The sequence below is a fragment of the Rhipicephalus microplus genome, unplaced genomic scaffold, assembly GCF_043290135.1.
Source record: "Rhipicephalus microplus isolate Deutch F79 unplaced genomic scaffold, USDA_Rmic scaffold_20, whole genome shotgun sequence".
Classification (NCBI taxonomy): Eukaryota; Metazoa; Arthropoda; class Arachnida; order Ixodida; family Ixodidae; genus Rhipicephalus; species Rhipicephalus microplus.
Window position 1 is genome coordinate 5,101,859 of NW_027464593.1, and position 72,089 is coordinate 5,173,947.

At 45.6% G+C, this 72,089-nt stretch overlaps 1 protein-coding gene across 3 annotated transcripts; it reads left to right on the forward strand.

The window, feature by feature from the left end:
• The first annotated feature begins 1,266 nt into the window (after nt 1-1,266).
• Nucleotides 1,267-57,641, forward strand: LOC119181094 (uncharacterized). 3 transcript variants are annotated; one of them, XM_075883703.1, is made up of 9 exons: nt 1,267-1,792; nt 6,841-6,956; nt 12,906-12,958; nt 15,343-15,406; nt 16,255-16,391; nt 17,055-17,136; nt 17,937-18,125; nt 21,589-21,687; nt 37,299-43,051. In XM_075883703.1, exons 1-9 carry the CDS (start codon nt 1,764-1,766, stop codon nt 37,439-37,441), a joined length of 912 nt encoding a protein of 303 aa, XP_075739818.1. In that variant the 5' UTR covers nt 1,267-1,763; the 3' UTR covers nt 37,442-43,051. The 3 variants fall into 3 exon arrangements, with proteins under 3 accessions (XP_075739818.1, XP_075739816.1, XP_075739817.1); XM_075883701.1 differs by lacking the exon at nt 37,299-43,051 and adding an exon at nt 55,527-57,641 and having other exon boundaries at nt 1,269-1,792; XM_075883702.1 differs by lacking the exons at nt 1,267-1,792; nt 6,841-6,956; nt 37,299-43,051 and adding exons at nt 9,905-10,101; nt 55,527-57,641.
• The last annotated feature ends 14,448 nt before the right edge of the window (nt 57,642-72,089 follow it).

The following is a 72,089-nucleotide window of genomic DNA, read 5'->3' on the forward strand; positions in this document are numbered from 1 at the left end:
TGCCAACCCATGGACGTTCACATACCTGTAAACCTTAGAACGGGCACTGTTCTCATTGTCACTTTTTTTCTTCTCAAGTTTCGTTGCTGGGAACAACGGCTTGCATGCAGTGTTTGCTTCTAAATTATTACAAGTTTTGTTGCATGCAATGAATTAAGTAGAGGCCATGGAGGATGGAAAAATAAGTATAGGCCATGGAGGAAGGAAGTTTTTTCCCTTCCTCCGTGGTATAGGCCCATTATGCGCACCGTTATGGCAGCTAGATAGCACATAGCATTCTTCCTCCATGACATAGCATGGAGAAAGAAAAAAATTGTTGTAAAACTCGTTTTCTCCCATTTTGTTTCATTTATATATATTCACCATAGCAACTGAACCTAAACGTTTGCTTTTTATAAAAGTTTTGAACCTTCTCGGGACCACTTCAGGAACATAAGCGAGGAACTGGTAGTGTTCTGTGGGGAGGCCTCAAATAATTTTTTTTTGCCTGCTGGATGAGCCGAAATGCCCGTCGTCTATAGCGGCGCTATCTACGTAGGGTTAAGGGTTTTTGTACTTAGCCTTTGAGATTAGCAACTTTAGCAGTTTCAGAGGCTTTGTCTTGTATTGAAGGGGTAGCCTGTTGAATGAGCACAAAACGCCCGTCATTTATGGCGGCGTTACTTATGTCGGGTTAGTTATAGTTAAATATACCTACGTTTACGCTTTTTAAAAACTTTTTTACGTTATTTTTGTTGCATATAGGCTTCAAAAACGCAAAAAAAAAATTATTAAATGATAACCCTACTTAAGTTGCGTCACCACCGAAGTTCCGACGACGGCCGCTTCTCAAGTGACCGCTGATAATCTGACAGGCAAGGGAAATCAAGGAGCCTGTGACAGAGTTTACAGCTTTATAAAATAAGGCAGATTGGCGACTATGGCTTCTAGCCACCATATTGGCGACTTTCGCAAAACTCTGATGCTCGCAACCCATGTGCTGCAGCAAGTTACAACCCACACATGGGTGTCATTTGCAGTGATCCAGCGATAAAGTCCCTGAAAAAAATAGAGGCGTTATACAGCAACCATGGAGTATATTTAAGAAACTCTATGGCAGTGACAATAGGCGGCATTTTGATTTGAGGCAGACCGCAAAAAGAGTCAACTGTCGAATAGCGCACTAAAAATTTGGATAACTATATGATATATGTTGGATCGGCTTTGGCTTAAACTTCAGAAAAGAAAGGGCAGAAACATATGAGAGAAAGAAAGCCAAGGCAACGTTTGGAGGAGGCGTTGGCCAATGGAAGGGAAGAGCAACTGACGGAAACCAGCGATTTCTGCGAATCTGCGGTCCCGTTCGTTGTTGGCCGCCGTTGTCAGCTGCAGCGGGAAAGCCGTCAGCGCTTGCAGTTGGAATAAGTTGGCACGCAGCGTTTATTCAAGACACTCAGCGCCATCAATGGCACTGCGCGCAGTTCATTTTTCGCGCTGGACCGCAGCTTCGTCGACCGGTTCGCGCAGTAGCCCGCGTCGGCGTTATCGATGCTAAGCCTACTTAACCTACTGCAGCCGCTCTCAGCTGCTCGCACTACTGCCTGCCGGCGAGCCGGCGTACCAGCGTGACCAGCACCAGGGATTGCGCCAACTCTGGCTTCGACCTTGAAGTCTTTTTCTGTCGCACCTGCGCTGTCGCCAAGCGGGGAGATGCGGCTCGCTTGAGCACCTTTTGTTTGCAACCTGTGTGTTGTGTGCCCCGCTTAACCCCTGCCTGCCTTGCCATGGACCGAGCCAGCCGGGCCATTCGGCGGTAAGTGTGCCTCGCAAAACGTCTCGCACGCAGTAATCGCTGCTGCCGTACGTTCACGGAGCGTGAATGAGCGTTTTTGTTCGTTGCACTCTGGCATGCAGTGCAGTGTCAACTCGCACGAGTGACTGCCGTTCGGCGAACTAGTCTAGCCCACTCGGTCTTGCCGTGCTTGCTGGGAGGCACGTCGGGCGAAGGGAACAAACCGTTACACCGTCGCCGTGACCCGTAGACGCAGGGCCGTATTTTTGGGTCTCGTAGGTTGTTCGGGATGGTAATCTCAATGATGTGGAGTCGAAAGTTTGAGAAACACTGGACAGTGGCCTATGTTCATTGTTCCTGAGAGATCGTTACACTGATTTCTCGTTAAAGAACCCCAGGTGCTTGAAATTTCCGGAGCCCTCCACTACGGCGTCTCTCATAATCATATGGTGGTTTTGGGACGTTAAACCCCACAAATCAATCAATCACTAATTTCTCGTTACCACTGGTTGAAAGGCAGACACGTTTGGCGAAACGTAGTTATAACCGCACTTTGTTTATCCGAGTAGGTGTGCTTTCTAGTACTCTCCGGACGTTTTGCTGCGGAGTCCCAAGGGCAAAGCACTCTTCGTGTGTGTTTTGGCAAGCGACGCGTGGTTGAAATTCCCGTGGGGAGAGAAAATAAGGCGCGTCTAGAAGCACGTTTTGAACGTTTTGCGCATAATGATTTCAGTGTTGCTGGAGCTTGATATTGATTTCGTCTTTTGGTTGACTAGAACGTTCACTGCGGCGAGAACGTTCTTCGGGTGCATACATGGAAAAGGAACGCTCAACCAGTCAACAATGAAGCAGATACTGTAAAAGTAACATTAAAAAAGGACCGAGGTGAAATTCCAAGACTGCCAAAATACGCAGGTAGAAAAATCCTTCCAAGAGGAAAAAAATGAAAATCAAGAAATTCAGCATAATTTATGCATCAAAACTAGAAAAACTTTGTTTTGCACATTTCTAAATTTGACAGGGTCATGCCCAGTTACAGCAAGGTCTGGTAAACTATTCCATTCTTCTAAAGCTAATGGCAAGAAAGAGTCGAAGGTATTGGTAGAGCCGTGAATTCTTTGAAGGCTGGGTAAGCTTGACAGGTGGTGGAACGTTCGGTTTGGCAAACAAAAACTGGTAACATAAGTGTTCGAACTTATAGTGGAGTTTTTAAAAGAGGTGCGAGCCAGAGTTTGTCGAAGTGCTAATGTTTTAACGTCCAAAAATGATTGATGTTTTTGACACTCGGCCGATGGTCGTACTGAAATGTAATAAACCGGGCAGTTTCGGGTGACATTTAGTGGGTCAAGAAGGTGGATTCCATATTGCCGATGCAAATTACAATTTAAGGTGGATAAATGTGTCATATGCTAGGTTGCAGATCGCTAGTGGTGATGAGAGTGACTGTCTAATGAGCCTTGGTACTTGTTAGTGGCAGGTACCAAATTATGAATTAAGCTCAACATGAAGGGAATGCAAAGAATAAAATATGAGTGTTTTTCTGCAATATGTGCAGAGACATACATTTATTGCCGTTTGGTTGCACAAGCCACGGAGTGCACCATTTCTTACTGGTAGTGAAGTCACGCTGTAAAAGCATCTCAATGATATGCACAGTGGTACAGCATGCAATCATTGGCGAAGAGCCAGATGGATGAAAAAATATCAGCGGGCAGCTCATTTATGTAAATTGAAAATGGAGGAGGTCAGAGAATTGAACCTATAAATATTTCAGATAACACTTAATGACTGTAGATTGGCATTACCCAATCTATATTGATTGGACAATTAGGAAACAATGGATCAATGGCGAAATTAGTGAATGGATACATAAGCTATTTATTTTGATCATCAGCAGTTGATGAGATATGCTGCCAAATGCTTAAAAAAATTAGGTAAATTATGTTTGCCTGGAGGAGAGAATCAAGGTTTTAGGGGAGATGAGAGCAAGAAAAGTTCTTTTTTTTCTCAATATGACATATTTTTTCATTTTTATTTACTTTCACAAGTTTGTGAAAATGCCAGGGCTGCGCCTTACGCACAGCCCTGGCATTTTGTTCAAGTGGTTTCAAAGGCATTTTTTGTAAAGCACTTTTCGGCATTAAATGAATTCAGAGGAGCCGCACGTATTGAACAAGCAACATTATTTCTTGTCTATAAAGTAACCAGTTGCTTTCTACATTTTGCATGGAAGCAAATTGCACAGTCTTCTCATTCATTGCAGTAGAAAAATAAGTTAGCTCAATCAATAAGTTACCTCTAAATGCGCGGTCAGACACATCGCGGCCTGTTCATGCTATCAGCTGGCATATCAGCTTCTCTCTTCCGGTTGCTATATTTGCTCTTAACTGTTTGCCTGACAGTGCGTCCTCTGTCAGGCGATAGTTGTTTCTGCAAGGTGTTGTCTAATCTCCATGTCTTCACGTTTTGGCAATGCTCAAAGGAGGCGCTGCCATCTGTGCATCATGTATGATTACACGCATGCAACTTTCACGTTACCCTCTTGTTTAAAAATACCCTGTAACCAAAGGTGCATAGCCAACGACCCCCCTTCCCTCTTCACACCAGCAGGCCTGTGGTAAGCAAGGAACTTTTTCGGGGTTGGTGCCCACTTGCTAAAGGTCTTGAAAAATATCTTTTTTTTCATTAGTTTTGGTAAAACACTTCCCCTCAATGTCAGGGGAAAGCCTGGGCCTCTCCTCTGAGACCCCCCCCCTCCCACTCTCCACTTTTTTGGCTATGGGCTTGATCAACCCTTTACCCTTGAAGGGTAAATGGTTACATTCCTTTATCTTCTGCGAGGAATCCTGTTGCATACCGTTTGCTGGCCATTCTAAACCAGTTCCTTTTTTTCTAAGACCTTCTTTCACAAACATTCGGTTTTAGTGTTCAGATTACATCATTGAAACACTACCACGATTCATTAGGTTGCAGCCGTCTGTCATTCTGGCAAGCCTGCGCAAACTGGCCTTGAGGTTATCACAGTGGCTTGCAATGTGTGGCGCAAGACAGCATATGTATGCCTGCCAGTTCCCCTTATGTCGAAGGTGAAAGAATAAACTGGGCAGATATTAGGCATTCTTACTGCACTCGGCCTAGTTATATGGGTGGAAAGGCACTTTTTCTAAAGGTGGATTGTTTAAGGCCTCGTTAGGCCAGAATATGAACCACTCGAACATTTGACCAATTACACAATTAACGGGGAATTGTTGGGTTTATTGGTTGTGTCACATATTGTGGAATATGTGGTGTATGAGAGGGGTGTGTCAGCTATTTTGTTAAAAGGCCACTCAGCAGGCCCCATACCAAATTTTAGTTACAGTGGAAGTTGTTGGGTGTTCGATGAGGAACATTTTGCCACAAACATTTTTTGAATCGGTTTGTCACGAGCGGAGAAAACGGGTTTTTCGAAGCAGCGCGAAACGAGGATGAGAGGAGGCAAGCTCGAAACTCTTGCCGGTCCTCCGCGTAGCCTTCGCAAGCCAAATCTCTTCCCCACCCTCTCAGGCATCCGACCAAGAGGTTACGTGCGCATGACGTGCCCAAACAAGTCCAACCCCCGAAGCGGCGTTGCTTTGTTGACCAGCATTATTTTGTGGTCTACTGCCTGTTTCTGCCAGATGGTTGGGAAACGCTAGCTTAGACACGGTTGAATAGATGAGCACAAGCTGCGCGAACGCGTAGGAGCGTTCCACGGTGGTCATCTGCTCAATGCGCTGACAGTGGGGACACGAACGCATGCGAAATGCCGACACATTAGCCCCCCATCTCGTTGCAATTCACAGGAGAAAAATGGAAAAAAGACGCTCACATTCCCTTATTGTGTCTTATCATCTATTTTGAGCTTTATAAATCTCTTCAAGCAACAAATTACATAAACTATGCATGATGAGTTAAATAATTTTCGCCATGTCACGTGCCACTGTTTGCAACGTCAGAGCAGAGTCGTCTACATAGAAGACCAACGTCGCTGCATTTCCATGTACGTAGGGCCATTCATACGTGCACGTCATGCCCTCATTCTCTGGGCGTGCGCCTGCAGAAGGGAGGGGGGAGCAGCGTTAATCTTGAAATTTCACCCATCTCCACGGCGCGTAGCACTGCAAATTTTGGCAGATGGGATCATGAACGCCTCGGCTACGCATTGCGCTTGTCAGCTCAAAATCGTCAAACCAGGTGAGTGGCCCTTTAGTAGAGAAGTTGCAGGACATGTTTTGGGCCCAGTCCGAGCAACGGCGATCACAAAATGTGTGAGACCTGTGTTCCATGTGATGCAGTGCGTAGAGTGCACTATAGAGTTCTTTTAGTTCTATGATAATCAAAGGAAATCTGCAGTATAATTGTCAATGATGTGTTAGTCCTAGAACACTACATGCGGATGAGCCTTTGTCTTGTGGAACCTGCAACCTGCGTAACTGGTTTTCCATAACAGCGATACGTAGCAGTAACGTTTGGTGCAGGGAATTTTCCCTTTTTTGGGGAATTTTCGCCTGTCATTTTGAGCCAAATGGAAAAAAGAAATGTTTGAGCTATTGCAGGGAATTTTAGGAATGGTTAAATTCTATGATGACAGATACTTAGTGGTCACAGTGTGCCTTCATCTGCTGTAATCGGTTCTGGTGCATGCACCATGCAAGCATATCCCTTCGTATTTGCTTCTGATATTTACGTGAAGCGATTTATAGTTTACTATTGGTGTTTGACTTGAAGCCCACAATTTGCAGTGAACTAACAGTATATGAATTTTAAAAAAGATTTTAAGAGTCACCAGTACGTGAGACACGTGTAGTTATAGTATGTGTGTGCATGGATGGGGGCGGAAATTAGTACTGTTGGACAGGGAAATATGCTGGGAATTTCTTCAACGTTTGTAGGGAAAAAAAATTCCTGAAGTAGGGAATTTTTGTGTCTCTGTATGTGAATTCTTCGGCGTAGTACGGCACTAATACACAGACTACCTGTGGGCGACAGTTTGCACGTATGCATCATGCCTGGTTGAAGAATTGAGTTTGTTCTTGCTTACCTTGCAGGAGTGGTGCCCGGCTCAAGGCACTGAACGGGGGTCACGCTGACCTCAACCTGGTCATATCGGAGCTCCGGGACATACGGCTCGCCATGAAGTCTTTCCTTACGGCACAGAATGCTGGTGAGTCCACCGACAGCCTCACACGGTGCGACCACAAAAATGTGGAACGTTAAAACTTGGAAGTGCAAAATCGACCACGGCAAAAAGGAACGCAGATAGACAGGACAGGTCACAAACTTGCAACTAAGCTTTATTAAGAAGTGTTTCTAAATATTGAAAGATGCAGGAAGACTGCACCGGGCAGGGCCAGCAGAAGCGTTTATTCCGCTATATCTTCCTCTGCCCAGAACAGCAATGAACGAGCTCAATGGCGATGATGACGGTTATGTACAAGTGAGAATGATGAAGTATAATAAATGTGCTCGCAATATATACACAGCCGAGTGGTGCATGCAGGTGCATTGCACATCACATTCTATAATGCTTATCAGGATCGGCACAGCTGCGTATATTCATATCACAACTAAGTTTCTTAGAACAGTTTTTTCTTACTGTGCTGCACAGCAGATGTGTCACAATAATTGTTGATTGTTGTCTCATTGAATTTGTGCTTCCAAGTTTTAAGATTATGAACCAATCAGCCCAGCAACGCATTTTTTTAACCTCTAAAAAAATGGAATGTTGAAATAGTGCCCTTGGTTTCTTGATGGCACCACGCTGCTGACGAGTACCCGAATTCATGGAATTGTCCGCCTCAAGGGTACTGCAGTTACAGTGGTCCGCTGCCGTTTTGAAGGTTGCGGGTTCAATCTTCGCCGCAATGCGTGCGTTTGGATGCAAGTGAGATGCTAGAAGCACATGTAGTGGGCAATGCCAGGGCATGTTAAAGAACACCAGGTGGGCAACATTTGCTACTATGGCTTGTCTCATAATAATCGTATTGGGGTTTTTGCATGTCCAAGGGCACCGCTGCCTTAGGTTCCTGCACCCATGCTTGGGCGCACCTTTTGGATTTAAAAACAGCGCAAAAGTATAGACTGTAGAAGAGATGGCGATTTTTGTGCTGTTTTTACATCCCAAGCATGAGCTAGCCCAACTTTTGCCTCTAGTGTTGGGAGCACTTGCAAAAACATTGTTTCTTTCTTCATCAACTCAACATCACAAAACTAGTCTAAAAACAGAAATAACTTCTTGAAATGCAATCTTGAATTGTCCCACTTGTGCAGAATGACGCAACAGCAATAATTTATAAGTTGGAAAACTGCCTGCCAAAAAAAGGGGGGAAAACAGCTGTATTTAATCTGATGTCAATGACAGCATGTTTCTGAAAGGAGCAGTATTGGAGTGCTAACTAAAAAAAAAAAAAAAAACTTGTATATACTAGTTTAATCTGCCACCATAAATAACCATGTGTTAGTGTACCGCTATGCAGTTAGCACATGTTGGCTGTTGTCATCACTATGCATAGCATGTAAAATCTGAAGCTCGCAGCATGTACAAATGTGCAGTGTCGTTGCATTAATACGATCTAGAGGAGCTCACAGAGTACATCTTTGTGGATGTTTGCAGCATTATGTTGCATGTATATCTTTTTATCATAAATCTGTTAGAAAATATATCTCTCTGCAAAAGCAGTGGCACCTGTGATTGTCGTTAAGTTTAAAGAGTACATCAACATCTAATGGTCTTTTGAGACTGAAGATCAGTATGGATATTTATATATATATCGCCTTCAGGCACGCATTATGATGCAGTGTCGACAAATGTGTCACATTGGTATAACACAATTTTGTGGCACTCAATATTACATTTTAAGAAAGAAAAAGAAGTGATATGTGTGCAATCAGGTTTTCATTGTAATCATTTTGAGAAAAGAAAAGCAATTTTTTGAACGGCTCATTGAACATTGTAGTCCCTTCACCGAAGTGATACGATACGATCATACACAACGGACTGAGGTCAAGTTGAGCCGTATTATCTGCACAGAAGGTCCATCTCATGAACAATGTAGTATTTTGTTCTCTCTCGACCACAAGTTGACACATTTTGCAAAAATAAATTGTGCACGCAACTGCTTCTGAAGGGGATACCTTCAGGGGTTGCGTTTCTTTGAAACATGTCAGACTCTGGAATAAATCTTACACCTGTGATAAACTCCTGCACAGATTCCTGAAAACAACAGTGTAAAGAGATTTCAAGCAAAACTCTCTGTCAGTTAGTGTCTTCGCTTCTCTTTGCGCCATAGCATTTGAGCTTTAAGTAATGGGCTAGCTGGTTTAGCAGCAAGCCCTCTCATACTTTTATAGCATTTGGGTGGTTTATATGCCACTAAGTGAATGCTGAAACTTTAGCACAGATACATTAGCCTACTGTCTGGCTATCCTCTTGCATCACTTGGTGCCACGGGTCTGCAAACATAGGTGGAACTCACTCAGGCTCACTCAAGAAATATATCTAGCGCTTTAGACTTGTCCAGACTCGCTCTCTTGAAAACTTTCCTGAACCGGACTCGCCCGGACTCAAACTCTCCAAAATATTACTCACCCTGGCTCATTCAGACTCGTGATATGAGTCAGTGAGTTGATGTATGCACCAAGGAGAGGGGATGTAAACGGTTTTAGCTTTGTCATAATTTTTTGTAAGTAAAATTTACATGTCACATTCCAGTGGCATTGAATACTCTGAAAAGGGTAGAAGAGGTATGAAGGGCCTAGCTCTCGGCATTGTTATGTAGGCTGCAAAGTATATGCAGCAGTCCACTGTAAAAACACGTTAAGAATTTTTATATTATGTAGCAAATTGACCTTGAATGTCTTACAGCCACTATTCTCTGCTGCTACAAATTGACAGCATCTGTGGTTGGTACAGATGCTTGGGAACAAACATACCCTGCATATGGGGTGAGAGCTGGTTAGAAAATCTTTTACAATCAAATGTGTGAATCATGTGGCATACGTATTGTCCTTGACCCGGGAGAGTGAGGCTGTTGTTACGCATCGCTGAAAGTCAGTTTTGTCCATTCACATGTCAGGTGCATTGAAGTGTAGTTCCTTGTGCTGTCATTTCATGGTGACTGCAATTGCCTTGACTGCTAGCAGCTTCAAAACTGCTTCACTTGCAAACGCTGCGAAGCTTTGCATTTCAGTGTCCCACTTTTTGTTTCAGCATTTGATCGTGGTGCAGAAGTGTCAAGAAGGTGTTTTCAGTAAGGTATTTCTGAAGTAGCTGTGTTAAGTAGGAAAGCTCTTCAAGAGATGTGGTTACGGTGAGATCTATTGCTTTTTCTTTTGACTTGCACTGTTGCGACACATTTTTGCATGAGGGTTAGCCAAGCTGCATGAAGTCATCATGATTCATCCTTTTAATCTTGCTTATCTCTGGATTTGTGCAAGCTGCCTTTTGTGCAAAATACTGACGAAAGTAGCTGTATTTGTTTGATAGCTATTAATTCGCTCGAAACGCCAACGGTGCAGCTGTTGTCGGACCGTTATTCTATGCCTTTTCAAAGGCAATAACAATTTCCATCTTGGGTGTGTAATCATTCATGCTTCTCTTGGAAAAAAAAAAAAGTGCAGGTGCTGTAGAGTTGCAGCCACCTTGACCCGCTGATTTGTACTGGCCTGTTTGCAAGCTCAGACAACTTTCACTGTGTGTCAAAAACTGCAGTGATTGAATTTCAGTATTGTACAGTGCAGCTTCAGGCACATGCTTGAAGAAGTTCTATCAACTCATTACTTTCAAACGATGTCTTATGCTACAAAATCTGCGTGCAACGTTACACATCAACTATTCACCCAGAAGGTCCGCTCTGTGAACCCACAGTAAGACCAATGTTGTTGTGAAGGGTCTCCTAAAAGAAGGGATTTCATGCTTTTGAGACTTATCTCTGGACCGAGGCACTGTTACGGTTTGGGTCTTGAGTGGTCACGTTATTAATGGAAAAGCTGAGAAGGTGAGCTGTAGCTGCATACTACTTTACTGTACAGTTGGTGCTGGTTGCTTGTTGTTTGTCACACTAATCACAGTAATGTCTTGCAGGACGAGCAAGAAATTCGGTGCAGTAAGCATGAATGACCTGACACTTCGTGATCTGTTGTTAGGCATGCTGTGGACAATACATGGTGTCACTGGAAGGCTTAGGTGCAATATGAGCTGCAAAACTAACAAACAGCCTGCGAAATAAAAATTCAACAATACTAGTGTCTCTGTAGCCGATGTTTTGACAAGTAGCATTTCCTTCGTTTACAGTTGAAAAAGAGTCTGTTTGTCGTAATGTCTGCTATAGTGACTACCTGGTGGTAAAAACTTGTAGTGCACATGTATCCCGAAGGATTACGGCCTCTAGCGTGGGTCCAGTCTTAGTGAGCCGCAGGGCACGCGTCAACAGTTGCCATGGCAAGAACACTGTACTTCTCAAGGTTGCAACACTTCATTGCCTGCGGCAACACCAAAACGCAGTACAGAGCCGTTGCAAAAGGGGCGGCGGAAAAGAAGATGGGCTTATCCACGCCCCAAGCGAGAAGTACTACACAGGGTGCCGCGAGTACATCTCCGTGGGCAAAGGTGATTTACGGGGACACCGGGACAAAAAGGCCCGGTCGCTGAAGTGAGGGCAAAACTCCGTTCGCGTTGGCTTCCGACAGGTACGGGTCTGCGTAGTATAACTACTCACTAGGACATCACACCGCTCTTCGGCCTAGCGTTCAAAAGGGGGGGGGGGGGGGGGTTTGAGCCGGCGGACGGAAAAGAAGTGCATGCTTATCTCATGTCGTCCTGAAGGAGTTCTCTCTCACTCCTGACGCACGCGTGCGAACGTCCAGAGAAACTCGGTGCGCAGCGCCACAGTCGACATCCGCTATCGGGTGAGAGGTGTTAAACGTCAATCTCCGCCCCCCAGCGCGGCAGACCGCGATGGGGGGGAGTCATGTCGGGACACGAGAACACAGAAAGAGGTGGCAAAGCCTGACACAGGCGGCGAGCTAGCCTCGATTCCCACAAACTTTATCTCTTCAAGTTTCATTCTTTCGCTTAAACTTCTGCCCTTTTGTAAACATCCAGTGAGTTTTTCTTGTGCAGTTTTTTCTCAATGGTCAAAATTGGTGTACAATCGGAGAGGCCAAAAAGAGGGCTGCCTTGCTCTGCAAGGGGCGGAAGTCTGATTGTAGGAAAGTTGTAGCGGCAGAACTGTGATTTCTGATCAAAAACATATCATCATCATCAGCCTATGTCCACTGCAGGACAAAGGCCTCCCGTCACTCGGAGGCCTTAGTTCCGCCAGTCAACTCGGTCCTGTGCTTGCTGCTGCCATTTTATACCCGCAAACTTCTTAATCTCATCTGCCCACCTAACTCTCTGTCTCCCTTTAACGTGCTTGGCTCCTCTGGGAATCCAGTTAGTTATCTTTTAATGTAAAACACAGACTTGACCTCAAAGGCCATATAATTTACTTTTGTTCAACCAGCAGTCATTAGAACTGTCTTGTTTGTTACTGTTGCGTAATGATGGCTAGTGGTGCTTTGCCATGCCTAGCAATGGCTCGTGTGAGCCAAAGGTAGTAAATGTTATTTGATTTTATCTGTTTGTTGTCTCAGTTATATCATCGAGTTGTCTACAATATGAAATGTAAAGTCAAGTTTGGAAATGAGGCTCTCTTTACTGTCCTTGAATTTTACGGTTGAACCCTTAAAGGAATGCTAAAGGGAAACTGAATAAGTTTAGATTGATAAATTGTTTGAGCACTTTATTGTCTGCAATCCCGTGACATTAGAAAATAATTTTCTAAAGTCACGGGATTGACTAAAGTTAAGATTGACTGTGAAACAAGAAAGCAATTATGAAAGTTTCTTTTTTTAAATTTGAAACAAAGAAATCTGGTTACGAATTTCGATTTTATATTTTGCTTTTCGGCCGCATTGGCTCAATGTAAAATTCTGTATGCGAGATCTCTGGCCCTTTCAGAAGAAAGTATAGTTTTAATTTCAATTACTGCCTTTTTAGTTTTTGTGTTCAGTTATCCGTATGAACACTGGAGATGTGTTATTCAGTGCTGTCCTTGGTTTGTTCTTGCAGTGGCCCAGGACATGGTGTTGTGGGCACAGGCTGACGAGAATAGGATAATTCAGGTGAGGAACTACTCCGGTTGTGCGTGTATATGCTTGTCGGATTCAAGTGGCCAAAGAAACACTTAATCATACATTTCATACAGTCAAACGCAGTTATAATGATCCTAGATATAACAATCTGTTATAACGATCCTATTTCAGTGCACTTACAATTTTCCTACCCTTCCCATTGAAACTGCATCCTTATATGTTGAACATTTGTCAAACCTTTGTACTTTTACAAATTACATTTTATATGCTGCTGCCATAAAAGTATGGTGCATACAAAGTGAAAATAGCCTAAAGGGATACTGAACAAAATTGTAAAATCTGATGTAACTTCGGAATTCTATTTGGAAGGTGCGACTGTTACGATAAACAGAGTTAATTTCTCGTATTTTTGAACAGTTGGCTGTATTTTTTCATAGATTGCCAACACGCTGTGGCTGCAAGCGAACACGAGCCGTGATGTCACGATTGCCGAGGCGCATGTTGGATGCACATGTTCTTGCCCCCATCTTCCTTCTCTCCACCTCGGTTTTCATTACACTTTCCCCTTTTCACAATAACGCTGATGCTTTACCTCAGCAGGGAACATAGTTCGCTACCGGTGCTCTCTATACTGGTTCTGGGAACCGTAGGGGGAGATCATCGAGTCAAGAGACGTGGCGATGGCTGACATTGTTGGCTTGACCACTTCGGGAATTGGTGGCATCGCCAAACACCACCACATATAAATCACGGTGTGGTCGCAAGACGCCTCAGTTTGTGAAAAACACATTAAATTCACTATTTTCCTGTAGTTTCCATCTGGGATGAAGGTTGTGTCTATCAATTTCGGTACCAAATCTTTTGATTTAGTTGAAAATCTTGGCAGGAAGAATTTAGTAGTATTCCTTTAAAGTGGGCCTTTTGAAGCGGGAGACAAGCACGCGTTCGCGCTTGCCCTGCTCCCGTTTACTTGTAACTATGATATCCTAGATTGGCAAGCATGCAGGTTTCAAGTGAGGTAGCTGATTTTTCAGGCATTTCTTCAGTGGCAGAATGGCAGCAATAAAAAAAAAAGAAATAGCTTCCGAGGACAAGTTATGTTTTGGTCTACATTTCTTTCTTCTTATTTGTATTACTGTTACTTTCACAACATCTCCTATACTTTCCTTGGCATCATTTTTCGTTAGTATCATTAATACTGTGTCAAATGAACAAATAAAAAAAAAACGGGGCCTTAAATTTTCATTTTTTTCTTACTTCATGTGCAGAAGTTTCATAGAAGGAAGGGTCGAGAGTTTACTATAGCAGAAATTGATTTTCGTAAGAAAGTTGATAATGTGCCTTCACGTGTCTTGTGAATGGTTCTGTGGTGACGGTGCTTTTAAATAAAGCAAAGAAATCTTGAGGCCTGCACAGTACAGGCAGCATGGTCTCAACGAGCTTGAAGAGTAGCCATTGCAGAACTGTACGCTAGATACTTGCTAAGCCATAGATTATCATAATTTTTGGAAAGTAGGAAGGCACCCACTGTGCCATTATTTGTTATTCTGCTGTGAAGCGAAGCACCTGCTTCACATCTAAGGCATTGTGTGCACTTTGTTGACGCTGTGGCTGGTGACAATGAAGAGTTATGGCTGAGTCTTTTGGAAATGGTTGGAAGCTTTCAACAACCATATTTTTATTGGTTTCATATTGGGATGATTGGTTGTTTTATTCTCCTGCTGTGCTTTATTGCATATGTTAACTCTGTTCCTTGCCTGACATGAAGCCTGTCCTTTTGCAAAAGAGTTTCAAGTGCTGGCTTGGCTGTGTGGTAGAATACTTGATCTCCATGTAAAGCGGGTTTAGATTCAAGTGCATACCGATCCTGAATAATTTTGTTTTTCTCATTCCGCGTGATAGTGGTTACGGGCATTGGCGGGGGTGGTGGCATACAACTACTCCTCCAAGATCAGCTGTTGTGTGGCCTTGTCACTGCTTTTGCTGTATAAATTCTTCCAGTGGTGGTCACGTACTGTGTGAAGCTTGTAACGGCAGCACACTATGAAAGCATAAGGAACTTGAAGGATGTTGTGAAATTCATGCTCAGAATGGGACTTTCCACACACGAGATAGCCCACTGCGCAGTGCTGAAGGCACAAAAGTAATTTCTGACCGGATTGAGTGTAATGTGAAGAACAGCATATGGTGTCGTGCTGTTAAAATTAAAACAGTATGTTCGGACCCGAAAAGAGCGAGGACCACTTTCGTCTGACCAAGCAGCGTGTACGTGTCGGTCTGCTGCACGAACCGCACGATAGCCACCATTAATTTTTGGGCAATGTGGAGGCGTTAATGTGGTAGTGCACACTTGCTGGTAGAAAGGAGTGATTTACAAAAGTTGGTTTTATTCCCTGCCTCTATTAATTGTGCAGGATGTGATGGCACAGTTGGCAGAACTGAATGCTCTCTGGACAGACATCCAGAAAGATTTCGTGGGTGAGTGGCACCTACCGTTCACTAGTTTCTATCTGGCTGGTCCATTGAGGGAGCCCATGTGCTTGGTTTGATAACCTATAATGTGTCAGTATGGCTATGAAAACATTTTGAGCATTTACTTTGGTGCTGTACTTAATTTCAATGTTCCAAAGAGCAGCTCAAGCACCCTTGAAACTTTTGGACCAGTTGGAGTATTCAGCAGTGTATTTTCTCTTCAATGTGTTGTTGGGCCTAGTCCAGGGGTCAGCAACCTATGGCTAGGGGGCCCGTATTATGCGGCTCGTAGCATGATGATGTTGAGCCCCTTTCTTTATCACATCCTATTCGAAAGTCGATATGGCAGTTCTGGCCTAAAGTGGCATTTTTGCTTGTTAGTTATGTCTGATTGCAACTTCATGACAAATGTGCTGAAAATAAACGTGATTTCTAAATCAGTTTTCTCATTTGCCAAATTTTATCCCAATTCCCTTATACTCCCCGCTATCTCTCTTTCTGATTTGTTCGGCCCACCACTGTGTCAGCTTCATGCAACCTGATTGAAATGTACGATAAACATGGTACAAGTCACTAAGCAGGAGCGCCAAATATTTTTTGCGCTACGTGATCAGTTATGAATTGCCAACATGGCCAAGTTCATAGTCCTGTCGACTACAAGTTGATTATGTGACATAAACACCGTACAGCCTAACTGGGATAGAAAGAGGCCCACTATCACTACTACAGACTGCTAACCAGTGCCTGACTCTGTGAGGAAGGAATTGACTGCTAAGGGGGTACTTGGAATCTGCTATCTGTGTTAACTGCTGTGGTTGTAGCACCCCGACACCATTCACTGTTGCATGCTGCAGAGCACCTGAAGACGTTTCGGCACCAGTTTGAACTGATCCTGGAAGGGGAGCGGCAGGTGGATCACTCCCGCAGTGCCCTGGCTGCTTGTGAGCAGAAGGAGCTGCGCATCAAGAAGGAACTCAAGCGGGCTGCCAAGGTAGTGTGCGCCCACCTCTGGTTATCTCGTTGTGTAAAAGTGCGATGGCAGTTCACCAGTTGGACTCACTTCGAGTGCCATTCCGATTGAAGCATAGAGTTTCCTAAAACTAACTAGGGGACTCTGGCACTGCGATCGTTCAGCGACCATGGGAATGATGGGTAGTACGCGGATTTACCTAGTCTACGTGCTTGCGGGCCTCGAATGCACTTGTGGCTTTGTGTATTGCCGTGTTTCGGTTTTGTTTCGAATGAAAGAATCAGCTGTTGGGAACGTTTCATGACCTGATTTCAACTGGTGAGCCTAATAGGTTACGATAGTGAGGTGCAACTACTGAACATTTGCCGATTTTCGTTTCTTGACAAAGCAGCTCCAAGCCACGTGAAGCCAAATGAAGCTGAAAGTACGAAGGTTATACAAGTCTGCATACTGCCCATAATTGTCATGCTCGCTGAAGCGCCATGCGTTACAGATCCCAGACGGACACTAGTACCAGAGTTCCCTCTAGTGTATATTTGTGAAACTTTATGGATAGGAGGTTTCAAGAATCTACCGGCTGCCTTGTACTTTCGAAGAAAAAACAAACGGAGAAAAGCATTACTCGACAGTGTCGTGTGTTGTCTTGTTGTTCTTCAAATGTAGCAGCCATGTGTTCCTGTGCAGAAAGCCACCGTGGAGGAGATAAGCAATCTGGAGCTGAAGCTGGCCCAGGCTGAGCGGGCTAAGGACCTGGCCCAGTTTGAGAGTGAGTGGCACTGTTTGCAGGCCAGTTTAGCAGTGCACGCATTGGGCTACTTCGGATTGGGGCACAGGTCTTATTTAACTGATGGGAAGTCAGTAAAAGTCAAATTATTAGGATATGTGGAACCTGAATAGGATAAGAAAAGGTTCATATTGAGGTGACGAGTAGAAATTTGAAGGGTTCATTTTTTTTTGTTAGATGCAATAATAATGAGAACTAACAGACAACACTGCCTAGCAAAAACATCACTTTCCTTGGTAGTGATGTCCCTCTCCTCTCGTAGTTCTCATTAATATGTTCAGGTAACATAGTATACAGTCGAATCCCAATATAACAAAGTCCACTACAAGAAAATTTTTGCCAAAATGAAAAAATTGACCTCTTATTGTGTGTGATGTTCTGTGACGTCAAGGCACACGAGTAGCAGCAGCAGCCTGCTGCAAGGAGCAGCCTTCTTGCTAGTTCACTGAAGCACATTCCCCAGCTGACAGTTCTCTCTCTCATCGCAGCTAGCTGAAGGGTGACTCGAATGTCACTTCTGAGTTCGCAGACTTTGTTCAGAGTTTTGGGGAGGTGCTCTTATGCGGCCAAGAGTTTGCCAATGTCGCTGTTCCTGTTTGGTGGGGCTGAATTAAATAATGGTTATGCAGTTGTATGAATCATAAAATTGGCGTGCTGTGGGGTGCCAGAAATTTGGGTCGGCGACTGATGAGGCAAGGAAGATAATTACATAGCGGACATGGCATCTCTGGTCGTTCAATTGCACTAACTAGGACCTCTGTGGTGTTTTTGTTACGGTACAGCGCTCGAGAAAGTTCAGGAGCACGAAGCGGTCAAGCTTATCCGGCTGAAGCAGGGTCTGCTACAGCTGAGCGATGCCTACCTTGCCCTGGCCAACAAGGGAGCTTTGCTGTTTGAGGCCCAGCGTGAGATTGCTGCCCATATGCCTGATGTGCCACCCCATTCGGTCCTGCACGACTTCAAGTACACTGGTAAGGGGAGAACCCTCTTGTTGTTGAGATAGGGTGATTAGTGTGTGCTGGCTCTAGGCAGCAAAGTTGCTTGTTGGTCTTCTAAGTGCCACTTGCAACCATGCAAAGTGAAGCTGATGCTTGAGCCAGTTTTTTGTGATGTTTGAAACCGCCACTGCGCCAAACTGGATTGATGCTAGTCATCGACAGACAAATAAATCGCAGGTGGTCCACAAATCAAGTGTGTCGATTGCCGACACAGCAGGCACATCACCTGCAAAAACGTTGTGTGCCTTCACTGCATAACAAGTTGCTAGTGTTACCTGCCTATGTACAACCCCGTTAGGGTGCAGACTGGTCTTTGGAACCAAAAAGTGACAAAATAAATTATTTTTCAAAATTGACATATTTCGTATCTGCAAGTGTTTTTCTATCTCTCTGCAAATTTTCACACACCAAAAAGTGGTAATTTTTTGTAATGTCATTCTAACTGTCCAGATTCTTGGTGCTGTTAACATGCAAAAGATGCAAAAAAATGGGGACCGACTTTGACGCTTTTTTATAATTTGCAGGCATCTGTGTTAGAAGCTCTGCTACGAATTTATGACCCCCTTTATGAGGATTGCAAAACATGCACACCATGATTGTTGCTTTTTGAAGAAGCTGTGTGTTCTCAGCTTTTTCCATTTTTTTTTTTCAAAAAAAGTAAATTTACGACATTTCAATTTAGAGGCCTCAATATCTCTGCAGCTAGGGTTGGTACAACAATTCTTTTTGCAATGGGAACCTGTATGTATGTAGAATGCAAGTATGGGAGCAGAATTTAAAGCCCAAGCCTTTTTAATTAATTACTCATCAGAATTTTAACACATTTCTAACTGCTTTTGAAAATGGATAGTTGATTTTGCTGTAAAATAACCAAGAAAGCCCCCCCCCCCCCCCCCCCCAGAAAAAAAACTTGAATACTTTCAATCTATAGTCATTAGTCCATGTTGGCATATCTTAAGTATCACTTTTAATTAAGCACTTTCTTTCTTTGGTGGCTTTAAACAATAGGGGGTAATCTTAAGTTATCTCAGGAACAAGATGAGTTACAGGAAAACTAATTAAATATTTGAATTCAGCTGAAAAAACTGCATAACCATGTGCAGTTTGATCAAGATCACTGAAGAAATAAACAAAAAAATGTCAAGACCAATCTGCCCCCTAAATCAAGGATAGAAGCATACTTTTAAAAGCTAGTTTTCTTTGTTAGACACAATATTGAGATCTAACAGACTATGGTGCCAAGGAAAGAGTAGGGGATGTTATATGAGAAAATTCCAATGCAATTGTGAAGAAAGAAAAGTGGACGAAAAAAGTTTTCCTGGGATGGGCAGGGAACGAACATGCCACCTTCGAATAACGTGTCCGATGTTCTACCAACTGAGCTGCCACGGCGGCTATCCAACCGTCCAATGAAGTGAATGGTTTTCTGAAATGGAGAGACTGGAGACCCAGTGTGTATTTCGGAAAAAATTCCTGCGCTTGAGGGACGCAAGTATGCCCAATTGCTCTACCAACTGAGCTACCACGGGGGCTATCCACCCGTCCAATAAACTGGATGGTTTCCCGATATGGAGAGACTGGGGACCCAGTCTCTATTCCGGAAAAAAGTTACTGCGCTTGACCAATGCCCCTTATACGTGCAGGGATGCAAGCATGCCCGTGGGCAATTTGACGTGCCACTGAGCTAATCAATTGCTCCTTTGCCCTACAAAACGGTGTCTTGGCCCTGCGATGGTGCAGTTTGGGCCATGCAGTCAGCATTGACATTTTCCTGTACTGCCCTCTGCTGTTTTCTAGTGCCCGAGACTACCCGCAAAAGCGGTGTCACTTTTTCAGCTACAAACTTGCGTTTTAAACACTGTTCTTGTTGCTACAAATCTGCTCCAAGTCCGAATGTTGCTGGACCGCCAGTGCTCCAGCATACGATATTTGCTTAACACATGCATTTTTTTCTTTCTCTAAATTTTTTTTACCTGAAGTCACTCTGACTAGTCGAATACCAAAATTTAAGTTGTTCAAAGGGACCAATGATGCACACCGTTTTTTTTTTGTTGTTTGCTTTATTTTTTTTTTAACGTAATGCAATGTCGCCCCTCTCGCTACAATCGTCGTGTTACGATAGAGTGAATACGGTAATCTACAAAATGTAAGGCGTGAACAGGCAGTACTCACTCTATGCAAGTGGTGTCGCGTTTGGGTTGGTCTCGGGCTACGCAGCAGCAAAAAATGCAATTTGATAGCCTTTCCCTCGTACAGGTGGTGCCAGAATGCACTCAAACCTCGTTATAACGTAATGGAATATAACAAAATAATGGTTATAACGAAGTAAATAAAATTCCCCTTGAAAGCTTCATTGAGAATTATGAATTTTAAACCTTGTAACGAAGTAATATTGACTGGTAAATGGATATAATGAACTAAATTAGTCTATCAAATAGTCTATAAAAAAAAAAACTACCGTAGTGTGTTAAGTATACCGTTTTCTGTGGAGTTTGACGCTTGTTCGACGCGGCTCTATCAAAACTACCGCGCCGACCTTACAGCCACGGCACGCGCGGCTGAGAGAGCCGTCCTTCTCACACAGCCAGCGGAGAGGATTGAGGAAGCGCTCAGCGGGTCACATGACTGAGAAGCGGCGCCGCGGTGCAAAGCGATTTCTCTCTCACTTACGTGCTTTGAAGATGACGGCAACGACTGCGTCTTCGCTGCTACTCTCTCAACCGAGAAAGGACGACTCTCCGCGACAGCTTTGTTTTTTTCCCTCTCTCTGCTTGTGGCCTTGAAAGGAGAAGGGTCTCTGTGTGCAGAGACGGAAAAGGGAGAAGCATGGCACAAGCGCGTCGCAGATCGGCATTCGAGAGAGAGCAAGCGATCTGCCACAGTCTTTTCTTCTCTTTTCTTCTTATCCTTCTTCGCGCGCAGCGTTGCGAGGTGCCGCCGCGGGATCGGGCATGGTGCTGAGAGCATTTTCGGAGCGCGGTATGTTCGAATTAACCGTCGCAAGTACTTGCGTGTTCGAATAACAGGGCGTTCTCGCCCATTGGAATACACATAACTTTGATGGGACCTCAGTATTAGTTCAAATTAACCGGTAGTTTGAATTCAACGTGTTTAAATAATGAGGTTCGACTGTGCTTATTTTTCGTCGCACGCGTGGTCGCGTAGCGCTACATTGGGCCGCGAGGCAGTTTCCTTCTTCGCATGCTTATAGGTGTGTGCCCATCTGAGCATACATTGCCACAAGCTGTTATAATCGATATAACGAAATAATAAATATAACAAAATAAATGTGGCTCCCCTTCAACTTCGTTATAATGAGGTTTGAGTTATATGTGAAAAGTGGCCAGGGTCGAATTTAATTCTCTTGGTGGCATACGCATAGTTTCGCCGTCGCTATCTTTCTGGCCAGTCGATGATTCAGTGCCTGGATTTGCAGGTTCGGGGGCCATGAAGCAAGCCGTGCAACGGGCCAAGGACCGCGTGGAGCAGTACCACTGTTATCAGTACCGCCTCATCCCTCACTGCCCCTCTGTCGGTGAGTGAGGTCCTGCTGAACGTTTTTCAGCGTTTCATCTCTGCTGAGGGCATTCTGCGCAAACGTGTTGTGTTCGACACGCTCTGCCAGCTTCCCGCCTCTCTCTGGCATACAGGGTATTGTGCCTCGTGCAATTTCTTTATTATTGTGGGACCAGTCTGTTACACTCATAACTACTCTTTGCACAACCCGCGCCTGAATATCAGAGAACCTTCCAATATTTATGAGAACTGATAGACAACAACACTACCAAGGAAAATAAGTGTAATGCCAATTTGAAGAAAGAAAAGGGGATGAAAAGGTAGCTTGCCTTGGGCAGGGATCAAGCCTGTCACCTTCGAATGACGCAACCGGCACTCTACCAACTGAGCTATCACGACGGCTATGCCCTCATCTATTTTATGGGGTATATATATGCGCATTTAACGGGAATCACGGCTCTTAAAAACAAAAAAATCATGAGAAAATTGAGTTTTGAAAGAAAGAAACATATTTGTGTGTTGTATATATAATAAACTACCTATTCTGTAATTACCTGCACCTAATTCAACTGCGAAATGGAAAACAACGCCATTTTCGTGGCTGCGGCACCAAAACGCACGAGAAATGCCAAAATCGAACCAAATATCGCATGCGCGCTCGCCATTTTGAGATTTTGCGGTTGACCCGTGCCATCTTGAGGTTGTTTTGAGCATAAATTCTTTCTCTGGTTAGCCCTCTTGCAAAAGGGCGTCGGCGGCACAGTTGAGACCCTATTTGGCGTCCGTCGTCCCACGAAGCAATGCTGAGCGCTGCTTGGCCAGAGCAACGCCCTCACAGCGGGAGAAAGCGCATCCGCTATTGACTGCTGCGCAGCAGCGGGGGCTGTTGCTCTCTCTGATGGCACGCTCGTTCCGTGGTTGCTCTGCTACGTTCGTCTCGGCTGGCATCTTCTGCGCCTGTCTTTGATTTTCACGCTATCTTTTCGATCATTTTCTCTTCTTGATTTCTTTTTAAGCTGGTTCTCTGTTCTTGGTCTTAGTTGTTGTGCGTGATGCCGGCAATGAAGCTGAAGACAGCGCTGAGGTCCTGTGCGCGCAGGCACGCCATGCGGTTTGCACAAGCGTCGAGATTCCACTATTCTGCTGCCAGTGCCGACTGCGAAGGCGCTTGCAGAGGTGGAAGTGTGCCTTCAGTAGTCGCCAGTCAAGAGTCCGACACGTTGAGTGTGGCTGGAGCCGCAAATGCACTGAGTGTTCCCAATATGGTGGGACTCAGTATGTGCTCCGACTCCATGCTATCGAGAAAGACGCTGAGTGATTTCGAAACTTTACCTATTATGCTAAAGATTTCTGAAGAAAACGCAAGTGTCAAACTTTCCAGTCCTGTTTTCTCGGAAAGGATTTTTTTGCTAGTTATGGTGCTGAGGAAAGCCAGAACTCGGACCGCTCATCAGATTTGTGTGCTGTTTTTTAAATTCTGTTTCTGGATTACTTTGCCATGGTGTGCAGAGCTCTTTCTTTTTTTGAATTTGGCGTCATTAATTTATAATAAAAAACATTAAGTTTTGATGGATCTGGTACTTATTAGCTACATCAAACTCAATTGCGTGAAAGTTTTTTTTTTTTGGAGAGGAAAACGGCTTTTTAGTACCCTGGGATATTTATCAAAGAATAACCACAACGAATTTCAGCTTTCTACTATGTCCTGGAATATATCATAACTTCCTCAGGCACCCACGTGAACCCAGTTCAAACCAGTTATACCTCAATAACTTGAACTAAAAAACACAGCTTCATGAAACTTCGCAGCTCTGCTAGCTTTAGTGTGGTGAACATGCCCTGAAAATTTCATTCAGATATCTTGACAAATGAGAGTTTGGTCACTGGGGTCTCCTCCCCTATTAAACAAAGGAGCCTCAGTCAGTCAGCGTGATCAGTAGCCATGACTGTCAGTGTGGGGCACTTATTATCTGCCTGTTTGGCATCATGTAGCCCGTGGATTTATTACGTGCTGACAGCTGGCCAATAATTCCTCGTATACTACTACATGAAGGCACTAAGTCTGCCAGAATGATACACTTCCTATGACAGAAGGGTAGAAGTGTAAGGCTCATTTTTTTTTTTTTGTGAGACACAATATTGATAAGATCTAACAGACACTCATGCCATGGAAAATGTAAGGGATGCTGTTAGAAGCACAGTAATCTCTCTCCAACTTGAAGCCGTCAAATATGGGGAGATTTCCAAAATAAGTGGTATTTCGAGTGAAGCAGAACGCCAAACATGCTTGCCCAGGTCACTGTGAGAGAAGAGCCATTGCTGCCAGTGAAACCTCCACTGCACGAGACAGCTATCGTACTAAAGGCAGAAGATTTATTAGCGAGTAAAAAAATTTATTACCGAGGATCAAAAAACAGCGCGATTCTCGATTTTGTCCTATTTGCGTTGGGTCCAAGGTAGGTGTTCCTAGCTTAAGGTAAGTTTCTTTTTAAGGTAAGTTTCTAGCTTCTCGCGTCATTATTTCTGGCGCAAAATCAAATTATACCATCCTTGTGAGATGAATGTGAGCGCAAATTGATGCTAAAATCGCTATTTTTTTCCACGCCGAACTGTTGCCGTTACACACGAGCTATCGTGTTCATCTTGGTCTCGTTTGGAAGGGTCGTTCCTCATCTTCAATTTCCCGCCACTGCTGGCTCGCCTTGCTCATTGATTTTTTAGCAAAAATGCGTCATCGAGAAACACTAGTGCGCGATTAAATTGGCTGCTTGAGGCGCGTGACAAAACCTAGGCATCCGATTGGCCAAAGGGCGCTTTCGGCGTCTGCTTCACCATCGCGACGCGCACGGACATGCGCCATTTTGTCATGGGGCTACTGACTGCCTGCGGCAGTAAAAAAGTTCCGTGCTACATTAATTTTTGAAGAGCGTGTGGTGGTCGTTCGTTCGCTGTGAACTCTAGAAAGAGCCCCGCTATGGCTGAGGACAATGAGGATAACTAACTCGATGCGGTCAACGGCGGTCGCAGAGTCACCGGTGTAGGCCTAGCTCACGTATGAGCTCGTTGGTTGCCGACAACGTTACTGAGAACTTAGAAGTACTTGTTGTTGGGCTAGTTGGTTCGCTATACTGAGGGGTAATTCTAGACGCCTAAAGCACCACAGGAAGAAATAATCACAGAGAAAGAGCGTCAACTCGCAACTGATTTATTTGCAGGAGAAACGCAGGAAATATATAGCCGCACACGCATGTGCAGAGCACACTACTTCACCTAGTCATATGACCACAGACATAAACTGAGGACGTTCAACCGGCATATCTAATCAAGCAACGAAGTGCAAAAATCAAACTCACACTTGCGCAAGACAACTGACGTGTCACTTATCCACAAGTCACCTTTTTTCTTTATCCAGAACGCTTCCATTATTTCACGAGCCAGAGCATCTGGGCTTTTGGCGAGGACAGAAGCGCTCGAAAACCTCGCCTCACAAGAACAGGAACGGCAATGCGCAGGCAAATGTGCTCCGGAATTATTTCGAATTGAAAGCTCATGTTCCTTAATTCTCACGTTCAAACACCGTGCGGTTTGGCCGATGTAAACCCGGCCACAACTAAGTGGGATTAAGTACACCACACCCACTACGCAAACCACATACATCGAAGCGTGTATTTTTCCACAGGTGGAGGCGCTCAGTGTTTTTTAGAAATGCGTGGGCATAGGCCAGCCAGCTTTCGTGGCGCAGAAAAAAACAACAGACACATTGTACTTGCTCGCCATGTTCTTAAGGTTGTGCGCTACCTTATGAATATATGGAACAACCATAGGTCGTTTATCCTGCATTTTTGTTTGCCCTTGAACTTTTGAAGGAGGGTTTCCGAAACTGATACAATGACAGAGTTAGGATAGCCAGCTGAATGCAGCCGCCTAACCTGATTCAAGTAGCTATCCTGCATCCTGTGATGGCAAGATTTCACTAGCGCTCCCTCGAGACACATGGTTGCAATGGCTCTTTTTACAAGTTTAGAATGACCTGCATCAAAAGGTAAAAGCTCTTGGCGCGAACGTGGATGATACGCCCAGCACACGTGTTGCTCCGAGAACATGATGCTCAAGTCTAAAAACTGCAATTTATTGTCAGTGGGAAGCTCATGTGTAAACAAAAGGCCGTTAGCATGTTGTCTGAAAAGTGCTAAAATATCATCCACTGAACTAGTGGTGGTCGTCAGAGGGTTAGCGTTTAAAATGACTAAAAAGTCGTCCACGTACCGGAAGACTTTCAGCACCTTTGCATCGTCAATTGCTTGAGCTAAAGCAGTGTTTAAGGAGGATAAGAACATGTTACACAGCACTGGAGAGAAACAAGAGCCAATGCAGATCCCTTGTCGCTGAACGTAAAGATTGCCATCATGTGATACAAAGGTTGAGGTAAGATAAAATTCCAACAAAGTTATAAAGTTATCTAGAGATACGCCTGCGGCCCTTTCGAACACTAGAACTCCGTTCGTTTCAATAGAGGTTCTAACGATTTTGAATAGCTCCGAGTGCGGCACAGAATAGAAAAGGCCTTCAACATCGACAGAAAAGCCATACGCACCACCCTGGAGGCAGTGCAGAGTCTGCGTAACCTCATTCGAGTTCTTCACTGCAAACGGGTCTCCGACTTCAACCGTGCTAAGGTGCTTGAGTAAAAATTTACTGACGTGCAACTGCCACGAGTCACGTTCACTCACAATGCACCTGAAAGGCATGTCAACCCTGTGTGTTTTTGCACTGAAGAACACTGACAGGGTTGCTTGCCTGGAGGTGCTAATAGCCTTAGAAATTTTTAAAAGTTGAAAATCTTTACATAGCAGAATAGCTTTATTTAGCCTTCACCTTGCTTGCTTGTGACGTCGTTGGTACGAAGTTCTTCCGTAGAGCTTGAATAGCCTTTTCACCAAAGGCTTTGGCTGTCAGTACCACGAAACCACCTTCCTTGTCGGCTTGCATGAGCTGTAGATGGTTTCTTTGAAAGTGCGTGACAACAGCCTTAGTAGGGTCCTTAGGGTGAAGATGCGTTCGCTGAACGTTTTTCAAAAGAACGTCCACCCCCTGAGAACGGCTGTGTTTTGCAGCCTCATCAGTTAGAGGATAGCAAGTAAAAAGCAGAAGTGAAGCTACAAGAGGTATCAATCTCTGTAGTGACGAAACGGAAGCGCAGTCTTATCGCTAAACGCGCCGATGCCGCGGTTCCCCCCGCCTGACGAAAGGACCTTGAGCTGTGCGAGGGGTCGTCAGAGTGGAGTACGCCGCGCGTCGACAAACAGAAAGTCGACACGTTTGCGGTGAACATGCTCGCCGTCCCCGCAATGGAGGCTACTGGCAATAGGTAGACTGCTTTTAACGACGTGTTCGCAACGTTGTCGCAATCTTCGCTCGAAAATGCGGCAGTCTTACGTGAAAAGGAAACTAGTGTTTTGTGTGACCACACAATGGCCACATTCAGAGCTGTGAAGTTTAGTGTACTGTAAAGTAAGAAATAATGACCCAATCAAAAAAGTGCTTCCTATGTTGTACTTTCTACTGTCAATCCCTATGTAATTTATAAATTTATGACAGGTAGTTATTTTTCTATTGCGGTAAGAACAATAGAAATCGTTATCTTTATTATTTCATTAACTAATGAAGCTACAGAAAAAATAAGTACATTTTTAGAATCAGGGGAATAAACTAAGTAAGCATGCCAACTTTTGTCACACTTGGTTCAAAAGTAAATTAGAGAGCCCCTAAGACCCATGTCCCCCTTTAAGGAGGGACGCGGCTTTGGGATCGCGCAAAATGGCAAAAAAATTAATTTTTTGAAACTCAAGTTTTCAGTTTCTGGAACCCTTTTTCTATCTGGTTCCAAAATATCTGCACTGAAAACTGTGCAGAAGTGCTTCGGAGAATTCGTTTCACCCACCTAGGTAGCAAAAGTTTTTCTGGAAAAGGCGAGAAAACAGCGATTTTCAAAAAAATTATAGCTTCGCGATGCTTAGATTGGGAGCCGGCTTCTTGGGCTCATCGGAAAGAGCATTTCTCCGTTTACAACTTTCCCGCCTCAGCTAGCTCCTCCCTTTAACAACAAGCCAGCAAAAAGCAAATGTTTGAAGGTCGTTTTGAGACCCTCGATTGGCCGTGGCCGCCATGTTGCCTGAGCTCGCCTCGTCATTGGCCCGATGCTCGCTCCGGGAGATCGTCGTCTGCTGCTTGTGCGTCGCGAGGACATGGCTCTCGAAAATCGCCACTTCGTGACGTGTTCTCGGCTTGATAATCACTTAAGATATGTTACGAGCAGTAAGCGGATGCGCGATCAGGTTACTACGAGCGGGAGCGCGGTCTACGAGCGCCGGGCGTCATCGGAGTCGTCTAAGCCCTAACTCCGCCGACAGTGAGACTGCGGACAGGAACGACGCGCTAACGCATTCGTGGCGACGTGCTTCTTCACAAGCAACGAAGCTGTAAGCGGCGGCACGATCTGATTACTACGAGTGGCCACACCGGATGCACGATCAGATAACTACGAGCGGGCGCGCGGTCTACGAGTGCGGCGCGAAATCGGTGTCGGCTTTAGCCATAACTCCACTGACAGCTAGACTGCGGGCAGTGACATTGCGCAAGCGCACTCTTGGCGCCGGGCTTCTTCGCAAGGAATGTAGCACATCACTCGCTAGCTCCTCTCAATCACGTACGGGTAGCGGACAACACAGTCAAACTCATCACCGCCCCTTAACTGCCAAGGATTGCTCGGAACAGCGGCTAACAGTTTCGCGCGTCGTCATTCAAAAATGCGATGCCAAGCGCAGTGCGCGCCGATTTTTTGTCATCGTAGTTACACATTTCGCGCATCGTCACCGAACGCCACTGCATTGTCCACGCGGCCACGCACCCCACGGTCATATGGCGTGCTGTCAATAAGCTTTTGTGATGCAATTCAGACGTGCTTGGAGCTGTGCTTGATATCGCCACAAACGTCTATGAATGTTCCGAGGTTAATGAATTGCTGTAGATTAGAGTTTCCGCGACCGGATGTATGATGATGTGTTTCACGGCTAGAGCGGCAAAAGATCATGTATGAATGAGTGGCATGAATTTTCATATGCGCGTTTCGCGTCAATAATTATACTGCTAAAATTCCTGTGCCACCAGTCTTCTTCCCATAACTTTGTTACTTGGAAAGAAGCCATGGGCCGTCATGGTGTGATCCATTTTTTTGATGCAATAAACCTCTCTCAAAATAAAGAAAAGTTCAGGGAATATTTTTAATCAAGTACAGTCGCCGACCGTTTATTCGGACTCGACGGGAACCGCCGAAAAGTCCGAATAATCGGGAGTCCGAAAAAACGGATTCACTCGAAAAAAAGCACTTTTATTGGCCCGATCGCCCGAAAAAACTGTCTATGTGCGTCTGCACACACGCACGCTTACGCGCGACCACGTCGGCCTGTACCTCTGCGAGTGTCTGGCCGTCGCTGTAGACAGACAACAGCATCGATATGGCCCGCGCTAAGTCCGCATTTGATGGCTGTGGTGTGGGCGGCGCGTCATCGTCGGAGTCACTGTCCGCCAGCGCCGGCTCGCAGACCTGACGGACGATCTCGTCATCGTCCAACTCTGCGCAAGGCAAAACGGCACTGTCGAAGTTGGCGAACTCTTCAAACGTACCCGCCCCCACATCGACCCCGCTAGCACGAAGGTCGTCCAAAATGTCCGCTGCTGCGGTAGGCGGACTCTCAACCGCGGGGTTCTGGCCTGTGGCACTGTCCTCCTCAATCCCAGTAATAAATCCTGTGTGGCGGAAGCAGTTGTGGATCGTTTCCTGAGTCACTGACTTCCAGGCATCGGACAACATGCTGATGGCCGTCAGAACATCCACGACGTAGTTTTTGTTACTGTCGACGCATAACAGCACACGATTCAGGAGGCGCGACCGGTAATGAACTTTCAAGTTTTTGATCACGCCCTGGTCCATGGGCTGCAACACGCTTGTCGTGTTAGGCGGCAAAAACTCCACTGTCATAGCCTTCAAGTTGTCGATATGCCCATGGGCACCGCAGTTGTCGACGAACATCAGCACCTTGCGATTTTGCTGTTCGTACCGGCGGTCGAGCTTGCGAAAGTACCGTTCGAAGAGGTTTTGCGTAATCCACGCCTTCAAATTTGCTTCATACCACACAGGGAGTGATTTGACGCCTTTAAAACATCTTGGATCTTTTGATTTTCTTATCACGAGAAGCGGAAGTTTCTCCGTCCCCGTCATGTTGCCTCCTACAACAACTGTCAGTCGCTCCTTGCTATGCTTCCCCCCATGACAGGGTTCGCCAGACAAAGCTAGCGTCTTGTCGGGCAGCATCTTATAGAAAAGTCCAGTCTCGTCACAATTAAAGACGTTTTCTGGTGGATACTGGCGCAGCAGTGCGCACAGCTTGTCGGCGCGGTAGTTGGTCACGAGCGTTTGGTTGACGGAACCACTCTCGCCGCACATTCGCTTGAAGGCCAGGTCGTACCTTTTCTTAAAGTTGCGCAACCACCCGTCACTGAACTTGCAGCCGGTAATACCCATGCGCAGGGCGAGCGTCTCTGCTTTCTGTCTCAGCAGAACGCCAGACACGGGTATTTTCCTAGCCACCGTGGCACTCAACCACATGTTCAGCGCTTCTTCAAGCTGCGGGTGGCTGCCGTCCCGGAAATTTTTCTGCGTACCCGCAGACGCTTTCTCAGCTGCCTCCAGGATCTTAGCCTTCTGCTTGAGGTAGTCCGAGACGGTTTGCTTGGAAATGGAAAATTCCCGAGCAACTTCAGACTGAGGTCGGCCGCCTTCTACCTGGCGAATTATCTCCGCTTTCTTCGCCATCGTGAGCGTCTTGTAGCTCCCACGTTGGCCGCGTTTCTTCACTCCCGACGGCGCAGCAACGGGTGGCGTCGGAGCCATTTCAGCACGCCACGGAACACACAAGAGAGCGAGAACACAGAGAACAAGACGAACCAGGCCTACCCGCAGAAGCAACTGACTGACACGCTGACACAAACGCCAAACCACGCCAAACGCCACAGCGAACAGACTCCGTGAGTGGCTTGGCTTGGCCGCTCGACTGGCTAAAACCGAAAAAAACGTGTCGCCAAACATAGCCTTCGAGATCGGCAATGGCGATTTCTGCGTGCATTTTGACACTGGCCCGACGTCCATCCATAGCTAGTGCAGCATATCAGTGCTGGCAACCTAGCAAACGTATTGTTAACGTCCCTGTCAGCGTGTCATGGCGTACGGCGACGCATCCGGTCAGTCAAACGGAGTCCGAATAATCGAACGGCGCACAGCGGGGCGTCCGAATTTTCGGTCGTGAGTTTACATTAGGTTCAATGGGGCGAGTGGCGGTGCCACGAAGATGTCCGAATAAACGGGCATGTCCGAATTTTCGGCGTCCGAATAAACGGTCGGCGACTGTACTCAATTACACTAATTATAACTTCAGCCCAAGAAATATGTGTAATAATTTCAGTATATGGTTTTATTCAATTACAATCTTTTCTGTCATACCTACCACACCACTCCTTCATACAAAGAACTTGGTTTGAAATCCATACTTGTTCTTTGTAAATCATGAAAAGAAGTCAAATATCACAAGACAACCCCGAGATCACAGTTTTTAGGTGTCTTAAAAACTAAAGTTGCAACTTTAAACGCAGCTTTCTCAATACTGTTTTTTTTGACATTATGCTCAGCCCCTCCACATGGTTCAATGAAGAAATAACATGTCTTTCGTAAAGTATTTGTAGTATTGCTTCAAAACTTTTATGGAAGCACTGGGAGGTCATTCTTAGTGTCTGTGTCAATTTTCATCAATATTTAATAAGAAACAAAAAAGTTCATCGAAAAAAGCCTGTCGAAAACTTCGACAGGCTTTTTCTCACAAGTGTGTTTTGGACATTGTGCATTGCTTGTGGAAAGAGTAGCATGGGAATGACTGGACCGATTTTGATCCTGTTTCTTTTTTCCTGAATCCCTGAACACTGCTTGTGGGTACAGCAATCTTCAATTTCTGTTCTTTGGCCCTGTTTTTTATTCTAGACGATGATTTGTCCGTGCCACTGTTTCTGACAATGTGTGTCGGCAGCCGTGATAATCTCTAAAAAAAAAAACTTATTAAAGAATTTTGAGAGTGCCATACCCTGTAGCTTTCTTTTGAGTAAAGATCAACACCATTCGCAACTTCCTGGCATGTTTTGTTACAGCGCTAGGCCTTCCACAAGCAGACCATGTAATTGGACTATGTAGCATTATGTAACTTGAGAACTATTGAAGGTATCGTGATGAAACTGCATGTTTCCTTATTCGAGGCACTTATGAGTATGCATGCCAAATTTCATTGCTGTAGGTCAACAAATAAGTTTTTTTTTTTCAATGCCACCTCCCCTCTTAAGCTAAGGTGATGAAAAATATGAACTGAGTTTTTTGTACCCCTTACTGTTTTGTTTTTAATGAGTTATTAATTAGTTTTCTATCACCTTTTCAGTAAATTGGCTGTACAGATCCTGCTGGAATAAATGCCATTGCATTCTATAATTAGCAAACTGTGCAAAAAGCAAGTTTCATGGCTCTAGCTTTCCTACAACAAAAGTTATGAAGCTTTGGAGTTCATGCTTCCATTAGCAAGGAAAGATAATTTTTGTATATTATTTTTCTAAAAATTTATGGTGTCCTGTAGGGACACATGGCACATTCTTGCATTCACTAAGCATCCAGCTTTTCAGCAAGATAACAATGATCAAATTCGAGTGTACCAAAGCTGAGAAGCGCTTGTCAGAAGAATGAAAGGTGGCCAAAAAACTGAAACTGAGAAAATGGCAAAAAACATAGCTCAGTATATTCAAGGAATTCAACACAAATAAAAATGCTTCTCTTTGCATACCGTATAAACGCGTGTAAGGGCCGCACTTTTTTTTTCAGGAAGTGAGGGCTAATTTTCAGGTTGCGGCCCATACACGGAACTTTTTTTTTTTGGTGAACTAAAAACAACGTACCAGTTAGTGAACGAAGAGCGTTTATTGCAGTATGCTGCGTGTGCGCTTAATCGTCGTCACTCGACGAGTCCTCTAACTCGGAGTCCGAGATAGTGTGTTGCGGAGCACCATCATTCCACAAACAGTCACCTTCGGTGCCATCCAGGCAGTTGGATATCCCAGTGACCTTGAAACTTCGGGACACAATGTCCGTCGACACCGAGCTCCATGCCGACAATACCCAACCGAGAACATTAGCAAGCGGTGCCCTCTTCAGCCGTCCGGTCGGTGTGTGCTTATGGTTGCCGGTGTCCATCCATTCCGTGTAGAGTCTTCGGAATTCAACTTTGAATGGTCGATTCACGCTCACAACCAATGGTTGCTACATTCCTGTGAGGCCGCCTGGAATCACGGCCATGTCTGTGCCGACACGGCGCAGCTGCTCGTTCACCTTATCGGTAAGGTGGCCGCGGAAACTATCCAATACTAAAAGTGAATGTTTGGCCAACAAAGCTCCCGGTCTGTTCTGCCAAACACTTTTCACCCAGTCTAGCACCAAATCATCGTTCATCCATCCCTGCTCTTGGGCTCTAACTATGATGCCCTTGGGGAAAACTTCGTTGGGAATTCTTTTCCTTTTCAAAACAATGTACGGGGGTAGCTTCCGCCCGTCCGTGGTCACACAAAGCATCACGATGCAGCGTTGGCGCTCAGCGCCGGTGGTCGGCACGGCGACACACTTCTTGCCTTTTACTTCGACTGTGTAGTTCTCGGGAGAGTCAAACCACACAGAAGTTTGATCAGCGTTCGCTATTTGCGACAACAAATAACTGTGCTGATGGCGCAGGCCGATGACATGCTTGTGAAAACTAAGCACCTTGTCGGTATAGTCTTCTGGCAGCCGCTGGCACAGCGTGGTCCTTCGCCGAAAAGAGTCCCTTTCTTTTCACAAACTTTCGCACCCAGCCAGCACTAGCCTTGAAATCCCCGGCCGGTATATTTTTCGCACGTGCCAAGGCTAGTGCCTTCATGCGCAGCATGTCTGTAGTGAGCGCAAAACCATCGTTCCGAACCTCAGTCACATAGCGGAGCAACTCCTCTTCCAAATCAGGATACTTGCACCGTTTTCCTCGGAAAGCGCGCTTTTTGATATTGGTGTTCTGCAAGGCTTTCTTTTGGGTGCACCAACGTCGAACACACTTCTCGTCAACATCGAATTTTTTGCCGGCGGCCCGTTTTCCGTGCTCGAGGGCAAACTCGATCACCTTCAACTTATAGCCAGCTATATAGCTATTCAGCTGCTTGCCCATCGTGCCATAACGTCAACGTCCCGCAGAAAACTAGCTAGAGTCCCAGAGTCATTCAACGGTGCGCAAAACTCGAGCACATGGCAAGCTGAACAGCACAATGACCGAACAACGCACAAATACCAAAGTTGGTGATGCTAATGCCGATATGAATAGCGCGTTTGTATAGAAGTGTCAGAAGTTAAAGATAAAATCCCGCTTTAACCTTTAGTTGGCGGGTGTATGAACACTACTGAAAAAACTTAAAAATTTTTAGCCAACTTCATGAACATATTAGCATGAAGAAAACCAACAAATTATTCTAATACTATATGGTGATGATGGAAATTGCGTTCTCTAACGCAATCTACTGACAACGCCTAGTAGCTCACACACGCGCGCGCATTTTGAATACGCATGGGTCAAGGAAAGTGCGGATGCGGCCCTTACGCACAATTTTTTTTTTTTTAATATGTGCTTCTTAAAAACGGGATGCCGCCCTTACACGAGTGCGGCCCTTACACGCGTGTATACGGTATAAATGCCTCGGAAAGCACCAGGGCAGTAATCTTTGTCACACTTTTGTTGTTGCCGCCGCTTTGCTTGTTGTAGGAACCTGGAAGAACTTGAACGCTTTCACTCAGCATTCATGATCCGGCGAGAATCCTTCTCTCCTGCCGGTCGCTCGCTCATGGAGTTTTGTTCTAGCTGAATTTCTTTGAGGATACTTGTGGAGGCTTCCTTGAATCCTGAATTAAAGCGCATCACGGTTTCCGCAACTGCAGTCTCTACAGGTATGAGTGAACCATGCTTCTCTTTAGGCCTCTTTGTGTTTTTTGTGTTTTGCCTCTTTGGCAGCGTTTCAGCAGCTCCTTGTCACTAAGTCGTTTGTAGACTGGAAGCAGTGCTTCACGGACATTTTGTGGGAAGTTGTAGGTGTGTTTTGGCAGTGTTTCTCCCTTTGCAGCAGCAGCATTCTGCTTGCACCATGATTCACTGCCACTTGGGCACAAGATGTGGTTTGATTTTTCATCAGTTGATGTCATATGATAATATGTGGCCATGGCTGCCCGGTGCATTGCATCTACGACACCCATATTGGACTTCAGAGCCCAGCTATAGTATCTCAACAGTTTGTCTATGACATCACCTGTCAAGCGGTCTCTTCCACTTAGTGTTTCGCGAGAGCCTTTATGCTTTTGAACAAGATTGCGTAGTGCAGTACCCATTCGTTTTTCGACATGGTTTATGCAGTCCTCTTTTTGAACCTGTATGAAACCATAAACTGTCGAGTCTTCAATAGCACGAAATGATCTACTGTCTGCATCACACAGCATCACTGTGTACCGCAAGCCGTGACGGGAAATTGAGCGCCCAAAGAGGGTGACTGCTGCCTCAACTTCCATGTGCCCTGATTTGCACTGTGTATTTTTCTGGCAGATGTGCGTTGACTCCTAAACCAAGTAATTTGGGTGCTCTTTTGGTGGTGCACGCTTGCAGCCGGCACACAGGACAACATAGTCTAGAACCTATCCAGAAAACAACACTGCGACAGGTGGCCTCTGGTCATCCACGTGCCATCATAACAGATGGCCACGTTACCTGGTTGTTAAACCACAGATCTTATATAATATTTTCACTGACATGGCGCAATCGGAGAAGACCTTGTCTGCAGCTTTTGTTGCCGCAGGATTCAGTTTATTTTTCAAATGGCTCTGATACCTTTTGCGATGAAGTCCCCTGTGGGAAATTCCTATTACAGAGATATTGTTTAGGGCTGCCTGGCTATTTCCTATGCTTTGCATGGCCCGAGACACACGGATATTCACTTCAATTGCAGCGCATTTAGCCTGGGTGGGTATTCTCCCAGAGCTCCCCTCACTGTCAACAAGTCCACAGTTGCAGCACAATAAAATCAGCTTCATTGCAAGTTCATATTCATGCTCACCTTTTTCAATGGAAATAGTATCACTACACGTCCGGCATTTTAGCCGTCCTTTCAAGCAGCTTGTTCATCGCGGATAAGTCGACGATCCCGTAGGTAGTCGCCGACAAGTTTGAGTCCTCGCGCGCTGTCGCGATCATTCGCAGCTTACGCTCGCTCGCCGAAGTTGCTGATAAGCTGCAGATCTTATCGGCACTCATTTCCTGTTGTTGCGCACGATCAGCGCTTGTCAAAAAGGTTGTGTCTCTTTATGCGCTGCCAATTGTCGACGTTGTCCGAGGCGGCCGGGGAAACAGGCGGAGATGTCGGCGCTTCTTCCGACAAATCGTGTTCTGTTGCCACGCCATTCTGCATTAGGTATGCGTCTAATATACCCACGTCATTACCTGTTTTTGCCTTAGATTTCTCGAGCTTTTTTTCGAACTTGTGAGCTGTGCGGAACTTGCGGTACGGCTTTGTCATGATCGAAGGTTCAAAACATGGCCGAGAGCATAGGTCTAATGCATTGGCTCGGTGGCTGCGGTGCGCTTCGTCGGGCTGGTTCGGTGCCGTACCTTAATGTGCAGACTTGAAAAATGCTCTAATTTCTTGCTAGCTCGCGCGGGTTCAGGAAGCCGACGAGAACAATGTGGCATGTGAGTGGGATACTCTCTTTGCTTCACGTGCTGCTTTTCATCGCCGGTAACGTTGGCACCAAACAGATTGGTTGTCCTGTTTTTGCTTTGCTTCGTGCTCGAGTACGCTTTGCTTTTGGTGGGAATGTGCAGTTAGGCAGCATTTTCTAACACAGCGGTTTTGTCGAGGTTAAAAATGTCCTTCTCCGCATACCATATTTACTTTAAAATAGGTTGGGCACGAATATATGTGGACCCCTAATTGTAGCGCTCTAAGAAATAACAAAAAATATTCAAATATAAGTCGACCAATACTTTCTTTAGAAGCTGAAAATATGAAATGTACCACAACTTCATTCACAATAAGATTTCCTCCGCCCTTTTGTCGCTGCTAGGAGCATCCTTATCGTCAAACTCGGCTGCTACTAACTCCTATCATCAAACTCGGCGTGCGGCTTTGAGAAGGTGGGGTGTGGCTATTAGATGAATAACCTTTTTTTCTTAGTTGCGTTGTCTGAAAAAGGGCCGGGCACTGTACTCATTCCAGATTTTGAGGTATACAACGAGCCTATGCAACAGGTACTGCTTTAAGAACAGCGGGCGCTGTTCTTAAAGCTCGCCAGTTGACTGTTGCAATGATCGGATAATCTTTTCGGTGACGTCAAAATGACGGCCCGCTGCCCAGTTCTCGTACTCCTGAGCATACTTCGCAGCGGTAAGCTTAAACTTCGCCATGTAACTTTTTCTTGTAACTGGCATACTGCAGGTGAGGTGAAGATAAAAAAGACGTGGACCTACCGAATGAATAAAGGTTGCGAATGGCAACTGGCGCCCGACCAGAGAAGCAGAGCTGAACTTGGATTGGATTGGATTGGTGCACGTATCACCATCTTATGCCGATTTCACTGAGTACAGCCTCCGGAACTCGCGCAGGTTCTATGAGCTGAAAACTGGCACGTGGACAATATGTACTTTTGTTGTGGAACTGTAAAGTCGGCACGTTGAGTCTTTGTTCTTATAATTATGACACATTATTCACACCCGAGGATTGCTCTAGTTGTTTAAAAAAAAGGCTAAGTGTCAACACAAGTTTCTTTCAAAAGAACTACTAAAAAGTACATAAGACTCACCGGTGTATAAGATGCACCTCCAATATTTTCGGGCCCGTGTGCTCAGATTTGGGTGCACGTTAAAGAACCCCAGGTGGTCTAAATTTCCGGAGCCCTCCACTACGGCGTCTCCCATAATATTATAGTGGTTTTGGGACGTTAAACCACACATACCAACCAACCAATATTTTCGGGGGAAAAGAACGGGTCTTATACACTGGAAAATACGGTATTGTCGAGAGGGTTGACAAAGGGATGGCGAGTTCTTCGGTGATTCATGACTTGCTTCGGCCTGCTTTAGACTTCCTTGATTAACAACGCTTTCCTCTTTGTCAGAGACCTGCACTGCTTTGGGTGGGTCATCTTGGTCGATATTCGGAAGCGTCTGGTGCACAGACCACTCACTGCTCGGCAAAACTGAACTCAAGATACGTTGCACACGGATCGTGGGGAAAACAAAGAATACAGTAGAATCTCGATGATACGAATCTTGCGGGGTCACAAAAAATATTCGTAATAGCCAAAATTCGTATCATTGGAACACATGCAACACTAGCTAAGTTAACACTGAGTCGGAGGCAAACTCATTTTTGGCACCCGAAAAAACTTTATTTTTTGGAGAAGAAAACCTCGTATGTCTTGCTGCTTTTTTTTGTTTTCGGTCAAGTCACTCGGCAAACTTTTCTGGAATCCGTAAAAAGCCGTGCACATGTCGTCACTGATTTCTTCAGCAGCCATACCACGCCTCAGAACGTAGAGCGCGTGCAGAGTTTCAGCCACCAGTGGTGCGCTTTTGCCGTCACACTCGTCTATTTCATCGTGATCGTCACTGGAATCGGCAACCTCACGTGTGGCCTTGTTGACAATATCTTCCATTGTGCGCGCACCACAAGTGGCAAGATTGTCATCCGCCGCGCAAAAGTCGTCAGCCGAACACCCGGTGTGATGAGTGAAGAAAACGACAACGACGGAAGTGCGGGGCAAGGCGCGTGTAATGTGCGCGTGAGTGTCAGCGAATCAGCTGATGACCTGTGGTGGCCCATAGAGGTGGCGTGCCACGATTGGGCCACGGGCAACCATCACGTGGCAGTGGGCTTTGTGGCTGGGGACGAGCCGGAGCAGCGGCAGACGGGAGACAGCGGGCCGAAGCGTCGGATGCAGGCGATCCAGGTTCCGGCCGGGGAACGCGGCTGTCCACGCTACTGCCGTCCAACTACCAGCTGGAATGGCGTTGCCGGCACGAGTACTGCATGTCGGGGCACGGCCTGGCCTGCTGTTCTCTTCCTTGCCGAGGGCATCGCGGATCTCGGCGAGGCGTCTCCACGGTCAGCCGTTCGACACAGCGATGAACGTGGCCTGGCTAATGGTCACGGTTGCGTCGAGCATCGCGTCTCGGCGCACGCTCTTTGCTGGACGGGCTGGCCATGCCCCGCATGGAGCATCGCGTCTCCGATGCGGGTTGTCTGCTCCGTGGCCGCACCCATGCCATCAAGCGCCGGTGTCACCAGAGCGTCGCACTTCGGCAAGGGACGAGCGAGATGTTCTGCCGGGCGAGACCATGAGTGCGCACAGAGGAGCACGGAGCCGGGCGAGGTTCAGGGTGGCTGAGGATCCGGGTGCCAAGGAAGTTGCTGGCTGAATCTAGGATCGCCGAGCGGTGCCGAGTGATGCGCCAGACTCGGACGTGGGCCACGAGCTCATGAGCTGCAGGGTGCACCCGAGGGTACCTGGCGGTGCCCTGGCCAAGAAGAAGAAACGTGCGGAAAAGAGAGCTCGAGGGTTGAGGCCACGAAGGCAGAGGAAGCGGTGCGCCGCTCGAGAGGACGAGTTCCTGGTAGCGTTCCTGAGCCGGACGTGAGACCCGTACGTGTCTGCCAGGTCGAGCTCCGGTGTGTCTGTTCAAGGTCCAAGGCCGAGACCTGCTGAACGGCTCTTGCCTGGGTGCAGTGGCCGAGAGCAGGTTCGTGGGCGAGGCCTACCGGGTGTGGTCCTCGAGCCGTGGCCTGATCCTGGATCTTCGGAGTTGCGACCCTGACTGCTGGGTTGGCCGCGACGTCCGACTCAACGGCGCTGCACACGGTAGCGTATCCGTGCGCCATCAGCCGTTCCACCCATGCCATGAAATAAAAAGTTCATGTTAATCCTTTCTCGTCCGCTATAAGCAAACATAGTGACGAACGTCCGTTAACCATCACACCCGGCATCTAGGCATTCTCAACCCTAAATGGGCTCCTCCGACTCTGAAAGAGCCTCTGGCACCTATTCGGGAATCCTAAAGCATTTACCGATGCAGTTCGCAATGGTAGTCGGCGTTACTCTATCCCAAGCCACTGAGATAAAATGGTTGGCGTCCAAAAGGCTTATTTGCAGGCCACCTTTGTCTTTTCTGTCGATTTTGGCAAGGAGACGGCGCACAAGAAGGCTCTTCAAATGGTGCTTGATGTTTTTTATAATCTCAGCGTCAAGCGGTTACAAGTGCGTCGTGTTTGCGGGCAAAAAGCCAGCTTGACGTTTTGAAGTGTCACTTGCTTCGGGTGGGCGGCGCACTGGTCAAGAATATGAACAATCTTCCGATTCTTGCAGGCCATTCTTCTGTCACGGAGAGACAGAAATTCTTCGAACAGGGCCGCCGTCATCCATGCTTTTTTGTTTGCGCAATAGAATCATGGCAAATGGCTCTCGCGCTTAAAACACCGAGGCTTCTGAAATTTACTAACTATGGTCAACTTAAGTTTTTCCGACCCGTCGGAGCTACAGCACAAAAGAACCGTTATTTTTTTTTTTGCTTCTTTTACCTCCTTGGCACGCTTCACCTTTTAAGCAAAAACTCTTCTCGGGTTGAAGATTAAAAAAACAGGCCTGTCTCACCTGTATTAAAATAATCACGAGGTTCATACCCCGAGATAAGAGACTCCAGCTTCGCGAGCCAGTCATTAACAATGGTCTGCTGAGCCTTCTTGGCTTCCCTGCAGACGCTTTTGTACACGAGACCGTGTCTCATCTTGAAACGGTGCAGCCACCCACTTGAGGCCTGGAATCAGTCGATGTGCAGAGCAAGTGCGATCTCGTCGGCTTTTCGGGCAAAATTTTGCCGTCAACGTTTACACCGGCTGCAGTAACCTCCTTGAACCAGATCAATAAAGATTCTTCAAGTTTCATGTGCTGGGCTGTCTTCGCTTGCTTCGCGTTGACGCTGAACGAAAGCACATTTTTCATTATTGTGTTCCGCTGTCCAACAATTGTGCTCAATGTCGACGTAGCGAGGCCTAGCTCCTTAGCCAACTCCGTGCGTTTTCTTTTCGTATCCTCATAGACCTTTTGAAGAATGTTTAGTTTCTCCTTAAAAGAGAGAGCCTTCCGCTCTCGAGACGTGGCTTGCTGCGACTCCGCAAAAAGGCACAACAAAGCAAATACGTGTGCTCGACTGGGTGTCGACAACCTCCGCACTACAGTAACCACGTGTCCGCACAAGAGAGCACCCACCACCAAGCAAAACAATTATTGGATTGGATTTGTGTGGTGGTGGTGGTGATGATGATGATGATGATGATTTGTGGCTTTGCCCTTTGTAACGGGTGAACACATATATGTTGTGTGCCAGCCGAGGTATATAAAGGAAAAACAAACGAAAATCGAAAGCACAAAGAAGAGTTCACTTTTGGCACCACTTCCACCACTGTTGGAGCCTTGTCTTTGTGGTGGAAACTGCTTTTGCATTCCTGGCGGTCAAGGCCAGCACCTGAAATAGTGTAGTGGCCTCTGGTGGGTAGCGTGAGAGTTTTTGGCATCGTAGCAACAAGTGCTCAACTGTCTTCTGTTCCGCTCCGCACGCTCTGAATAGGGTCGAGTGGATGTTTGGGTCGAAGTGGCTACAATATGTGAGCGTGCGAAGCGCTCTTGCACGCGCTTCGAACAGTAGCCCACTTCCACCACTGTGGTCATACATAGATATCGGGGCAATGGCCTCTTTGTATGTACGATATAGCTGAAGTGTACTCTTCTGCTGCATCGAGATTTCCCATTGCGCATTCTCTACTTCGCATATCTGTTTCCGGACTGCTGCGGAAAACTTGTGCTCCGTGGTCTCTATTGTTGAGAGGTCCAACATGTCGTATTTGCGTCGAAGAGAGTAGACTCTGTTTGACCACTGTGTCCCGAGTCCCACAAAGTGCAGGCAGCGGAACATACGACGGGCCCACCACTGATCGTTCATGAAACGTAGGCGTCCTTCATAAATGATCTTTCTCATGACTTCCTGCGCCTCGTACGTAGACCAACTTATGTCCCCCTTCACCGTCGTCAGCGCTATCTGGAGCCTTCAAGAGAAAGCAAAAGGTGCACCTTGGTGTCAGAGATCGTGCAGATCTTGAAGTCTGTCGCCCACCGCTCGCAGGCGGCGCTGGTAACGTGCCAAATTGGCAGCGCAGCACGCATTTCAGCGCGTGCATACACACTGGTTGCTTCCGTGGCCGTCGGTGGGGTGGGGTTTATTCATATCAAATGACTCAAGTAAAAAATCGGTTCTTAACAACCGTACTCTAGCACATAGTAATTCAATGGGCCTCGGTCGGGATCGCAGAAAAATTCGTATCACCCCGAATTTCATATCGGCCAGGATCGTATCATCGAGATTCTACTGTACTTGCTCGCACGTGCAAGGGCTAAGTTGCGTGCTGACGGCAATGACGCGCACATGCTGCACACACCGCCCCACTGCACATAAGTCGTGCTACAGTGTTGTAGAAGGGGGTAGTGAGATCGGGGAGAGCCTGTGGGTGTGGCATCTCGCGTACATGCCATGAGATGGCACAACCAGTGTACGGGCTGTACGAAACGCAAAACGTAGGGTTTTTGTAATTTGGAGAAAGTCGTGTGTGCTTGGTCTTTCACCAAAAAAAGGGAAGTGCGCAGTTTCTTAGCATGTTTACTGACACTCCCTCTAAATTAAGACAATTGCTGAGAAAACTGGATAAGCGACATTTCAGGCTTTCATGAAAACGAAGTCAGCCTAACGAGTGCTCACAAACAGGCACACAACGATGCGGCTGGTTTGAAAACTAAAGGCTTGTGAACACTGTGGATGTAAAAATGGGAAATGTTAAATTGCTCAATTCATTTGACATTAACAATTTTCATACAGTTAAGATGCAATAGCATTCACAAGTTCAAGTTAACCAAGGAAATGGGGTGCTTGTACTAACATATTTGGAACATATTCCCTATATTAATTTCATTACTAGCGTTATCATTTACTAAAGTACATTCCCACTGAAAGCTTGGGAGTTGATTATTTATTCCCATGACGATGCTGTTATGGCACGCTCATAGTAGTTCGGCGAGATAGCAAAATTTCATGACGCGGTTAAAAGAAAAGGTTTTGCAACAAAAAGTACTTTATTGGCACTAAAGACTGCAGTGTTCTCAATGTACATGGCTGTAACGAGAGAGCCACTAGGAGCAATGGTTCATCTTTACGTGCAATTTCTTTATATGCCATTCTTATTACGATTGGTTGAGCTCTTTTATATAAATATGCAGCCTGTTCAGCTCGTAGATTTTGGTCAACTCGGTCGTGAGCGCATCTGAATGCTGAGTGCAACCTGGGGCATAACCAAGGTTCTCCATCACCAGCAGCATATTAATATCATCCACTATGCTAACACTGCAGAGCGGATGAAGAACACTGGGAAGATGTGTTCCAACTTGTTTGCTGCGTTAAAGAGCTCTTGTGAGAGATACATATTACAATTCTCTCTTGCTGCATACCACAGTGCACTCGGAGTTTCTGCTCTCAGTATTGGGGGATTCCAAAAGAAAGGTCTTGCAGGGCATGGAGTCGTAACACTTCAGAAACCTTCGAGTAGCATAAGCTGCCAGGCAAAGTATTAGACAGTCATCACTCTTTTGTGCGTGCTTCGCACTATTCCTGCCCTGCAGGAATAGTGCGAAGCATGCACTCAACTGATACTAGGTTCTCTTCCTTGAGCTGGAGAGTCTCGTGCATTCGGGAGAGAACTTATTTCTGCACTAGCTCCGTTAAGGTCAGCATTGCCTGAGCATACTGTCTTGGCAAGATTATAAAATGACAGGCAAATAATGACAATTAGGAATCTCGTAGGTGTAGGGTGGTCATTAGAGCCACATGACTGCCTGACAATATCAAGGTTTTCTAGTGGATCCTGACTTAATCGAGATGTCGTAACATACTTATACCCCTGTCACACGGGCACTTAAAAGTCTTTTAAGTAAGCGGTCTTTTTCCGAAAAGGAGTTCCTGACAGCAGACACACGGCACAGAGCGAACTCATTTTCAGAAGCGGTCTTTTTCGTAAACGGCGTTCGTCGATCTCTTTTACGGCTTCGAATGAGTAGCCTCGAAACCAGTGGGCACCAGCAATTTTCGAGTGGTGGGAAAAAAAGAGCGAATGCTTATTTTTCCGTCATCAAAACTCTTTGTAAAAACAAATTTCATATCCTGCAGAAGGTGTAATGAACTCTTTTAATGGTTATTTCCTTTTCTACTCTCGTAACTTTCTACAACGCGTCGGCAATATCACGTGGTGACGCTCGGTCTTGCGCTGCTTTATCCTCTCCTTGGCGGCTTTTGCAGCGTCTGCCTCGCTTTCCAGAGCGAGAAGGCAGGCCGTGAGGCTTGCGATCCTCGCTTTTTCTCCCGTACGGTCGCCCATAACGTGTCGAGAGCAGTCGAGAGCAGCGAAAAACAAATACGGTAAATAAAAGCACAGTGGTGCCAGACGGACTTGTGCACGTCGCTAGTTATGGGAATGCTTCCTTATCTAGTGCAAAAACATTCACATTGGTGTTTCTTCATCTCTTATTCTTAAATTTATTTGAAGAAACGAGCAGTGCAACAAGTCTTTAATTTGTACATCGTGATACATCGTTTAATTTTCATTGCTTCTCTTTTAACTGCTAGGGCCACGCTTTCACTAGCGTCTTCGAACGAAAACACTAAAAGGAGATCGTTGCTGCCGTGTGTCTGCGCCACAAACACCTCTTTGTTAAAAGTCTTTCAACTTCGTAAAAGACCGCTTACTTAAAAGACTTTTTGCGTGCCCGTGTGACACAGGTATTAAATCCCTGGCTGGCAAGATAGTCCAGCGGTGATAACGTACTGGATATGGCTTAAAATAATGCATTACTGAGCTAGTTGTTTGCTGGATATCGTCATTCATAGGTCGTTTGCAGTGCAGTCACTTAGAAATCTACCTATTCCTGCAGCATGACACTGCCAAGAAGGAAATTCGAGGAAATTTTTCAGTACCCGCGTCTTCTCGGAGCAGGGATGCAAGGCTCGTCTTGATGAGTTAATCGATACTGCTCAACGAGTACAGCAATGTAATTTTATTTTGAATAAGAGCTACCACTACGGCATTTTTGCAATTTATGTGGACCCATAATACAGTAAGTGTAGGCGTTTAATATCGGCAAGCATGTGAAAAGTCAGGTAAAGTAGCCACTTGGAAATAAACAGAAAGTACGATTCCTTTAAAAGTTCTATAGGGCTGTCCCACCATGCAGGTTAATGACGTAGGTTAAAATCACAGCATAGCATCAATGCTTCCCCATGAAGCTTCCTGTCTATTCTTATAAAACTTCAGTCCGTTGATAACACGATTTACAAAGAGCTGAAATGCTAAATTCACTTGCTTCTTTTTGAAAATATTGTGCTGGAAGTGAAGAAATGAAAGGCCGGGCATTGCTTTCACAGTTGCGTTGGTGCAATCCATCTTGAATGCTTCGCTCAAAGGCTGGATACACACCTGAAAAAAAGGAGCCAAAAATATAAAGCAAACATTGACCTTTTTGTGTTGCTATTCCTCAAAGCATAAATAACTTTCCACTTTGACGCCCACAAGATGAAAGCGAAATTATGAACTGTGTTAGTACTAACACGAAATTTTTCCACATACCATGCCATCGGGTGATTTCAGGGGTGCTTAGGGGAGATTCTGCCCAAAACAACTTTTTTATTATTTGTGTTAGAGACTTGTTAGATATCTGCACTCTGCATACCTTCGAGTATGTATGCCAAATTTTGTTAGTATGCGCCAGTTGTAAGTGTATAAAAGGCTTTCTGGAAAACATGAAAATTTAAAAAAGTTTGAAAATAGGAAAACCAGGCTTGAAAGTTACGAAAGCATGTATTCTTTAAAATGCGGTTGTTATGATATGAATCTTCGATCACATTGAATAGCAGCTTTTACAGAAAGCACACGAAGTATTCAGAACCCTTCGCACTATAGCTTGGCTCTTCATGACTCCTACGGTTGGTCTCCTCGGTGCGAGCCCTTTTCGCTGCACTCCGACCGTGCGGCCCTGCTTCTGCTGTACGCCTCAAGCTCATTTTCTTTATGCCCAGGTCATCGCAATGGTCAGTGTGCGTGGCCAACTTTTCTGGGGGAAGTACTCCAATCTCTTTTAGGACATGCTCAAAGTCGGCATGGCCTTTGTTATACCACAGCATGGCAATAGCTGTGGCGGTCTCCACAGATAGATGTCCGGGAAGCAAATTAAGTCTTTGAACACAGCCACCATATTGTACTGTTAAGTGACTCGGCTGCGTTTTGTGTCTTTGTATATAGACACCGAACCAGGAGCTTCTCATCAGTAAGGTGCTTATAAATAGGCATAATTGCCAAGCCCTGTGCTTTAGTCTACAACGGGGTGCAGCCTGATGTAGGCTCCCCCGGTGCTTCAGCACGCCTATGCTTACACCAAGAGTCTGGCGCAGCAGGGCGAAATTTGTGGCTACTGGCTCCATCACTGGAGCAAGAATGAAAATAGGAGGACCATATAGCAGTATACATGCTGCGGACGCTGCCCTTGTTATTTGTTATTTGATAATACGTCTGCAGCTTCTGGATGGCTGTGACGTTTACCTTTTTCCCTTGTGGCAGGGGTGTTGCCATTTTTAGCATAGCAGTGCCTGGGCGTTTTGAGACGTGGTTGGTGCACTCTTCTTTGTCGACAGTATTGCCATACACCTTTGCCTCACAGATAGCAGTGTAGGCCTTGCTGTTGCCATCACTCAAAAAATTTGTAGAGCGCAGTGGGGTATCGTATAACAATGCCCTCTGCCATATGCGCAGTGCTGCTTCAGATTCCATTGCATGGGAAGAACACTGTGTTTTTTTCACATACAGGGTGGTGGAAGGCTTCCCACATTTCTCCATCACCACCTCTGTCCTTGTGTATACTGCAAGCGAGGCAGTAATTTGAAAGGACCTTAATGTCCAGACAAAGGCCTGTGTCCGGGGACACAGCTCCACCCACTCCGTTGTGGCTTTTATGGTCCATTTTCTGCCAAGAGCTGTCAAACATGACCGCAAATCGTTGCCGCCGGCGTCCTTCGTGATCCTCCGTGCCTCTTCCAAGTTTTGGCTAACAGCCTTGATAGTAGCACAGTTGAGCTTCTTGGCAATACCACGAAATGTCTTCTGATGCATCAGTTTTGGCAGGCCTATTATCGCACAAAAGCGCAAAAGCTGTTCATGTCCTGCATCTATGGCACGCGCTTGTCGCGCGAGCTCCTGCTGTCGTAGTGAATGTTCACTCCGGGGTCACCGCACTCACCGGCAGAGTTAATCTGCTTCGACGTATGCGTAAACGAAAGTACAGGCTCTGCGCACTCAGCATTGTCGCAGTGTAGCTCTAAGAACGAAGAAAGTCCTTTGCGTTTCCCGGCTACTTCTCGGACGGCGAGTCCGAGAAGTAGCCAGGAAAGTAGCCTCACTTTCGAAGAATTCCATCTTCTGTGATGCACTGACAAACTCTACAGCAGTGTCGATTTCAGAACTGTCGTGGTGGGCGATTTTGGCGATAGGCTTAACCGGAGCATCGAGGGGCGACGTTTGCGGCTGTCGTTCTTCGGAGCGACTTACGTCGTTTTCATCAATACTTGTGCCGAGTTCTGTACTTTCGAATGTCGGAATTGCCGTTTTTCAGGCTTGTCATCTCAAGAAAATGCAGAGCGAACACGGGAAACTGCTGCTTGCAAGAACGCGTGGCAGTCTGGTACGGCTTCACTACACGAAAGGAGTGCCGCCCGCGCTGCCGTCCAATGGCAGCCACGCGCTTGTTGGTGCGCAATTCATAACTCGTGATGGTCGCGTCTTCTTTCTCGTTTTTCTTTTATTCTCCGAGAACATACGAGACTAGCGGCCATAGAACCTTGGAGGATAGGGGTGACTCTGCGCGCCCCGACAATTGCAAATGGCGGGTGGCGCTTGTCACAGGTCCTGTTAATTTGGGAGGTGATCGCCGGGCTATATCGGCCCCCCGAATCTGCACCACGAAAGCGTGGACAATTTAGAAGTGGTCCTTTTTGGCCCGCCGGCTGTGGCTCAAAGAACAAGTCGGAGCCGAGAGTTGATAAACAAAACAAAATTATATTCTCAATAATGGTAGATCAAAAACAATACACAAGTATGCACACTCCACAATAGTTTACAATATGTTACCAATCAAACAACGTACTACACAGTACAATAAGCCACACTCGAAACAACGGACACAGACAACAATACGCTCTACAATGCAGTCGCATGCATTTAACAACCAAGACACTTAAAGACTAAAGAGTTAGAAAACTTATTCAGTCCAAAGTTCTTGGAACACAAGTCTGAATGATACTCTTCCGAGAATCACTCACTCAAAGTCCAGCGTTGTTGTCGTTCCGCTGCCCCCGAAGTTTCTCTTCCAGGAAACCTCTGTCGTTCCGCTGCCCCCGAAGTTTCTCTTCCAGGAAACCTCACGTCTTCACTTGGCCGCTCTCCAAGCTTCAAACTTCTTCGCTGGAAACACGTCGGCTTCACACTCGCAGCTGTTGCCACGTGTCTTCGGTCGATAGCGGTAGACACACACTCTTGCCTGTTGCTCGAGTCTTCACCCCTCATGTGGAAATCCTCTTCTTCTCCTCCTTTTGTCACGGAAGACAAAAGGCTTCGCCCACAAGGCGGAACACCCTACGCACTCTGGCGCATATTTTCTTCTCCTGCTTTGTCACTACGGACAAAACCTTCGCCGACTACACGGCGGAACACTCCACGCACACTTGCGTTAACTTCCTTCTTCTCCTGATCTCCCATCTTGGCTGCTCGATTAAATACCTTCCGCGCGAGATTCCAGAAAGTTCTCATCATTTCGTCAGCACGATACGCAGCGAAGGCTGGGGGAAAGGGCGAGACGATACGGGGGCCGTCCGCGACGGATGACGCAACCCGGCATCACCACGCCCCTTTCGATCGAGAAATTTCCAGGGCTTGCTCGGCCGCCGATGCGAGGAGGTTTGTTGGCGAACCGACGCTTCCGAGGAGAGAGGGTCGCGCGCCCAGAGAGTCTTTGGATGCTTGTTTTCCTTTTTTTTATTGTTGACCTCTCGGCGCTTCGTCGCGAGAATTTGGCGGCGCGCCCTTTTTTGAGCGCTCAGTTTGTGACAGCGCTGCTGGACCGCGTCGCAACAATGCAAACGGCGCGAACTTTTGCAACTTTTGATAAATTCTAGTGTCACCTCCGCTCTTTTAGGCGCATTTTCAATGACTTTTCGTGCAAACTGTGGCTTGATATTTGCAGAAATTAAGGTTCATAGACCAAAGATGACAATATAAATTAAAATACAAAAGTGATTTTTTAAAGAAAACTGCGACTTTTCAACCTGTGTCTCCCTCAAGCGAATTCTCGAGGCACTTCAGCAAATACGAAAACTCGTACAAGAAGTAGAAATGTCGAGCAGAGTCCACAGGGTGCTTTAGCTTGCAGGTGGCTTTGTTTGTCTTGACTCCCATCCCCAATATTTCCCACATTCGTCTATTGCAAGAGAGAGTGAGTGACAACTTTATCCATCAAGGGGTGGGGGGGTAAGAAGAGGTTCAGCAGGCTATATATGCTGCCAGGCCGTGCTTCTCAATGGTGTTCTCGGCTCTTTACCAGTGTGTGGACGTCTTGGTCTGTGCTGAAAAGAAGCACATCTCATTGGTCCTCGGTGAGGGGTGGTGAGACGAGCTTGGTGGGTGGCAGATCCTCCGGGCAAGCCCATAGGATGTGGTTGAGCGAGGCAACACCTTCACATGCACAGCAGCGTGAATGAATAACACCCGGGTACACCTGGGGGCACGGAAAGGTGTGGTTCTGCAGTCATCGCCAGGCTATTGGGACCTCTTGTGAAGGCTATCGTGAGGGGGTGGGTAGGCATACCATTCAAGGCGATAGTGTTCGAACTGTCATGGTGGCTATTTATTATTATTTTGTTAACAAAGATTTGTTTACATGCTTCATGGGAGATTTTGTTTGGTTGAAATTGTCTTGGAGCTTTAGCAGCAATTGTGGCTCATCTCCAGCCACTGACGCTCTTTTAGGTGGTTGTACGTGGTTGTTAACGGAGAGCATTCTGTATATAAACGGAAAGTGCTGCACCATCGGCTGCCCTCTATCACTATGCCAAAGAATCTCTGGAAGAATGGGTGCGTGTTATCAGTGAAAACTAGTGAAAAAATTTACCTCCAATGGATCCTGCCCAAAGTTTTCAACCATCTCGTAAGGAAAACCATAAAAAAACAGGCTTTCAGCAAGAGAAATGGTAGTCAGAAGAGTTATCTGTAGAGCTTCAGATGTAGGTTTGCTCAGGAAGCAGATTCTCCTCTGCTTTGGCAGTTCATGCAGATAATTGTAGCAGTGTGGTCACATTTCGACCTCAAGAACAAAGTTTTTACTGAAGGAAGAGAACTGTTTTTTACAGCAATATGCTCAGCTTCTTTATATTGTACGTGCCCTGGCCACCGAGAGTTTAGGCAGTCATAAAGGTTGTTCATTTGCCTGGTGAACTCTGATGTTGCTGAGGAATCGTAGAGCTTCTCGCATGCATCCTGTGTGCTGTGAAATTTCATTACTTCAGCCGTGGATTTACTGAATAGCTGGAATATGGAAATGCTCTTCTGGTGCAATTGTTCTTAGATAAAATACCATTATCTAAAACATTCTTGACTGAACAAACTTAAATATTCCTTACTTTAACTGTAAGCTTCACACTGAGTTTCTGGAAGGCATTTAATGATCATGTGCCTTTGTAAGCTTTGGCACTGCACGAAGACCACCCTGTTCCTCTTTGCATTCAAGAAGAGCCATATAATCAGAGTGGTACAATTCTTGTCCCTGTGGAAGCCGTACATAAATTCTCTTAATACTAAGCAGGCATTGAAACTTTATATTTCAAAAAGGCAGAACTGATTTGCAGCTTACCAGAAACTTGCTAACCTTCTGTAGATTGTTTCGTATGCACTTGAATATGTGGGGTGGGTCTATCACTGAATATATCACTCTGGAAAGGTCACACGGATGTTCGAATGATGTTTTTGTCTTTCCCGTTTCACCGCATATGCCTGAAAATATTACATCATTCAAGGTTAGGTAGTTTATTTTAACTTGTGATGCAGATAAGTATGCTTCGATGGCAGCTCATGAAACAGTATCAAAAGTAAACATTCCCCATAAGTACAGCCTGTGTGCAATTCGTCTAGCTTTATTAGCAAAATGGCTGCAACAGTGGGACTTCTGCACGAGTAATAAGCTTCACCTAGGGAAGCCTATACTTGCTGTATGGAAGACCCGTTTTCACCAAGAATGGTTTATAGAAGGTATATTATGCCGACTTCGCATTGGGCACACACACTTGACTCACAATTTTTTACTCGCAAAGGATCAACACGCAATATACGAAAAATGCCAAGAACCTTTATCAGGTATACACATCTTAATTGAATGCCCCACTATTGAAACATAGAAAAAAATATTTTACCGCACTATACAAACAACATATACCTTTACACTCACCTCTACTCTTAGGAGATTATTCCTTAGTAACCGCGCGTGACGTGATGAACTTCATCATCTGAACACCCGTTTCTGAAATACCTTGTGTCTGGTGCAGCATAGCCTCAGTTGCTTCTGTGCCACTAAAAACCGAAATAACTAACTTTCACATGTGTACTCGGGGTACAAAAGGTGCACTTGAGTTATTACCCAATGACCGGTTGTTTATTGAGTTGTCCCACGTCACCACGTCAACAATAGTTCCGGAATTGAACAAGTTGACAATACACTGCAGTACAGCTTTGCAATGACTGAACCTGGAGCAGCACTAGACACACAGAATGTGCCTACTGTCTGAGACCAACCTGCAAGGAAAGGTCGGAATAGAAATACTAGCACGTGGTCAGCATCTCGCTTGTTGTCTGACGGCCTGGTGTGCACCTCCCCAAAATCCACTTTTCCAACAAGTTTCATGTCAGACGCTCTCAGGTGCAGGCTTTTCTTTACACTCATTTTGTTGAACATTAATACTCCTGCAAAAGAAAGAAAAAAGAAAAAGTGAGAGCAGCCTGTTGAAAGAATATAACGAAAGCATGAAGAAGTAAAGGATACATTGTTTACAAACCTGGTCGTTCCCTCTCAGGCCAAGCAAGCAGCTTTTTCCAAAGCTCGGAAAATAGGTCAGGATCAAACCCAAAGCCTGCTATTAAGGTTCTTCATGTATCTGTACAATGTACGCACATTTGGTAAATGCATGTAGTCATTTTCATGGAGGGATGTCTACACTGAAGTCAATTTGATCTTCGAAAGGAGGCAGTCTTATGCCAATCTTTGTTGTACCTGATGGGGGAGAGAAAATTGCTTCACATTAAAACATGACATGTTGAAATGTGTTGTGTAGCATACGGCCTTAGCACCATATTGCTTGCCATGCACACTAGACCATGCAGAGGCTTGCTGAGAATATAAACACAGCTTGCATACAATAAAACCATTAGAATGCCACAATGCTTGAGTCAAAGACTGCCAAACATGCAAGAATTAAAATATCTACTTTCTGAATTTGCGATTGCCTCGAGTGGTATTCACAACTGTTCTACCAATTGTCTTGTTCTTTTGGCGTGCTCTTTCTTAAACATAGGGCATTCCATGCTGATAAACTAATGCGCTCGGTGTTGCCCAGGGAAGATTTCCTCACAAGCTCGGCAGCTCTTGTGTCCGTTTTTACACTGCCAGAGGTGGTGCCCCCCCCCCCCCCCCCCCCGCAGTCAGTGCATCTAGACAGCCCCTTAAAGAATTTCTCCACATGGCCGTATTCGCAACAGTTCTTGCACCGAGGCACAAATATATTGTCAAAAAAGAGACAGCAGCTTTATTTGACGTTTAGCCGTGTCCTGCCTCTTAGGGCGTCATGTGCTTCTTTGGTAACATCTAGGCAGATGGTTTTCCCCACCCTACCTCTCCAGGATTGGGTCAATTTCAAGTCTGTTGTGGAGCACTACAGTGCATTTTGACTCGCCAGGCGAGCTGGAATTTCTTCGTCGGTTATGTCCTCGCTGATGCCCTCGCTGATGATGATGAGGTTTGGCTTTTTTACAGCTGTTTTCTCATGTTGGCTACTTTTAAGCAAGTTTTTAAACTACCATCAAATAAAATATAAAACAAAAGATATAAAGTTTCTTATATATAATGTTTCTGTACATTTTTAATGGTGTACCTTGGTTACACTTTTTTTTACAAATACTGCGGGCCCTACTCAGGCTCAAGCAGAAGTGGGGACATCATTAAAAAACAATACTGATAATAAAAGTTACAACTATTGCTAACTTAAGTCATAAACATAAATCACAATCAACAACCAAAAGAAAATGAATAAATAATATTCTTTGCAATTACAAACATGCAACATTACAAGTGATAAATTGTGCACATACAATTATTCAACACTTGAGGTAAATTACACACTATGCATTAAATAAAAAAGTGAACGCGAAAATCAACTGCCCCAAAGCTGTTCAGCATAAACAGAACTTTACATGTCAAACGAAAGGTTATTTTGAAAACTGAACAAATGATTCAGTTGTATTAGCGTTTACTACTTCTTTGGGTAAATTATTTCATTATGATGTTGCATGCGGAAAAAGGGAATACTCACGTATTTTAAGATTACTATATGGCTGCTTGACTGTTTTGTTGTGGTTTGTACGACCAGAGTGCATGGGGGGGCTCAGTAAAGTAGCTTTCTCGCGGTATTTTGTAGTGACTGTGGTACAGCTGAGTTGGTATATAACCGCTGTGCCATTGATATATTCATTCACACTCAATTGAAAAGCCTTAGTAAATGCCTGTTTTGAAGCTTGCATGTTAAGAGGCTTGCTTTTATTTTGCCAGGGACACATGGCACAGTACTATCCCTATGCACCGTTGATGTTATTGGCTAAAGTCGCAACGATTGTCCCAGTAATTTGGCAGTTCATGGTGTGGCCAATAGATGAACTATTGAAATTCAGCATTACACATTTATGTCGCGAGTTACTTGACTTGGGAATGAGCCATGGTTTTTTTTTTTACTTGTGAATTTCATTCATAAGCAAGCTCTGTGAGCAGTGTCTAGTTTAGAGTTCTTATGTTTCAAAGAGGCCCATGTTTTTATTGTGTTGGTTCAGCACAGGCTACTTTCTGAGGAAGAACACTCATCAGGCAAATTTGAAGTATTCAGGAAATTGAAACAATTCACTCCATCAGTTTACCTACAGGAAGTGCTGCTACTGTGATGAGTTTGGTATCAAAACGAGTTTACAGAGTGCAGGTTGGCATGTGTGCCTTGAAGTCGCAGGGGAGACAAGGTGAAATGGGGGAGGAACATCGTGCCACAAGGATATCACTAGCTATGCAGTGTGTTCATAAAGAAAAATGTGTGGCCTAGTGATGCTGGCACATTGGGTGCCACGTATGGGTTCTGTGATGGAAGTGCCAACTGACATTTGTGAGACCACAGTGTTCTTATTGGAAACTCCGGAGACAGCAAATACTTTTTTGAGTACAGTGATGCAAGGGACAGAGGATTGCTTGCCTTTGCGCCACTTAACTAGGCACACATGGTACGTGTCGGGGAGAGGCTGAGGTGTGGTGTGGATGGAATTGCCACCAGGGTCCATGTGGAACCTCCATGTGATGCTTGCGCCATAGGTTGGCAAAAATTGTGCAGCTCACTCACTAATTAATAAAATATATTTTGTGTATCGGACTCAGTTGGACTCAGACTCACCGAAATTTTCCTGAGCTGGACTCGCTCGCACTCACACTCATGAAAGTTTTCTTCTATTGAACTCACTCAGACTCAAGCTCGCCAAAACATTATTGACCCGCACTCTCTCAGACTCACGGCTTGATCAGAGTTTAAGTGAGTCAACTCATGAGTTCGTAAGTCTAGCATTGGCTTTTTAGATCATGATTTCAGTGCTCTTTAACATCAATCTGAAGTTATTGGTGCTCTTCTTGATGCCTTTAATGTAGTACCCTCGAATACTTGTTATGAGTGGTTGCAAACCAGCAAGGACAGCTTTATTGAAAGAGGTGAGTGCACAAAATACATTTATCAGATGGTTCTGGAAGAATTGATGGGGGGGATACAAGGCACCCCCTATGTCATTCACCCCTCTAAGAAATATTGAAATTGTGTATGGCAGACATTGTTTTGAAATACTTGTGAGTAGATGTGAGTGTGAACATGAATACAAGTAAGGCTCATAGTAATGTGGAATATGAGTAGATAAGACCTAAAGTGAGCAAACAATTAGTGAAACTCGCTCTGACTCACTCAACAAATATATCTTACGCTTTGGACTCACTCAGACTCGGGCTTACCATAATTTTCCTCACTCGGACTCTCTTGGACTCACACTCACTAAAATTTTCTTCAACTGGACTCACTCGGACTCATTCAGGCTCATGCTCACGGCTCGATCCGAGTCTGAGTGATTCTGACCGAGTCGACTGATGAGTGAGTTCGCCGACCTATGGCTTGCGCTACAGCAAAGTGCTTCTGTCTGGTGCAGAAGAGCCGCCACCTCCGTACACGCCGGGGTATTATGACCCGACCACAGGGCTTCCATACCAGGCAGCGCCTGGTGGCGGCGACTGCTGGGCCGGCTCGTCGGTGCGGCAAAGGGTCACGCCATCGTGTCCCTCCGGGCCGCCCCTCATGCGTGGTGTCCGCAGCCCGCCACTGCCGGTGCCGCAGTCTACACCGTCACCGCGACCGCACTTGCCTCCTGGTGTGGAGCGAGGGGCGTCGCTGTGGCCCTCGCCTCCATGGGGGGCGTCGCCCGAGGACGAGGAGCGCCTCGCTGGAGCCATGGGTGCAGCGAGGATCGGATGACGCTCCTCATAGTTCACTACTGCTCAACTGGGAGAGCTTTTGACAGCCCCACAACTGACCGCTGTGCTCCTGGCGTCTGGTCGGCACGAATGGCGCGTTTGTCAGAGGCTATGCGAGTTGTGGGTTGCTTAGCCTGTCCACACGCTCAGTCTGCGCAATTGGTGCACACCTCTGTAAATGGAATGTCGTTTCTAGTGACCAAAGCCTAATCTGTCGCGAGGCCAAGCCAACTGTTTCACACACAGGATTATTGGAGTGCTGTGAGCAAACTGCCTTGCTAGGGCAACTTTGTGGTGTGATCTGTAACAGGCAGGGCAGCGAACGGACCTGCCCAAGAAGCATACATGCTTGATGTTGTTGCTTTGTTTTTTTTGTACCGAGATTGTCAAGATTTTTGTTGGCACTTCATTGGAACTACCTTAATGCAATCAACAATGTGGCACTGTCAAATCTTGAGTTGGTCGCACCTCTTGCTTTGACGAGAAAGGCAAACATCGCTATGCTTGGGGTATGGGGAAATAACACACATGCCTGCTGGTGGAAACAGTATGGAATGAATCACTAACTTGCACTCTTGCAGGTTCGTTAAGATGTTGCAGCCTTTAACATTAGCTTGGTCCTAACTTTCTGCATGATTGATGACTGAACACTAGTTTATTTGCATGTGTGTGTCCAAGCAGTCGGAGAGCTCTCTACAATGGATAATTGCGAGCTATTTTGAATGGTGATTAAAGGTAACTGCATACTTTACAAGTGGTCACGTTATGTGCAGAAAGTACTGTCAGACGAGCGGCTTGTCATGGGTCTATGAAAAGTAGTCGCAAATCCAGTTGTTGACTTTTATAAATGTATGGTTGTTGTTGTTGTTGGAGTCGGTGGTTGCATGGTCTTTCTTTTAATCTGAGTATCTGTCTTGTCTCGTGTAGCTTTGAATGTGCGTGCGGTTGCACAGGCTGGCCTGTGCTGCGTGACAAGACGAGCTCCCTTGTGTGCATTCATTCCCATTGTCTTCCCTTGGTCGGTGTTTCATAAGTTGAAAGAAACGGAGAACGCCTGGTCGCAAATTCCTCCCGAGGTGCATTTGAGCTTCGCTCAAATGCACCTCGCGACTACTTTACATTCGAGCGGGTTAACTCTTGTTTGCACCCTTTTCATCGAGCTCCTTTCCTGCCCCCTCTTCGTGTCGCTATCGTCGGGTGCTGCTTTTGCAGACTTTTCCATAATTGTGGTGCAAGTGCTGCTCATTGATGCATTCACCGCTGTTGATGCACACATCTGCCATGGCAACCATATCATGATTCCCGTCACCATGCTGGACAATTGTAGGCCCACACTGTTTGCTTGATCGACTGGAAAATTGTGATGTTTACAGCGACAATGCAAGTGTCTTCCTTACCACTTTTTTTCTCTGAGCTAACATCGGCACTTGCGATCAAGAGTTTTTTTTGGCAGACATCTTTTTTTTATAGACTCTGTTTTTTAAACTGGCGAAAGTGCCATGCAGTTTTTTCTCAGACACACAGCAGCTCGCAATGGTATCCACTCGGTGCGTGATTTTCTGTAGCGCTGACATTGCTGACTTGCAAGCGATTGTGAGTGCTGTGGTGGAGCTCCTTTACGCTTTAGTTGTTGTATCTTGTTTTGTAGGCTTAGGTTGTTTACCCAATGATATTCATTTACAAAGCTCTTGATCCTGGCTAGAAGAAATTGCATGTTCATTTGTTCTGAGCAGTTGTTTTGGGTGTGATGCCGGCAGATCTGAATAATAAACTAGTACTACGTTTGTTTTGTATCCGTGCTTTGATTTCTTTCACACTGAATCTACAGAGTTGCAGCTGCCTAGAGGATGACAGTGCAAGGTCAGTGGTAATCAAACTGCGCCAGTTCGCTAGACTTCCTTATTCCTGTGCCTTGCTGCTCACATTAGAATATAGCTTGAGTCAACTGCGCCGACATTCACTCGTCTGTCTTTGCAGAGGGCATCGAACCCCTGATGGCCCTAAACTATTCTTGGTCTCCACAAACACAACTAGAGCTTTTTTCATAATGCTGCTTTTAACCAAAGTATATGCGCCACTGTGTGTGTCTTCATTGTTGAAAGTTTAGCGTGCTGCCGATGACCTTTCTTATTTGTTCTAACTGGCAAGAACGGTAGAAAAATCACTTCAAGTACCGTATTGTAGTCACCGTGGCCAATGGGCAACAGTTCACGTCATCATTATTATGAGAGACTTCATCCCAGGCTCGTGTCCCCACAAGGCACGAGCCAGCAACGCAGGGAAGAACTGCCTTTAATGCACGACTCAAAATAATGACAGCCTTCCAGGCCAGCTCAACATGGCACTAACACACACAGGAGGACCGAATACTTGGAACAAACAGTCCCCGCAAACTGGCGGTCAATGGAACATACGCAGCGAAATAACGGCAGGAAAGCCAGCATGAAACATAACAGCAGGAAATCAAATTCGCATGCAACTCATTGTAGAATATGAGCAATCGCCTTGCCTTAGCCGACACCCAGAAACCGGCGTGGCCTCTGCTCTGTAGCACGCACGGAAGAAAAACCATTGCTGGGCAGAGATACCTGAAAAAGTATCCCGGAATACAGATATAGAAATACACGGTTCGGAAGCCTAAAATAGAGATACTGAGATACATTTGTAATTTAGATAATAGGATATTTCAGAGATACTTTTGCAAAAAGACGAGAAAAAGTATTCTGGAATACAGCAATAGATACTGAAATACTTTTCTCTACGTCAGGAATATTCATAATCCATTCAGACATTTAAGTGCAGCATAATATTTAAAATGCACAGCGCATTGAAGCTTGCGATTAAGTTTATTCATTATTTTATCACTGTACACTGAGTGCCTTTAACGCATTAAAAAGGAGGATTACACTCCATATAATTGTTAATAGCGAAGTACATACAGATATTGGGTGCAATAAAAAACTATGCTGTATGAGAGAAAGAATCAGATGCTTTGTACACCAAAATCGGGATACTTGGGGGCAACAGTATTAGCTATGCTAGAAGTAGCATAGTCCAAATGAAGTGCTGGAACGATAAACAAATTGAGAAAAGGTATGCTTTTATTCACAGCGGTCAGCATGTGTCTCCGACTAAAAAAAGGAAGGCTCTTGAATTCCTTGCTGCCACTGTAAAGGTGGCGCTTACTTCGACCTACTACTTAGTAGACTAGTGAGTCAGGCTAGTTGGTTTTTGCAGTTTTCCTGAAGTGGCCTAGTGCGAAGCAGGAGAGGAACAGATAAACAATGAAGCTGAGCGCTCATTTCCAGTTGAAGGTTTAGTGTTTCCTACAAGCATAGAAAAAGCAGAAATTAGAACGAACAAAACAAGGAGTGCGAAAGGAAATGCAAAAAGACCTTCCAATCGCGGTGTGGCCACGCTGGCGTCTTCCAGAAATGATTTGGAGAAAAAAGTATCCTTGATGGTACACAGCACCGCACACCAAGTTCCTCGGATGGTTTGTGGCTTTCGCAATAAGCTCGCGGCAGAGTGCCAAGGTCACAGCAGAAAAGAAATTATTTTTCCCCATTGTAAACACGTCTCGGCTCGCGACATGACATGACGAGAACTTTATTTAGGTCCTGAGGGACAGATATTTAGGGAGCTATAAATAGCCTCCCTCCATATCAAGTCCGTGGCTCCGCCCACGATGGAACCGGAAGTCGAAGTTCCCTCGTGATGTCGCGGGCCCTCTGGACGGACTGGAGTTGTGTATGAAGGCTGCGGCTCTTTATAGATGCATCCCATCACTCCTTCGAGATGGGCGGAGAGGTGTTAAGGGCTGGGCACAGCCAGAGCATGTGAATAAAAGAAAATGAGTCGTGGCCACATTTAGGGCGCGACTGCGAACGATCGGGGTCTATCAAGTTAAGGGATCTAGGAGTAGGATATGAACGGGTTTGAAGTAGCCTGAATGTGCTCGCCTGAAGCTTGCTCAAGTCGGGTGGGGGGCTGGAAATATTTTTCTGGCCAGATGGCAGTGTGAAACAATTTCATGAAAAGTAGACAACAGATCTTTGTAAATGTCGACCTCGTTACGAGCATGGCTATTCGCGACAGCATGGCACGTGCAATCGCGCCTTATCCGGTGAGCCTGCTCTTAAGGGTCACATTCGAGCGGGTTAACGCAACCATCTACGTGGGCTGGAAACCACGCGATGTGGTACCTTCCTTCGCTGCACTCACGGGTTTGTAGAAGTGCTTTCGCCACAATACTGTTTTCCTATTCAGACGCCAGGGCGTTAGAGAAAGATCTGACTGCAGTACGCGAGTCCGAGAAGACAACAGCGGGGGCTTTTTGCGCTGTGAAAAGTCAGAGCGATCGCCGCTTCCTCTGCCACATGGACAATTTTTGTATAAACAGAGGCTGCATTGACCAGGTTACCTTCTCCGTTAACGACCGAAATAGCGAACTTATCCCTCCGTGATACCTGACAGCATCGACAAAGAGGGCTTCTAGTTTGTGCCGATTAATCTTTTTAAGTGTGACCTTGTTTCTCGCGACTCTTTTACCCTCATTATGCACTGGGTAGATGTTACGTGGGATGGGGTCAACCATAATATGAGTTTGGATTTTGGAGTGCAGAAGCGAACTTTCATCACCTGTTGATGTAGGGGCTGAATACCCGCGTCTTCTAAAATCTTTATTCCTAGCTTAGTGAATGAAAGTCTTGTTAATGGAGCAGCTGTATGAGCTTGTATTAGTCACTAGTGTTGTGGAGTCTTAGCTGCAATAGCTTCTCGGTGCTGGTGGACTGTGGAAGGCCGAGCACACGCTTGAGGCCAGTTCTGATTAGAGAAACGAGTTTGGCCTTCTCCGCTTTAGCACAATTAAGGTACGGCGCGATCTAAATAACATGGCTTAGAACGAATGATTAGTGTGCTCTGATGAAATTGTTCTCTTTGAGGCCATTCTGCGATTTGAAACGCAGGCTACGAGTCTTAGTACATGCGTTTGCATTTCTTCATGGCTCTCTACGGAAGGGTGGGGGCATTTCTTTGTTCGTTCTAAAAAAATGTCAATATAATGACCTGTTGCTCACATCTTCATATTGTTATAACAGCGAGATTTTCGTATAACACAGTTTAATGGCCACTGAACTTATCTACAAGGCACTGCTAATGTCACGACCATCATAAACAGAGGCAATTGTCTCATGGTGTGATCTTCCTCATTTCTTAAAAACCAAAAACATGTCCACAATTTTTCAAAACACTGGTGACGAAATGGGGCTGCCAGTGGTGATGCTTTCATGAAGACTACTAAAGTTTGGCAGGACCAAACTGTGCCCATCATCCTCTGATTGTGAAGGCCTACGAGAAAGCTTCAGTTTACAACAGAGTTCTCAAGAAAATACTATAGCTATAACTTTCGAAGTGCTCTTTGTCACTAATGGCTACTCACAGAGAAAGCCATGTTAGCTGTGCCACTGTACGTTATTTTGAATACCATGCCACTAATGCTATTTGTGCAAATATTTTAGCAGAGTTGAGGCATATTTGAGCAGAATTTTTTTGACGAAGCAAAATACTTCTCCTGCGAGACTACGATTGGTATCGTGGGCATAGATACTCAGGCAGTAATTTCTTTATTAAAATTAAAGGTGGTTCGCTGACATGCACTGGCGTTCTTCACTGAATACACCACACCCAGTGGGCTGACTCGCAGAAAGCCGGCTTTGAGTATTTTAGGGGAGAGGGGTAAAATTTCGATGACATTTCAGTGTGATAGTACGCGTTTAGCGTCGAGTCCGTGACGCATTTATTAAAGGGCGAACACAGGTCAAGCTATCAACAGTCCGAATCGGAGCAATCACGGGCACCAACAATGATCCTAGTCTTCTTCTTTTGCTGGCACTGCTGTTCGCCCCCTATACATCATACAAATCGTACAATTAAACATGTAAAAAAGTTCAGCCGGGTGAAAAAATAATAAAATTCACAGCTAGAAGTACAGTGCATATGTGCAAAGTTAGGGTGCAATAGTTTGCCGCTAGGTGCTCTGTGATTGATCTATATGCCTTACTGACAAATGGCACCGCCATAACCACAAGTCATCAAGCACAGTGAGCGCTGAGGGCACGAAATGAGCACAGGAGGCACATATGGCTTGATATGTCGTTAACCATAAACAAGCACGTGTAGCTGTATTTCTCATGCCGCAGTTTCAGGTGTTTTTTTAACATCCTTTGTTTCTCCTTCTAACAGTGCACCTTAGTAGGCTATAGTCTACCATCAGGTTGACCTCTCTGCTTCTCCAAGCAAGGAATATTTATTAACTAGGTGAATAAAGAGGCCCTCAAACATTTTTAAAAAATTCTTCCAGCTGTTAGGCATGAACGTCAAATTGCTCACATCATAAATTAAGCATACTTCCTTGCATCAAGGCAGCAATGTGCTATATTATCCTATTTTTCTCAGCACAGCCTTTCTTCCTTAAAAATTGCTGTAGTGGCCCAACAGGGTGCTTCAGTCTAAATCACCTAACTCTAAGTCGTTGTTGGCATCAGCAGTGCTCTCCCTGATTTAAGCAGTGCTTTATGTGTCGCCACAGGTGGAATGTGGACTGTTGCAATCAGCTGAGTGAGGTTTCGTGACAGTAATAGCTGTTCCCGTTTATTCTGTATTGCACGGAGAATTTTTATTTCTTTAGAATGACCACAGATAAGCATAAACACAAGCAGCATAGTATTGCCTTTAGAAATGACTTTAGGGCTGCTAGTGCATGCATCCTGGCGTTGGTTGGGGAACAAAATCCTGACACTTGCTGGACCAACAAGGTGACAAAACATCTCCTGCCATTTGCCTTACATCATTTCATTGCTATACAAGTCTCGAAACACTAGATATACAGACCACAATAATGCTAAAATAACGTTTCAATGTGTTTCAGAAAAGAAGCTGTGAGATGAACAGCATTATACAATTCGCATCAACATGGAGCGCATTGTAACATAGGCAGGCGATGCTCGCTGTCCACCATGTATTCAGCGATGTAGACTTCATATATTCAAACAGATTTGTCACGGGTGCCTACGAAGTGTGGAAGCGATCAGTTCAAGACTCGTTTGGCAAAGTCACTTCGATCTGTAGTGATTGGCATGTTTATTGCGTTTTACATTACACAATTGCATAGATATTAAATCAGCGTGAAGTCGATCCTTAAGATTTGCTTCACAGACTCAATGGGTTTGTACCAAACCATGACGAACGTTTAAGGGTCCCTTGAACAGCTCAAACTAATACTATTTATGACCGTGTGGGAACCACCACAATTTGTAAAAAAAGGCCTGTTTTCTCTTAACTCAGTTGGTGATACAGGCCAAAAACAGGACAAAGACAAGAACATAGTGTAAAATAGCCTATCTCATAGTTTTATACAAGGTTACTTCAGTAAAACATATTGTACTTGATTTATTTCAGTAAATTGTATTTAATGCAAGCATTGCTTGGTAAATCGGGCCCTCATGCTAGAGTGAGCCATAGTCAATACGTTTTGTTACGTTTGGCCCGTAAGCCGGTCTGCTACGGATGCTTTCAACCCCATCGGCACTCAGCTTGCAAGGCACTGTCCTGTAGATGTTCCAGAAAGGAGTCGGGTCTCAACGAAAGCGTCGCGAGACAAGCCTTTTGTAGAACGGGCTCGAACAGAGAGGGGGGGGGGGGGGGGTGACAGCGCCACTGTGGTAGTTCTCATTAAGACAACCTCTTGACTCGGCTATTGTCATCTACGCAAGGACATCGCGAAGCACCAACAGCCCTGAAGCGTAGAAAGACGTCGAAGGAGCCATTCTTGGGGATCGAGCGTTTGGGCTGCCTAAAGCAGAAAGCAGCATGGACCACTGCTGATGTTCGGGTTAGCGGCCATCTCCCCGGAGGAGCTAGACCTTCCCTTTCCGAACTCTACCTCATCGCCCTGTGGCGCCTTCATGGCGGGGGCCGGGTGCATCATTGTGTGGTGCGCTAATGCTCCCATTCGACCATTGAGACTTCTTCACCTGATTTGTGGCGAGAGTGCTTACCGCCGCCTTCTTCGGATCTCGGTGTAAAGGAGACAGCTGGCTATAAAAGCCAAGGTATTTGTGTAAATCATTGCGGAGTTATGTGAGCGGAATCATGAGTGGAATCATGAACTGAATCTTTGTTGTACATATTGCGGGATCTTCTGGATCCCTGTACAGTTCCTATCTTTCATCTTTAATGTAAATAAATCATTTTTCCTCCCTTACTAATGCGCCCCCTTGCTGGCGAAGATCGGCTATGCGGACAACGGCGGAGAGCCAGCTACCCTAAAGAAAACCCGCCGTACCTACCATCAAACCTTCGAGCCCTTAACAACTGTTAGCAGCGTTGGGAGGCCATCAACTACTTCCTTACCTTTACAGTTTTTTCATGAGGAGTTACCTGAAATGCTTGCAAACAGCCCTCGCAAATTTTGGTTGGTGATGAATCCTCAGGAGACTTGCTCAATCAGTGTTCTAAAGGTGAATGATGAGGCAGCTAACAACATTGAATGTGCGAATATTTTTAACGAGGCTTTTTTTTTTGTTTTTACCAACGAAAGTGCATTTTCTGAGCTTTCTTCACCCTCTAGTAATACTGAGCCTATGTCCCCAATTTTTTTTTCAATGAGCGGGGTCACTTCGATCATAGAAAATATTAAGCTTTTGTCTGCAGTAGTGGACGATATTAACTCAAAACTCTTAATGAACAACAAATGTGTGTGCCGCATACCTTTGTTATTTTCACAGTTATTATTATCAAGCATTCTGCCTCCAGACTTGTTCCAGTCTTCAAATCGGGTAACAGAGCCTCGCCACTAAACTACCGTCCCATATCTTTAACTAGTATCTCCTGTAAAATCATGGAACATGTCGTATACTCTCATACCATCAACTTTTTAGATTCGATACGCTGTAGTGGAGGGCTCCGGAAATTTAGACCACCTGGGGTTCTTTAACGTGCACTCAAATTTGAGCACACGGGCCTGCATTATTTTTGTCTCCATCGAAAATACAGCCACCGCAGCCGGGATCTAATCCCTCGCCCTGCGGGTCAGCAGCCGAGTACCTTAGCCATAGCGGCGGTGCCATGTAATGACCCAGTTACGATGCGCTAACTGAATGCAAATTAACAAAAAAAAAAGGGAGGTGTATTCGAAAGGCTTATTTTTTTGTTAGATACAATAGTAATTCAATTTACAATTAGGCCAGGAAAAAACATTGTGGGCAATAACTGTATCAACTGTAGTGTATTAATTATGGTGTCAATTAAAGAGGTCACGGCAGGTGAAAAATCACTGCTGCACTAAATGTAACACCAGCAAACCTCTTACATTTACCAAAATTTCGCATTGAGCTTCCTTGCACTGGTTTGCGAGGCACAATATACTAAGCATGTATGCACGTGTCAATGATCTATTTGTGCCCAGTCACAAAACCAGTAGAGTATTCCGGAACCATGACTTCATAAAAAATCATATTGAGTCAGCATTTATACAACACATATGTGGTGGTTTAAATACCCTGCCACCACTCTTGGGGCAAAGTAATGCCGATGAAAAAGTCACCATTAACTGCAATCAAACTTATCAAGATAATACTAGTAGAGAAGCACTTTTGTGAAAAAAAAAGAGCAGAAGGGAAAAATAATCACCCCTCATTTTTTTAAATTCATGTTAAGAGCTTCGAAATACAGCTGTTTGTATAAAAGTTGAGTAATACATGCTCTGTGAACAATTCACTGGGTGCTTTTCGTGTGTATTCCACATGAGGTACAAAAAAGTAGGCTATTCCAGAAAATGGTGGTTACACTTGAAAAAGAATCTGTCCGTCATGGTGAAGCGCATGGACAAAATGTCTTTCTGCACCAGGTAAGGGGGAAACAGCGCTCGTTCTTGCGATAGAAAAAAAAAAAAGCAACACAAAGAGTTGACGATTGGGCTAGTTCATGTTTGTACATAAAAGCCATTGTCAGTAGCTCAACTAGACGGGACATCAGATAGGAATGAACTAGCACAGTAACAACACTATTGCAACACTATAAAAAACAGCGAAATTGTAACATTCAGTGTAGATGCTGTTGAACCAATAAAAAAATACTCTTTAACCATGCATGGTCTGTCCAATTAAGGTTGACAAGGCATGTCTCACAAGCATGTTTTATATTGATGGTGTCACGGACAATTATATCTGTTTTGCATGAAGAAAATGTCAAGTGCTTGATGAACCCAACCCCGCAGGGGCGCCTGCGCAAATAGGCGTTTGGTGTGTAGCGACACCGTGGACCCGAGCTAACGGGGGAGTTTTGACTCCCTCTCACGCCCAGCCGTGTGTGGCTTTGCCGTGTCCGGGGAAAAGGGGATCCTGGGGGTTGAGCCGACGCTGGGTGATTGGACCTTTAAGGCCCCCCGGCAGAGGCAACACACCCCTTTGGCCCCGGCTTCACGTAGATGGCACCCCTGGGCTGACCCACCCAGGGGAAATCGGCAGTCGCCTTTTCCTTTCTCTCCCTACATCTTCGTCTTTATCTCTCACTTTTTATCTGTCCTGTCCTCTAATCTCTTCGGTTTACTTCCAAACTTCCTGGCGGCTAGTGTTAACACTGTGCAAATAACCTACCTTGGCCTAGGCGCATTGGGGTATAGTGGCGTTGTACGGCTGGCGTCTGCAGGTTTCAGCATCCGCAAACTTGTAGCGTCCCCTCGTTGGGCGCTGTGGTGGGTGGCCGCCAACGCTGCTGAACAAAAATAAGATAGGCATGCATGGAGCATTCCCCCTACTGTCTGATCGTACCGGCTTAAAGCGGGTACGCACCGATGATATAAATTTTTTCAACCAGCCAAAAGAAACATTTCCCAACTTTCATGTCATTGACTGCGAGAAAACTGGAAAGCAAGCCAAGTGTGTACAAGAAATGCACCTTAATTCAAAACACATAAATTTTCTTCGTAAATACGTTATTTTCCGAAAGGACCGTGTTGATGCCATTACATCATCCGGAGGTGTTTATTCTAAAAGCACTTCTTCCTCCTCAGCCTCTACCTTCGGTCACAACCTACTTACGTTACACGATTCCCCCTCCCTTCGAAAGAATGCGCGTGTTGTATCATACAATGCATAATGAATGAGCAGTACTAGAACGAAAAAAAGAACATCGAAATGGGCCGTAGTTGCACATCACATTGAAGTTCCCTAAGATCGCACATAGTCTTCACAAGAGAGGGCAGCAATCCGGGGTTATCAAGTGCAGCTCCGGTGGGCGAGGCTGGCTGTTATGCTCTGGACAACATAAACATGCTTTAAGGATGGAAACAGATGGAGATACAGCCGGTATTCTTGCAAAGAACGAACGAGGTTGGAGCGATTTGCAGGACTGAATGTTTCGTAAGCGTCGCACTTTTTGTCGTGGGTCATACAAACGCCGTGCATGTAGTTTGCGCACCCGTTGATCGTGGCTGATTAGGCGCTGCTTGTGTTCCTGCAGAGCACAAATGGTTGTTTTGTGGCTTTGGGGGAGTTTTATATGGTGATAACGCAGATGTACAGACCAAAGGCGCAATCTTGAAAGCTGCTGCAGAAAAGTTCCTTGGCTTTTCTTTCGAAGCTGGCTCAGATGCGGAATCAGACTTTTCTTTTGTGATCGTTGTTCACGACATTCTTTAAGCCGCAAGTATGCTTGCGATGTAGCTTTAGTTCTTCGTTGTCCTAGTTGGTGTGGCCATTCTAGTTTTTGGGGTTCTCCTTGTTGCTTTTGTTGGCGTTGCTGATGTTGCTGTGGAACACGTTGCGGTGGGAGCCATTCTTGAACATCAGGCCGGTTTTCTTGACAGCTTGATCTGGTGTCTAGTCGGCAGCTGGTAGTCTGTGGGCTGTTGTAATTCTGTTCGGGCAGTGAAGATAATGCTTCAGGGTTGATAGACAGCTCTTTAAAAGCTTCTTCTACACTGTTCACTACGAAGAGCTCTTGCGCGTGGCAGCGTGCGGTGTTCAATACGTCTGAGCCTTGTGCTTTGCTTCGACTGTCTAAGGTGTGTGCACCGGGCGGTAATGAATGAACCCGTCCTGAAAGAACATGGCTTGACCGGGTATTTTCGTGAAGTGTCAGGTCATCTACCGTGATCGCGGTGTCCTTATGAGGCAAATGGTGAGCGATAGGAGCGCTTGAAAAACCGTGTGATGAAAAACCGCCTGGTGGATCACGTATGCGAGACGAAGAATGAAGGCAATCAGGTGGGTGAGAAACGACTCGTGTCATAAGCTGGAGCGAGGACTTCGCAAATACCGACTTTCCTGCAGAGGGTAGGCGCGCTTGATGGTTGGGTTTTTTCCAGAATACGCATGGTCTTCTGTAAGTAAACTTATGTGCGACTTTGTCTTGTGGCAGTTGTCGATTCACGTTGGGCTTTCGGATGCTCGATGATTGCTTAGGGAATTGACGATAGTGTCGGGTTTTCTTGAGATTGTTGGCAATAAGTAGGTCTTGGTCACAGTCGCTAAAACGAGTGACCTTCTTTTATCTTTTGCCAAGACTCGTCATTTTCAAAGATGTGGGTGAGGTAAAACCTAAATGCCTCACCGGAGATGTAGTCAGTGAAGTTGATGATCATCTCCCATTCCGACCAGGATGCAGCGGCGGCGAGGACCTCGAATAGGTTGAACCAGTCCTGTACGGGTCCGTCGTCCGCTGATCCGGTGTACTTGCGGATGTCGAGGTCAGCTGATGGTTCTGTCATGGTGCTGGTCGTTGTCCTTCTAGGCAATGATTCGGTAGTCAATGTATGGTCAGGGTGTCTTCTGGGGAACTGCGTCGATGATGAGTGACTGATGAAGGGGCAGGCAGGTCTCTATCCTGTTGACTCGTGTGACGCTATGATGACTGGGCGACGTGGCCTGGCTCATACGCCATTTTTATTCTAAAAGCACTTCTTCCTCCTCAGCCTCTACCTTCAGTCACAACCTACTTACGTTACACACACACACACACACACACACACACACACATATATATATATATATATATATATATGAAAGTAGATTCACTTTCACATATCAACTGTTTATTCTGCCGACGTTTCGACGGGAGCCCCGTCTCTTTCAAGGCATAATAATATTTGCACATGTTCAGTGTCTTCTTATAGCCTGTCGAGATATAGGAAAGGGGTCAAAAGAAAAGTAAAAAGAAAAAAAGAAAATGAAACGGGGGGGGGGGGGGGGAGAAACGTTAAAGAAATATAAAAAAAATCTAGGAGAAGAAGCAAGACCGACACGGCGGAATGAGAAAGGGGCAGCATCTCAACAGAGTAGGGCGGAGGTAGACGAGCAATGCCATCATTGTCCAGAATACCTCCCCTGCACCCACTCTTCCCCAAATGGGCAGTGTGCCGCCGTTCTTGTATTTCACCTTCCCGTGTAAAATAAATGCTGGGATGTACTTGGTTAAAAGCCTGTATGAATTTGAGGAGCTCAATTTCCGAATGTGTCCAAATTATGAATATATCATCTAGGTACCATTTATAGAATAATGGTTTGATATCACAAGATGACAGAAAATTGGACTCTATGTGGTGCATGAATATGTTAGCGTAGTTTGGAGCCATTCTTGTACCCATTGCCGTGCCGCTGATTTCAAGGTAGTACTGGTTGTTAAATTCAAAGCTATTTGATTCGAGTACAAGTCTTGTTAAGATTTCAATTACTTTTTGCTTGGATATGCGACAGGGTTGTGGGTGCCATACGATTCAGCAAGCGCCCTTACATTATCGTCATGTGGGATATTTGTGTAGAGTGAGCTAACATCCAATGTTGTGAGAAATGCACCGTCTGGAATTTTTAGGTCCGATATTTTCCCGAAGGAAATGGTTTGTGTCACGCAAGAAGGACTCATGTGTGGGTGGTATAATCAATATAACTGGAAATAGGTTCCGTTAACGTTCCCCTGCCTGATATAATGGGTCTGCCAAGGTTTCTCTCCTTATGAATCTTCGGCAGCGTGTAAAAACGACCAGGCGCCGAATGTACCATAATAAATGCCTTTTTAAGCTTTGAATCAATGGCGCCTTCACGTGTGAGATCCTCGAGGGTTGTTACAATGACCTTTTATGCTCGGTGGTAGGGTCAGAGTCGAGGTGTTTGTAAAATAGTTTGTTATTTAGTTGTCGCCTGCCTTCCTCAATGTAGTCCGATCTATTCAGAACAACAATCGCGCCTCCTTTGTCAGCTGGTTTAATGACGAGATCATCGCAGTTGCTCAACGCGAGTAGTGAGTCTCTTTCTCTTTTTGATATGTTATTCATGCTTGGTTTGTGCACCTTGTACGCATGTATAACATCTTTCTGAACCGCGTCTATATAGAGATCCAGATGTCGATCTCTGTTGGCGTCTGGGGTCCATTGCCGCCCGATTACGCCACGAAAAAGTGCGTTATCTTTTTGGGGTTTATCGAAGAAATATTCCTCCAATCGTAAATTTTGTGCGAAGTCGTCTAGGTCATTTAGGAGCGTGAATTCATCGTACCTTCCGTTGCCAGGGCAGAATGTAAGTCCGCGTGATAGTACACTCAAATCTTTTTTCCTAAGTTCTTTATCAAAAAGGTTAATAACGTTTGGCTCTTTGGGGTGTGGTGGCAAATTTTTTTTATTGTGAGGTCGTTTGGTATTTTTTCTGTAAGCAGCAGTGGGTATAGCTTGTGACACATTGTCCCGCGCGAATTTCTTCCTCTTAAGTTTTTCTACTTCCTCCGTATTTTTGTGCTCAAATACGTCGAGTCCTTTAGCTTCCCACTCCGAAAGAGGAAAGTTATTTCTTATATACCGCTTCTCGTCTGTCAGTGCATTTAGAGTCTTTCTACTGTGTTCAATGGTGACCTTAGTTAGCTCCTGTGTGGCGCGATCGAAAAATTTGTTCCACCGTTTCATTTCCCCTTTGGCAAAGTTATGCATTGATGGTGTTAGCGACAAGCGCAGCCCCTTCGGAGCCGTACCCACCAGTACATATTGTTCGAGGCTTTGCACGTGAAGTTCGTGCCGTATTCTTTTGTCAATAACTTTTCTAAGTTTAAGAAAATTTGGACCCGTTCTATGGCCTAATTCATCTGAAACGGACGGTGTTTGCCCACTCCCACAGCCAGTATGTCACTTTGCACAGACGCGGCGAATAGAGCCGCACGGTACCCGGAGGTCGTACCTGGTTCGGGCTGGGGCTCCATCACGTTGTGCTTCCGGTGACAAGCTGGCCTGTAGACGACTGCTGTTGGCTGCTGGTGGTTGCTGCTTGCTCTTGGATAATGTTGGCTGCTGATTTTTTCTGCTTGCGGGTGGTTGATTCTGGCCACTGGTTGCTGTTGATTGTGGTACAGCTGGCCGCTGTTGTTGGCCCGTATTAACCTTCATCGCCGTTTCAGGGGCGTGTCTCGTAGCGTAGTGTTCTGGTCCCTACTTGGTCGCCGCTGGAGAGATGACATGTACACACAGCAGATCCATAGAGTTGCTCCTAAACCGATTTATTTGGCTTTGTGTTCATAATAGACGTCGTACACACTTGTGCGCTGCATAACTCTAAGAACTCGGAGCAGCACCCGCTACAACCTGCTCTCGTGGCGTCTCCGGTGCGACTCTCTCTCGGCTCCCATGGAAGCGTCCTGAAGCAACCCCCCGAGACAAACAAAAAGGACCACTCGGAAGTATCCGTTCACCACACCCAATCGGGTGTCACGAATTCAAACAGGTACACCCAATAGCGGGCGGTTTCCACCGAGTTTGAACTCGATGACCGCCGTCCGCCTAAACACAAATGACCTAAACTAAAGTAAAAACATACAACAAGATACCGCGACATTCGTTAAGCTTCCACCGTACAGCTCACCCCGCATACCTTAAGGCGCCGCGGATGCAAAGCCGTTGCGGTCCCTTAAATGGGAAACAGACCCTCGCAGGAAGGAAGATAACGCGCTCGTACAACAAAGCCGGTGAGCCACTCAAGGACACCACCGCAAACCCTGCTCCTAGGCAGACCCGCGATATTGGAACGAGCCAAAAGTTGAAAGAAATTAGCTACATCTATATCTACGCGACACCTTCCCTATACGAACTAAGAGTGTCCCCACTCTGGATGAGCTGCAAGTAAACTAAATATCCACAACCAAGGACACAATTTGCTTCGCGCCCTCCAAAAGAGAAAGAACATTTCACGTACATTTAAAAGAAA

Coding starts and splice junctions, on each gene's coding strand:
- LOC119181094 (XM_075883701.1), top strand. CDS start 1,764: ATGGACCGAGCCAGCCGGGCCATTCGGCG. Junction 6,957..12,905: donor CCTTACGGCACAGAATGCTG/GTGAGTCCACCG, acceptor TTGTTCTTGCAG/TGGCCCAGGACATGGTGTTG. Junction 12,959..15,342: donor ACGAGAATAGGATAATTCAG/GTGAGGAACTAC, acceptor TTAATTGTGCAG/GATGTGATGGCACAGTTGGC.